At 54.7% G+C, this 62,592-nt stretch overlaps 1 protein-coding gene across 1 annotated transcript; it reads right to left on the reverse strand.

Moving 5' to 3' along the window:
• Window positions 1-23,021: 23,021 nt before the first annotated feature.
• Window positions 23,022-60,693, reverse strand: SDC3 (syndecan 3). The gene is made up of 5 exons (XM_036874614.1): window positions 60,556-60,693; window positions 32,523-32,640; window positions 30,282-30,895; window positions 28,017-28,308; window positions 23,022-27,052 (listed from the first exon to the last, which is right to left on the reverse strand). Exons 1-5 carry the CDS (start codon window positions 60,691-60,693, stop codon window positions 26,886-26,888), a joined length of 1,329 nt encoding a protein of 442 aa, XP_036730509.1. The 3' UTR covers window positions 23,022-26,885.
• Between the last annotated feature and the right edge of the window lie 1,899 nt (window positions 60,694-62,592).

Raw genomic sequence — 62,592 nt, forward strand, 5'->3', positions numbered from 1 at the left:
GACGGGGGTGGTAGATGGATGGATGGGTGGGTGGATGGATGAACTGAGAGTGGATGGACATGTAGATGGATGGATTGATAGGTGTATTGGTTGATGAATCAGTAGGTGGATGGAAAATGTTCATGGGAATGGGGATAGATGAGCGGATGGATAGATGGATGGATGGATGGATGGATGGATGGATATTTATGTATATTAAAATATAAACGACCATCAGTAGTATTCTTGTCTCCCTCTAAAGAGAACTCATTCCAAGGCAGTCAAGGTCAGAACTGGCTGAAAAGAACCAAGATTTTCCAACCATTCCTCCAGGCCCTCGTGACTGCTCCCTACTTCACGTGCCCTGGGCCCACCTGTCAGGGCCAACACTCATCTTCAGTATCAGTCACTTGGCTGGACAGGCTTTTCCCCACCTGGCCCTTTTGTGCAAGGCCTTACCCTGCTGGAGAAATGTTTGGTCTGTTAAGAACCTCAGGTGAGTCTGGAAGGCAGCCTGGCACAGGGGACTCAGACACTCCTGGGTCCAATCGCTGGCCCATGGTTTATGAGCTATATGTCCACAGACCAGCCTCCTAATCACCCCCCCCCAAGCATCAGCCTTCTCATCTATGAAATGGGAATAACAGTGCCACCTCAAGGCTGCAATGCGGAGCTGAGATAATGTATGAAAGCGCCCAGCACCATGCACAGCCTCCAACAAATCCTCAACAAATGCTGAGCCTTCCTGGTTCTTCTAGCCAGCTCAGCCTCAGCTGGACGCACATGGATCGTGGATGCAAAGGAGCCCCAGACAGGAAGAGCAGCTTCTGCCCCTCCATCCGTCCTGCTGTGCAAAGCTGTCTTGAGGCATTGCTCCTTAGAGCCAGCTCAGGGATTACGGAAGGACCAGAGGAAACTGAACAAACCAAGATTGCTTCCTCCTTTCTCGTGCCACAGGATCTGGGTGGGTGTGTCAGTGGCCGGGAGCCACCGGAGCTTGCAGGTTCAGAGCTGCAGAGTGATTGGCTGGCTCAGCAGACTGGGGCGGGGCCAGTGCTGGGCCGCAACCTCCCAGCCTGCCGCTTCTGGTGCCCTCCTGGACCGACAGGTCAACCCAGCAGAGCCAATGTTCCCTCACCCCTGTACTTTTGCACAGGCTGTTCTCTCTGGTTAATGTCAAGTACTCCAGGAAACCTTTCCTGGTTCCGCCGCGGGTCAAAACACATGCAGGACCCTGAAATTCTGCATTTACTGAAGGTGTCGCACTGTCTTTCCCCATCTGTCTCCCCCACTAGACTAGGGGTTCCTTGAATTTAGAGATGATAGCTCATGGATAGCTGCATGACACCAGTGTGTGAAACAGTGCCTGACATGTCATCAGCTCGTCCGTTCTTCCATTTCTGAATGTTTATTCTCAGGCATCCAAGTGGTCCTCTCTCTTGCGGGCATGTGACCATGCAGTGATAATGCCAGTACCTCAGCTTATCCTTGGTCCTGTACACTTTTCAAAGCACTTGAACTCTCTCCTCTCACTAGTACAAAGTATTCAGTCAAACAGTTTGATTCCTGGTTCTGAGAATTATTAACTCTGTGTCCTCGGGCAAGTTACTGAACCCCCATGAGCCTTAGTTTCCTTATCTGTCATTCATTGATTCAACAAACATTTATGGGGAATGTACTAGAGGCCTGTCCCAGGTGCTGGGAATGCCAACATGAGTCCAAAATTATCTTGGCCTTTGCAGAGCTCACAGTCCAGGCAAAGAGATGGACAGTTCAACCCCCAGGACAGTAAAGACCCCACCAATGTCCGGGAGTGGAGATATAGAGTCATCTGGCCCAAACTGAGGGCTCCGGGAAGGCTTCCTGGAGGACGTGGCATCTTGGTCAAGTCCTATTTGGAGGATTAAATGATATCTCATCTGTGATACATGAGAGGGATTTCACGGCATGTGCGAAAGGCTGAGCACAGCGCCAATCACTTGCTGAGTCTCGGCTTCCCTTCCTTCCCTGTGAAATGAGCAGGGCCGAGAGCTTGCCTCATTTTCCACAGAAAGAGGCTGGGATCAGGAAGGGAAAGAGAAAGACTCAAAGCTCCCTGCCAGCCAGCAGCTGGGCAGGAGCCAGACCTTACCCTGCTCATCCACGGGGCCTGGGAGGCCCTCCCCAGATGCCCACGCAGGTTGGCCTTCCCTCCTGTGGTGACTGGGATGCCAGTCAGACCCTGGACCATCCCCAGCTCCATGCAGCTCTCCTGAGACACTTCATAATCACACTTCATTCTGAGTTTGATAAATAAAGGTAATTGTGGGACAATTACACTCTCTTCTCTTCCAACATCTTAATTGGAACAAGATGCATGATTCTTTCTTGCCCATGATTCTGCCAGGCATGTTTCAGGCTTTCACCTGGGCATCCTCCTGCAGTATAGGAAGAGTGATGGCCCGGAAGCTAGGAGGCGGTTCCCGCATGGCCCCTGACGAATCATCATGGATGTCACATGCTGGTAGGGCCCCCAAGTAGATCATGGTGTTGTAACCACCGCCATCAATCACATGGTCGTGGTGCTCCCTACAGGGCCTGTGCAAGTGAGAAGCATGTGTCTTTAAGAAACTAAAGATCCAAGTTCAAATCCCAGTTCCATTACCAATTTGCTGTATGACCTTGGACAAATTGCTTATCCTCTCTGAGGGGCAGTTGCTCCAAAGAGGGGTGATTATCCTTAACACTATCAAATGAAGCAACACATGTGACAACGCTTCCTGAGGGACTGGGCAGATATCACCTGTATGCTGTTCCCCCTCCCCCGCCCATGCCAGCCTCCATCCACATAACCAGCAAAGCAAAACCCGACCAAAGAAAGGGAAGGACAAACATAAAGATGGACAAGCCCTACCCTTGGGATCAGCAGCTCAAAACTGCACACTGTAAATCAGATGCACAAAGGAAAAGTCAATGTACCTTTCTTAGACTTCTCACAAACGACCTCACCTCATGCTCAGACACCCATCCCAGTGATGATGGGGGCTGGGGGAGAAGAGAGGGACTCTTTTTTTTTTTTTTTTTAAATAATATATATATATATATATTTTTTAACAGATTATTTTTTTAATTTATTTATTTATTTATTTTTGGCTGTGTTGGATCTTCGTTTCTGTGCGAGGGCTCTCTCTAGTTGTGGCAAGCGGGGGCCACTCTTCATCGCGGTGCGCAGGCCTCTCACTATCGCAGCCTCTCTTGTTGCGGAGCACAGGCTCCAGATGCACAGGCTCAGTAATTGTGGCTCACGGGCCCAGTTGCTCTGCGGCATGTGGGACCTTCCCAGACCAGGGCTCGAACCCATGTCCCCTGCATTGGCAGGCAGATTCTCAACCACTGTGCCACCAGGGAAGCCCGAGAGGGACTCTTAATTGGCAAGTTCATCACCAATTAAATATGACCCCCTCCAGTGTAACAGGGTCTCTCTGGGGTTATCAGCTGCCTTGGGGTAAATGCTCAGTGTTTCAGTGTTTCCCCCTTACCATCTCTCCTTCCAAATATGGCAGCCAGGGTAAAGACAAGTGGGGGAAGTTGACAGAGCCTCTTGGAGGCAGTGGGGTGAGGTCTCCCATCTATGTGTTGCCCACCTGGTCCACACCGGCACCCATTTGAGCCCCTCTTCCTGCTTCTCTCAGTACTGGCTGCAGTCCACACTGTCGCTGCTGGTGATAGCACTGGTCCAGCAGACCTGGACCTGAGCCAGCCTCCACTTCAGTGGCCCAGAGAGGCTCCCCATCCGTTGCCCCTGGTCACAAGGGGCCTCTCTTTGCTGGTCTCATGATCCTGGGAGCATGCTGGAATCCTTGACCTCCTGGTCACCCTACTCAGGTCATGGGGACCCAGTAATGCTCAGTCAGCTGCATCAAACCAGACACCCTCTCCCACCAATGTCATGTTCCCAGCTCCACAATCCCACCCCCTTCCCCACACTGGATAAGTGGCATAAAGAACTGCCAGCACTGATGTTCTAGGACCCTGTGTAAGGTTCCTGGTGTCTGTGGTCACATCCTCTCCATAGGCTGATGCCCAGAAGAGTGGGTCCCTGGGTGTTTCCTTGGGACCCAGGCTCTGTCCCCACACTAGTCCTTCCTCACCAGAATTTGTCTTTCCCCGCTCCTGTAATAGCAGACCCTCACTTCCCCTCCTTGTCTGGTGGGAATTTCCCTCTTCATCTCCTCCATCCTCTCCACACTCTTCTTGTGATCTCAGAGGCAGCCAGACTGGGCTCTTGATATGCAAAGAGGACTTCGGGGACTTAGAAAGACTTTCCTCTCTCTCAACAAAGCCTGGCTTTCAAGACCATTATCTGGCTAAGGGCTGCAGGATCCTATTCAGTCAAAAGCTGAACATCAATTCTTCCCCTTTGTGTGCCTGATCCCCAATCCTATTCCTCTCTAAGACCCTGGACGCCTCTGGCTGAAAAGGAAGAGAGTCACATAAAAGCAGTGAAGAAACACAGAGGTACATTCAAAAGCGATATCATTCTAGTTACACCAGACTTTCCGGATGTCAGAGTGAAACGAGTCCATGGAGAGAGCTTCTCCCACCCCCTCTAGAGGCCCAGAGAGGGCAAAGAGTCACTTCAGGCCACACAGCAAAGCCATGGCAGGGCAGGAACTAGAAACCGTGTCCCAACGCCGAAAGGCTCTCCCCAACATGTCTCCTTTAGGGATGGGGTGCTGGGGTCCTTCCTCTATTGGACCTCTGTGTCTGAGCACTGTTCAGCAGCTCTCTGGAGCAGGGATGCTGTCTGTCTTGCTCACAATACATCCCCATCCCCCAGCCCAGGCTCTAGAAGATAGTGACTGGGATTTCATCTCCCATGTCGTGCTGCTGCCCAGAGCTAATCACTGCCCCATTTTCCATCTCTGTCACCGTGGATTCCTCCATCCAAGTGCATCCGAGGCTCAGCTGTGCTCTCACTGTCTGCAGCTGCATTCATGGGGCTGCTTGCTGCCTGACACGGAATCATCCCTCCCTGCCAGCCCCTTCCTCCCTGCAAGGTGCAGTGAAACCTCTTCATCCCTCCTCCTGCTATTCTCGGCTTGAGTCAAGCATTGTCTCACTGAGTCTCAGATTCTTCACATTTAAATGTAAGAGTTTGGGGACCTCCCTGGTGGCCCAGTGGTCGCCTGCCAATGCAGGGGCATGGGTTCGATCCCTGGCCCGGGAAGATCCCACATGCCGCGGAGCAACTAAGCCCTTGCGCCACAACAACTGAGTCTGCGCACCGCAGCTACTGAAGACCGCACACCTAGAGCCCGTGCTCCGCAACAAGAGAAGCCACTGCAATGGGAAGCCCGCGCACTGTAATGAAGAGTAGCCCCTGCTCGCTGCAACTAGAGAAGGTACACGCAGCAGCGAAGACCCAACACAGCCAAAAGAAAAAGAAAAAAAAATCACTGAACTGGATAGTTTGTGACCTTCTGACACCAACTTGATTAGAATTTAAGATTCAGAATCTAAACCCAATAACTCAGAATTACACTTAGCAGTAAGTAATAAAATTAAAAAGAAAAAACTGAACTGGGGTTTAAATCAAAGACGGTGTTCTTGTGCTCATGTAACAGGAAATCCAGAAGAAGGCAGCCCCGGGCTGAGAGACACGCCACTGGGCTCCTATCCTCCCTCTGCTCAGCTTTCCTCAGCATGTGGCATCATCCTCAGACACATAGCCTCAGGATCACACAATGGCTGCTCCTGCTCCAGCATCTTGTCTGTGTTCTGGACAGGAAGAAAGGGATTGGCAAAGAGGTAAAAGCCCATACCAGTTGGGTGACCTCCCTTTAAAGACTCTTCTGGAAGCCCCGCTCAGTGAATCTGCTCAGATTTCATGGGCTAGAATGTGTCACGTGGCAACCCAATATGCTAGGGAGAATAGGCAAAACTGTTTGGATTTTTTTAATCTGGGCACACTGCCACCATGAGGAAAGCCTGGGTCCTGTGAGTAAAGATGGAGAGGCCAATGGTAGGCAACTAACTGTGTCAGCCTCAGGAGGCCTGGGGCCAGTCCCCGCCTGCCATTTACATGTGTGGTTTGGGGCATGTCTCTTCACCACTTGAGGCCTCAATTTCCCCGTTTCAAAAACGGGAGAATTGGACTTCCCTGGTGGCGTAGTGGTTAAGAATCCGCCTGCCAATGCAGGGGACACGGGTTCGAGCCCTGGTCCAGGAAGATCCCACATGCCGCGGAGCAACTAAGCCCGTGCGCCACAACTACTGAGCCTGCGCTCTAGAGCCCGTGAGCCACAACTACTGAGCCCATGTGCCACAACTACTGAAGCCCGCACGCCTAGAGCCTGAGCTCTGAAACAAGAGAAGCCACCGCAATGAGAAACCCACGCACCACAACAAAGAGAAGCCCCCGCTCGCCACAACTAGAGAAAGCTCGCACGCAGCAATGAAGACCCAACAATGAAGACCCAACGCAGCCAAAAATAAATAAATAAATTTATTAAAAAAACAAAACAAAACAGGAGAATTGGGCCAGGTGCTATAGGACTTTATCCAGCTCCAATTGCCTGGGTATAAATCCTGACTCTGCTACCTATTAGCAGTGTGTCCTGGGGTGAGATATTTGACAATGTCATACCACAGTTTCCTCATCTGTAAAATAGGGGTCATCATGGTATCTACCCTGTGAGGTTGTGAGGACTGGATGGGCTGTTATGTGTAACGTATGCAGCTGAGTCTGACAGAGAGTCAGAGACCAAGATCCATTATTGCCACTGTAGCTGCTGAGAGTCACAGGTCCTGAGTTCTACTCCTGCCTGCCCCTGGGCGCTGTGTGACCTGGGCCAAGTCCCTTCCCCTCTCTGGGCCTCAGCAGCCCGTCCTATAAAATGAGGGAACTGGATGCTATCTTGGACCCCAGCAGCTCTGAGTGTGGTTCTCAGAAGCTACACTGGGTTGTTGACAGGACAGCAAGTCCCTTCCTGGGCAGGGACAGGAGAGGAGGGCGTCAGCTGGTTTCCTGTGGCTGGGGCGGTGACCTGGGCAGCCTGGACCTCCTGTTTCCCAGAGGGAATCCAGGGCTGCCCCCTCCCATCGCTGGGACAACGGTCCCTACATCATCTCACGGCGGGGAGCCGTGTGGGTGAGGGAAGCGCCAGCCACAATGGTTCTTTGTCTCCTGCCCCGCCGCCCCCAGCCCTGAGAGCCTCGTGCCCATCTTCCAGATGAGGAAACTGGCACAGGGAGGTGAGATCATTTGCCCAAGGTCATGAGGCTGGAGAGAAGCAAGGCTGGGATTAGAACCTGAGTCTTCTGAAAACATGGGCCGGTCTCACCCAGGACCCTCACCACCAGCTGGACACTCCTCCAGCCCCGCCCACCCCTCCACCCCGCCCACCCCTCCACCCCAACCCCGACACAGAAAGCGCCTGGAGCTCAAGCCCTCAGTGGCCTGGTGACCTACAATGTGACTTGCAGGCCGGCTCCCTGAGGTACAAGGCTCCTGCTGGACCCCCTTTCCTGCCTTTAGCCTGCCCACACTGAGCAGCCCCTTGACCCATCCCTGGGCATGCAGGGACCCATGCCGCGGGCCCTGTGCACAAATAACCACAAAACAAAACAGTGGCCAGGCCAACATGCCACTGACCAGGAGCAAGGGCTTTGGAGCAAGGCAGCCCCAGGTTCAAACCCTGACCTTGGCACTTGCCAGCTGTGTGCCTTGGGCTGGTGACTTAACCTCTCTGAGCTTCAGTTTCCTCATCTGTGACATGCTGCTCTATTTGTTTCCTAGGGCTGCTGTAAACAAATCACCACAAACTTGGTGGCTTAAAACAAGAGATATTTATCATCTCACAGTTCCAGAGGCTGAAAGTCTAATGTCAAGGTGTCGGCAGGGTTGGTTCCTTCTTGAGGGCTCTGAGAGAGAATCGTGTCCATGCCTCTCTCCCAGTTTCTCATGGCTGCAGCCATGCATGGCCTTCCTTGGCCTGTGGCAACATAACTCCAGTGGCTGCCTCCATCGTCACATGGCCCGTTTTCCCTCTGTGTGTGTATCCAAATTTCCTTCTCTTATATGGATGTCAGTCATTGGATTAAGGCCCACTCTAATCTAGTATGACCTCATGTTAACTTGATTACATCTGCAAAGACCCTCTATTCAGATAAGGTCACATGCACAGGTAGCAGGGGTTAGGACTTGAACGTGTTTTTTGTGGGGACATTATTCAATCCACAACAGGGACCATGAGAAGATACTTGTGTTAGTGGATTGTGATGCAGATTTTATGAGTAATTCCTATAAAATGTCCACCCCTGAGACAAACCCATAGAAAGCCCTCAAACAGTATATGCTGTTATTCTTACTTTGGTTCTCTCATCCCAGCAACAAGCTGCAGGTTTGACTGTTTCCCTGGAGCCCAGCGCCTGTGGGTCTGAAATCCTGACTTGTGCCGTCAAACACCCAGAGGCTGCACTAATAAAAGCCAACATCTATTGAGCACTTACTGTATGCCAGGCACTGCCTATACACAAAACAAATATCATATCACTCTGTCTCCACAATAATCCTATGAAATAGCAACTACTGTAACCCCCGTTGAAAGATGCAGAAACAGGTTCAGAGAGGTTAGGTAACCTGCCTGAGGTCACCAGCTAGAAAGAAGCTAGTCTCAAACCCAATGAGTCCAGCCAGCCTGCCAGGGTGAGGACCCCCACCCATCCTTCCGGAGGGTAGCCCCATGCAGAGCCAGCCCTGGGCAGCCACAGGGGCCTCCAGACGGGCATGTGTGTGTGTGTGTGTGTGTGTGTGTGTGTGTGTGTGACTACTGTCTGTTTCTGTATATCTGTGTCTTTGTGCACCTATGTTTCTGTGTGTCTATACCTCTGTGTGGGTCTGTATGTGTATTTGTGTGTGTGTACCACAAGGTTACCAAGCCCCAGAGGAGAGTGGAGCCCCAGACCATCCTATATAGAAGGTCACACTGAGGCAGACACACAAAATCCCCATATAAAATCCCACAGAGACACACTACACAGTCTTATATGCATGTAGGTGTACATATGTACATAGACACGTACTCATGACCACAAACACACACAAACAAACATATCTTCACATGGGGACACATGCAGACACCCAGGAGCTAGCAGGACCTGTGGGGTGGGTGGGCGGGGAGCAATCTGCTAACTAAGAAAAGACAGAGATGGGCTTCAAAAGGCCTTCATACAGCACAGATATGGGGGTCCCTCACTGGAGCACAGGGGGAGCTGTGCCCAGATCGAGAGCAATAGTGGGAGCATAGGACCCAGAGGAGGGGGCCACCAGCTCTGCCAGATTGGGGTGAGGTCAGGGAGGGCTTCCCAGAGGAAGTGGCAGAGTGTGCTTTAGAAAGAAGAGCCTGACGTTTCTCAGTCCATCACGCTCATAGGAAGACACTAAGGGTCCAGAGACAGGAAGAGCGGGTGGGAGTGCATTTTGGAGTGTGCTCACTGCTGGGAGAGAGAGCCGCAGGAAAAAACATATCTCCAACAGCCATTAGCCTCTCCCCGACAGGCCTTCCTACCCCCAACCTCTCCCCATCCCCAGTCATAGTTTGACATCCTCCCATAAGTCCCCTCTCCATGTCTGCAGTCACTATTGATTGCTGTTGTCCGCCCAGAAACCCTGTCCCTCGTCTCCAGGTAACAGAAAAATGCTTCCTTCCTTAGGGGAATTTCCTCTCCCTCACTCCATGTGGCTGGCACAATGCCAGGACCCCAGGCCCTCGGCCCCAGGCTAAACAAGAGATCCAGGCCTGGCCATCATTCCATCCCATCTCCCTGACCACAGCGATCGGCCATGGATGGACAGGTGACCCCAGCCTGGCCGTCGGTCTCCTTTCCTAGGATTTACTGTGGCTTCTGGAAGGAAGAGTCTCAGTCTCCTGCCTCAGGAGCTAAGACGTTGTGACCCCTATGCTGCCTGTGGCCATGTCCACCTCTTGCCCCAGCGTGGAGAAAGGCTGTCTGCAATGGAAAGAGGATGGGCCCAAAAGAGGAAAGCAAAGTGGAGAGAATGCGAGCCCCGACAACTCGGTCCGAGTCTCTGATCCAGGTGCATCTTTCCCAGGCTTGAGAGCCAGTTAAGTCCCCTTTTTGCCAGTTCTGGTTGGGTTTCTGCCACCTGCCACTAAAGGAGACCTGACTAGCACAGTCCCCCTTCTCATTCTTTCTCTCGTCTGTCCTTGCCCCACCACCATCTCCCACTCAAACCCCCTCTCCACCAGAGGCACTGCCCGCCTACCTCTCACTCCTCCCCAAATCCATCCTCCCAAGCTCCCTGCCTCCCACCCTCAGCCCCGCATTACCTACCCTCTCCAGAAGGAGCTGTCCTAGGGCTCCAATGGCAGCTGAGGGCCAGGACTGATTCCCAGGCCTGGGTGAGGAACCTGGACCTCCCTCTGTTAGCAGGGACATATAGAGCAGGCCTGCTCTGGGACAGGCCTGGATATCTCTGCCCTATTCTAAGGCATCAACCCTCTCTCTGGTCTCCCTGCCTCCTGTCTCTCTCCCCTCCAACCCATCCTGCACTCTGCAGTCAGACAGATCTTCCAAAAATGCAAATCTGACAGTGTCAAACCCACTCCCCCTACCCCCCAACCCTGCAGAACTCTGACCAGTCTCTGTGCCCTAGGGGATAATAGCCTTTAGCCTGGCTATTAGCTAGGGTATAGGTTTAGCTTCTGAGGCAGAGATGCCAAATAATACTGGCTTAAACAAGAGAGAAGTTTATTTGTCCCTTAGATAATAATTCACACATAAACCATCCAGTGGCTGGTTCCCTCTGTCTTGTTGCTCCATTGTTCCCGGGCTGTTGCCTTCGTTCACATGGTCCAAGGTGGGACAAGTTCACCTTCCAGCCAAGTTGCGACAAGGATAAAAGGTAGAGGAGAGGGCAGACCACTACCCTTTAAGGGAACAACCCTGAAACTGCCTACTGTACTTTTGCTCTATCGTACTGGCTACACTGGTCACATGGGAGGCTGGGAAATGTAGTCTTTCTTTCAAGCAACCATGTCTCATTACTGTGGAAGGAAAGGAGAATGGATATTAGGGGACAGCCAGTCTCTGCCACAGCCTGGTATTCAGTGTCTTTCTCAGCAGCTTTACTCTGGGGCTCTGTATCTTTGAGCATGTTGTGAACCTTTGCCTACCTTCCCTTTCCTGCCTCCAAATTCAGGAAGCCTTCCCTGACCACCATCACCCCAGCCTGGATTAAGGGTCTCAGTGTCCATTGATCACATGGTGTTGTGTGTAAGGGCCCATCTCCCACCCTAGTTGGGAGCAACTCCAGGGTAGGGACCATAACTGATTTAATTCTGTGTCCCCCTGCCCAACACCAAGCCTGAAAGGGAATGGGCATCAGGGAATACAGAATAAAGGAATGAATGAGAAAGTAAACCATCTAAATTAGAAATTTTCAATTGATAAATGATTATTGATTGAATGAATGAATGAGCCCGGGAAGGCACCTGTGCGTTGAGGCGGGGCTGATCAGGCAGGCGAGGCTTCCCTGGGATCTCACCTCCACACACGCCGTTCCCTCTGCCCGGAGCGCTCTCTGTCTCCTCTGTGACTGCCCAGCTCGTGCTCAGCCTATATGTCTCATCTTAAATGTCACCTCTCGAGAGGGGTCTTCCCTGACTCACCTCCGCTCCAGTGTAGAGCAGCCCCTCCAGAGGCAGGCCCATTCACCACCCCCCACTCCACAGGCCCCTGTCCTGCCCTTTGGAGTGCTCAGTCCAACTGTAATTAAATAATGTGCCCGCACTGATTTGTCCACAAGACTGAAAATTCCATAAGGTGAGTTTGTCTCTCTCATTGTGTCCCCAGGGTCTAGCACAGTGCTGGACACACAGCAGCTGGCCAGTGAAAGTTAAATGAGTGAAATTCACCTCTACAAGTATCTTTACAGGGGTTGACGTTTTGATCCAAAGGAGGGTCAGGATAATGCTTGTCGCATAAGTGGGTAGGTGGCAGCTTCAGCGCTGCATGGCAGGTGGCACCAAGAATCTGTGCGCCAGGCTAAGCCTGCCTGAGGGGCCAGTGAGGGGCAAGGAGAAAAATGCCCGCCAGCCCCTAGTCACAGAGCCCTGCACTCAGCCTGCTACACAGAGAAAACAAAACATTTGGGAGCCCCACCTTCACCTCGACCGCTGGGAGGAGAGGGGCCCACTGGGAGCAGAAGACACTGCGACATGGATGGCAAGTTATTCAACTGCTCTGTGCCTCGATTCCCCACTGTGGAGGGCGATCGATCACAATAGTACCTTCCTCATGTGATCTTTGTGAAGATTAAAGGGTTAATCCATGGACAGTGCCAATCCAGGGCCTGGTTCATTGTAAATGTTTGTGAATAATATAAAGGGACAATGAAAATACATGTGCTCTGGGCTCTGGCCTGAGAGGATCCCAATCCACTGTCACTGAGCCTCAGTTTTCTCATCTGTAAAGTGGGGGTGCCAATACCCACCCTCAGGGGCTCAGAGAGATGCAGTGAGACGAAGATGCCACGGACTCAGCACCATGCATGGCACCAGGGAATCCTCTCCTCTTCTCCCAAGACAGAGAGGGACGGGGCAGAGAATGTCTGTCAGCCTCACCTGCCTGAGGCAGGAGGCCTGGGGAGGGAGGAGGCTGCCTGGTGAATAATCTCATTAATGGTAATCATCACCCTGATGCTTGTTAATATAATAACACTGGGCTCCCAGCCGCTGCTTGGCTCTGAGCTGGCTCCTCTGTGCCTCTCATCTCTGCCTGGTGGGGGCTCTGTAAACACTCATTACACTCCCGTCCCCTGGGAGGCCGCCAGGAGAAGCTGCTATTCCCGGCACACAGCTCAACTCTGGGCCGCAGGCTCTGCTTTTAATAAGCATCATCACACACACTCAGGCACACACACGCGCGCTCGTGCACACGCAAACACACACAGTTTTGCAACCCTTTCCAAGCTCCTCGCTGACCACCAGTAATTGCTCACCACGGCTGAGCCTCACATTGTATCAATGACAAGGATAGTGGCTACTCATTAAGCACTCCCTGCTTGCCAGGCCCCGGTCTAAGTGCTCCACTTGTTTTAACCCACTTAATTTAAATGAGCATTCCTGTCATGTCCATTTTGCAGCCGAGGAAACTGAGGCACCTGAAGTAACTTTCAGCCTTGGCTGAATCACTGACCCATGAGCGGCAGAGCTGGGTCCTGATGCTGCCTTTCAGAGCATTAGCTCATTCAATCCTCACGGCGATTCGAATCCTCCTTCTCCCCACCGCACTCGTGAGGAAATGGGCTTAGAGAAGTGATGTCATTCGCCCAGGAACACACAGCTAGGACCTGCGGGCCATGGGCTGTCTAACTTGAGAGCCTGTCATACTGCTCCCCCGGGATGGAAGCAGGCAAGGAAATCTTATTCCTCTTTTAAAGATGGAGAAACTGGGACCCAAAGAGATTAAGAGACTTGCCCCACATCACACAGGCATCGATGCGGAGAGCGAGGGCTAGCTCAAAGCCTGGATTCCTGGCCATCTCTTCCCCGCCTCCCACCCTCACCCCCACCAAGGAGCCTCTTGCTCGGAGACCCTGATTCAGACCCAGAATCAGCTGGCTCAGACATGGGGGTGTTCAGCATCAGAGGGTCCCAGACCACCTGGGGTTCCCTCCAGGCCATGGCCATTCTGTGTCACCACTGACTTCCTAGCTGCGTGCCCCTGGGGAAGTCACATCACCTCTCCGGGCCTGAGTTTCCTCAAAATGGAGACAAGAGCGGACACTTAGGGAGCATTTACAACATTCCAGGACTGGTCTATGTGTTGGCCATGTAATATCTCATTTTATGCCGACCGCAACCCTAAAAGGAAGATATTAAAAGAGTCTATGATTTTTAAGATTCTGTTACCCTACAGGATTCTATGATTCCCACAGGGTCTGTTATGAAAGACCCTGATCTTAAAAAGAGTCTGAAAAGATTCCATTATTCTAGAATTCTCAGGTGCTGGAAGGTTCCATCCATCTGTCTGTGAATCGTAATGTTAAAGGATTTCATGAATTGGTGATTCATTGAACCTCAAGGGCAAGAGGCAATTTGTCAGCCTTCAGTCAGCCTTGAAAGCCACCAGTGTCCACCCGCTGCCCCCGCCCCCTCCCTCCGCTATGACATCAGGGCCAGCCGAGGCGGAACAACCTGCCTCTATGACAGGCCTTGGGTCCAAAGCCAGCAAGGACCGTGGAGGCCGCCGGAGTGCTTGGGGGGTGGCTCCCAGACAAAGGGTTCCATGGACCCGCCTCCGCTGCCCTGGCCCCGTCTTTCACACAATGGAAGGACCTTTCGAGGCTGCATCCAGATCGCCCCCTCCCTCAGCCAGAGACACCCAGAAATACAGCTGAGTTCAGTCTCAGAGCAGCCCCTTCCCTGCTCAGAAGGGCCCCAGCAAGGAGGTGGGGAGCAGAGAGAAAGGCAGGTGTCTCTTCATTCTCTTAGCCAGTCTGACCTCTCTGCCTTTGCTCATGCCCTGCTTGGCATACCCCTCTTCCTCTTTCTCTAAGAATCCTTCAAGGGCCAGCTCAAGCCCCACCTCCTCCAGGAAGACCTGCCTGGTTATTCTAAAATTCACTGATTCCCTCTCTTTCTGAAGTTCTGTCGCATGACATTGAATACTAATGTGGGACTCAGAGATTCCAGAGCCTCCTTTCCTCTCCAATCCATCCTTCCTGCTACCACCAGAGTGGTCTTTCAGGAACACACATGTGACCTTGTCACTCTCTTTCTACAGATCTTGACCCTCAAGCATGACATTCAAGACCATCCCTACCTCTGGTCCCACCTTTTCTGTCTGGCTTCATTTCCTGCCTCAGATCCATGCACTAAGGCTTGACCAGGAGAAGTGGGGATCTTCCTCCCAGATTATGTGGGCACTGAGGCGGCCCTTCTGAGGCTGGAGCAACTGGACCCTGCCTTGATCCCAAGAGACAGATGTTGAAGGTCTCCTCCCCCACCTCATTACACACACACACACACACACACACACCCCAAGCTGCCACCAGGGAGCCCACTGGGGTTTGCAGCCTTAGAGAGCATGTTAGTACCATGGACAGCGCCACAGGCAGGCTCTGGGTGCTACTAAAATCCATCTGCATGCATGCACGTCTTGGGACATGCATGGATTTCATACACCAGGCATTTGTTGAGCACCAGCTGCACGCCCCACACCTGCTAGGTGTTATGGAAAATACCAGAAGGAGAGATATTGACCTTTGCTGCACCCAAGAAACTTACAATCTGGTTGGGGAATTGATTGCCCTGGTACCAACTTCTCACCTCTCTCCCTGCAGGCTGCCAGAGCCATGCTTACAAACCGTAAATCTGATCATATCACTCTCTAAAAAGCTCCATGCACGCGCGCACACACACACCAATGTTTATAGAGTAAAATCCAAGCCATTGAACACGGCATTCAAGGCCCTCTCTGACCCAGGCCCAGCTATTCTCTTGCCCTTGCCAACCCCTTTAAATGCAACATTGAGCCTCACTTGATTTCCATCCATTCCCAAACATCCTGGGGTGCTTTTCTCACTCTTTCCCCCTCACTCGAGGAGTATTTCCCGTCTTCTTTTCACAAAGAACTCCTATATCGCCTTCAAAACTCAAACCAAGGGACTCTCCTGGTGGCACAGTGGTTAAGAATCTGCCTGCCAATGCAGGGCACACAGGTTTGATCCCTGGTCCGGGAAGATCCCACATGCTGCAGAGCAACTAAGCCGGTGCGCCACAACTACTGAGCCTGCGCTCTAGAGCCCGTGAGCCACAACTACTGAGCCCACGTAATGCAGCTACTGAAGCCCGCGTGCCTGGAGCCCGTGCTCCACAGCAGGAGAAGCCACTGCAATGAGAAGCCCACACACCGCAACGAAGAGTAGCCCCCGCTCGCCGCAACTAGAGAAAGCCCGCGCACAGAAACAAAGACCCAATGCAACTATAAATTAATGAAAAAAATGAACTAATTAATGAAAAAACCCTCAAGCCAAATATTTCCTCCTCCTGGAAGCCCCAAAGTTCATTGTTCCCTCCTCTGTACTCCCAGAAGTTCATTGTTCCCTCCTCTGTACCTGCATCACCTGGCATCATTGAATTCTAACTTACCGTGCATCCCTCACGTCAGACAGAAGTTAGCTTAATTTGCCCGGGCCCGTTAGAAAGCACTGGTGGTTACCAGAGTGCAGGGGCTTTCTAAGAACTGTAGTTGATTAACCACAATGCCAGCAATACTCATATCCAACAACTTCAGATTCAGATTTACTTGGAAGTCTAAAAATAATGTCAAAGCTGTGCTTTTTATGTCATTTTTTTCACTCTAGAAATCTGTCTGCCTTGTCTTTGGGAAGAGAGAGCATTATTTATTATATAGCTCAAATGCCCAATAATTGTTAGCAAATAAAACATAGCCTCTAGTGAATCTAATGCAGATGTGAGGCTCAGCCCTGTTCCTTCCATGTCATGAGTATTCTCAGGTATCTGATTCCAGGTCTGTCTTCTCCACCCCAGCCTGTGAGTTCCCTGAGGGCCAGGACTGTGTGTCTTTTAATTCCATATCCCTAGTACCTAGCACTGTGGCGGGCACAAAGTAGGCTTCTATCAATATTGGATGAATGATTAACAAACTAGAATGAATCACATGGGCTTGAGTTAAGATTGCCTAGGTTCAAATCCTCATTCTGCCATGTGTTAGCTATGTAACTTTAGGCACATTTTAAAGAGATCTCAGTTTTCTGATCTGTAAAATGGGCATATTAATAGTATCGACCTCATGAGGTGATTACAACATCTAAATGGAACACTGTGTATAAAGGCCCAGGCATAGAACCTGGCCAAGAGTGAGTGCCCTGTAATGGTTCATTGTTATTATCAATGCTGTTGGGTTGACTTGCATGGTTTATACTTAAGCTCATTGGAATTCAGGGGAAAGAGAGCACCATGAAGTGGAGTCATCCAAGATGATGTTATGAGCTAATATTTATCAAGCATTTTCTATGTGCCATGTATTAACTTAATTAAACCTCAGGACCATTCTATGAGATGGGTACTATGATTCTCCTCCATTTCATCCCCATAGGATACTAAGGTATGGGAGGGTAAATGAATTGCTGGAGATTACATAGCTGATAACTAGAGGAGCCAGGATTCAAACCAGAACAGCGTGGCCCCAGTCCATTTCTTAACTTGTATGCAACACAGCTAACCCCGAGAAAGCTAGAGGCTGAGCGGGGCCTTGAAGAACAAGACACAAGACAGAGGCACCCATGATAGGAAGGAGGACTAAGAACTTCCCCCTTCATACCTTCCCAACAGCCAACCCAGGGACTCTCTCACAAGCCTGCCTCCCTCCCTGCAGTTCTCTTGTTCCCACCTCACTCATCCGACCGCCTCCAACAGGCCCTGCCTTCTCTCGATCCTCCACTTTTCCAGGTCTAAGTATTTCCTCCTGGCCTCTCTTCCCGCCCTTTCCAGCCCCAACGACTAACGCTGCCTGGGAGTTCCCAGAGGGGGTGATTTTGGAGTAGGGCTTTGAAGGACCTATAGGAGTTTGCCAAGAGAAGGGTGGAGAGGGGTCAAGGTTTTCTTGACCAAAGTTTTTCTTGGTCAAAGGTTTTACCATTTTCTTATCTACACCCTTAGCCTTCTCAGAATCTCCATGCATCAGTCTCCCTATCTGTAAACATGAGAGTAATAAGAGTACCTACAGCCTCTCAGAGTTTTTGTAAAGATTAAATGTGTTAGTCTGCTTGGGTTGCCATCACCAAATACCAAAGACTGGGTTTACTGACTTAAACAAGAGACATTTATTTTCTCACACTTCTGGAGGCTGGAAGTCCAAGATCAAGCTGCCAACGTGGTTGGTTTCTAGTGAAGTCTCTCTTCCTGCCTTGCAGACGGCCACTTTCTCACTGTGCCCTCATGTGGGCCTTTCCTATGTGCTCACAGAGAGGGGGGCACACAGTCTCTTTAGGGTCTCTTCTTATAAGGTAAGGACACCAACCCTATTGGACCAGGGCCCTACTCTTATGACTTCATTTAATCTTAATTACTTCCTTAGAGGCCCCATCTCCAAATACTGTTGCCTTGGGGGTTGGGGCTTCAACATATGAATTATGCCGGGGAAAACAATTCAGTTCTTAGCATTAAATATGGTAATAATGCAAAATTATTTTATTTAATAAATACCTATATAGCACTTGCCAGGCACTTTTCTAAATGCCACGCATTTTTTTGAATGCTTAGATCATGCCCAGCATGTGGTAAGTACAATCCACGTGTTCTGTGGTTGTCATTATTGTGAAGACCATCACTCTTACTGTTGTGCCCCTGCTGTGTGTCAGCCATTGTGTTGGACACTTAGATGTGCCTGCTCTTTGGATCCCCACAAATTCTTCAGTGGCCTTCACTGTGTCCATTAGACAGAGGAGGAAGCCAGACTCAGGAGCCAAGTGGCTTCCCCAGGACAATCCAGGAAGAACTTGCTGAGGCTGGTGGAGAACCCACATCTCTCCACTCTCTTTCAGTATTTCCAGCAAGACATAATAAATGTCTAGACTTGGCCAGAGCCATGAAAATGGGGAGAAATGACCAAGTTCAATGTCCTTCAGAGTGGGAGGAGTCATCCTCCCCAACCAATCCACCTCCCAGGACTGATGTGGACAGTAAGCAGGGCCAAGGGTTCCCTGGAAAGTGCTCTGTGAGCTGTGACATGTGCTCTGTGAGCTGTGACACGTGCTCTGTGAGCTGTGACACGTGCTCTGTGAGCTGTGACACCCACTCCGGAAGGGCCATTTCTCTTACTCTCTTTGCCAGAAGGCAAATACCTCTGGAGGAGGCAATAGCTGAAGCCACTGTCACTCATCACCGTTTCATGTGAATTTCTTCATCAGAACAGTTTCATGTGAATTTCTTTATCAGAACAGTTTCATGTGAATATCTTCATCAGAGCCATTCAGAAGAGCCAGTTTCCATAAAAGGGGAGGGAGCGGGGCCCCTGAAGGCGCTGGCCATCTGGGAGTGGACGACATCAAGCCAGGGAGAATATGACATTCCAGGAGTCCACAGCAGGGCTAGGGTGAGGGCCAGGGGGCCTGGGCTTGGAGTCAGAAGACCCAGCTCTGCATTTCCCAGCGGGGCGGTGGTGGGGAAGTCCTCATGCTCCCTGGGAATCAATTTCTTTTTGTTAACATTTTATTATGAAGAATTTAACATTTAAAGTTAGAGCTGACAGAATAATATAATGAGCCCCCTATATGCCTACTACTCAACTTGTATAATTATCAACCTAGGTCCCATCTTATGTCCTCCGTTCTCCCACCCACTCCTCCCCATATTTTTTAAGCCAATCCCAGACATCCCATCACTTCATCTGCCAAAATTTCAGTCTGTATGAAGATAAAGACTCTTTAAAAAAAAAAACACATAACTACAGGGCCATTATCACATCTAAGAACATTGACAATGATTCCTTTATGACAAATATTCATTCAATGTTCACATTTCCACTTGCCCCATAATTAGCTCTTGTTTTTAGAATTTGTTTGAATCAGCATCCAAATCAAGTTCCCACATGGATTGGTTAACACGCCTTTTAAGCTTATCTATAAAATCCCTCTCCATCTCTTTTCCTTTCCCCTTCCTTACAATTTATTAGTTGAAGAAGCTGGGTGGTTTGTCCCAAAGAAGGGTCCCACAATGTGGATTTGGTCACAGGGTCAGTGTCTTTATCTGTAAAGCAGGGGAATCATTCTCTCCAAGAATTAAGTGAGATAATGTCTGTGAATGGGCTCTGACAATTGGAAGGCACCCACAATTGTCATGTGTTAACGTAACTTTCAAGCCTTTCAATACCCTGTGCATCTGTTTTTCTGATGATATAATTGAGGTTCAGAGAAGCTTAGTAACCTGCCTACGCTCACACAACTAACTAACAGTAGAGGGAGGAAAGGGTGGTGGAACTGAAAGAACATTGACTCCATGTGGAAACTCACACTCGAATCCCACTACACCTTTTAATAGCATTATGGCCTCAGGTTTCTGCTTTTTTTTTTTTTTTGGCTGCATCGGGTCTTCGTTGCTGCACGCGGGCTTTTTCTAGTTGTGGTGAGTGGGGGCTACTCTTCGTTGCGGTGCGCGGTGCTTCTCATTGTGGTGGCTTCTCTTGTTGAGGAGCACAGGTTCTAGGCACACAGGTTTCAGTAGTTGTGGCTCGCGGGTTCTAGAGCGCAGGCTCAGTAGTTGTGGCGCACGGGCTTCGTTGCTCTGCGGTATGTGGGATCTTCCCGGCCCAGGGCTCAAACCCGTGTCCCCTGCATTAGCAGGCAGATTCTTAACCACTGTGCCACCAGGGAAGCCCTCTGCTTTCTTCATTTGCAAAAACCAGTCAGGGGGGCAGACCTGCACGAGGCTAAAATGAGCTAATGTGAGACGAGCCCATCTCACGGTGCCTGGCAGTCAGTGCCTCACCCATCCCTTCTGCTGTCTGCTCTCTGGCCCAGCCTCCTTCTTCCCTGAGTGTGGATAAGGCTTGCAGCTCTGGCGGTAATAAACCTGGACCTTCGGTCTGTCCCAAGCCCACCCTCAGGCCAGCAGAGACAGGGTGGGCGGCGCTCGGAAGCTGAGCACACTCTGTTCTTGGGGCAGCTTGGCAGGAGACTGCAACCCCATGGGCCTCAGGAAACAATCAGCTATTCTTCCTCCTTCCCCCTCTGTTTGTTGCTCATCCCTGGGCCAAGGGGCCCAGAGAGAAATGCTCCAACTCCCAGCAGCTTCCAGCCCATCTGTACAACCTACATGGATGATTTCCAGGCATCAGCCTCAGCTCTGACAAGCCTCAGCCTAAGTCATAGTTCACTCCAGAGCTGACACTGATATTTTGATTTCTACCCAGATTCCTTGTCATTTACTCATTCAACAGGCAGCAGGCTGGACCCTGCAGATAATGACAGCAACAGCAACAACAACAATGCGAATAATATCCCAGTTATATAGCACCTACTGTATGCCAGGCATGGTTCTGAACACCACGCATATGAGGCAGGCACTATTAGCCCATTTTACAGGTGAGGAGACTGAGCACTAGGAGTCTGAATAACCCGCCCAAGGTCTCATAGCTAATCAGTGGTGGAGTTGGGATTTGAGTAAAGGTTTGCCTGTTAAAGACTGATTGTACAAAGAGGGATTGAAGTCCAGCAGCTGGGTGCCACATATGCCAAGCTCCATGCTAGTTGCTTTCAATATGTTATCTCATTTAATCTTCACAAGAGTCTCCAAATATTGACCTTATTGTCCACATTTGCACATGAGGAAACAGGCTCAGAGAGGTACAGCATTGTGCCCAAGTGCACACAGCTGAGTCCACTCGACTCCAGGATCAGACTCTTTTTACTCTTCCAGGCTGAGAACACAATATGATGCAGGTCACTTGAATTCAGATGAGAAGGTGGTGGGGGCCCTGCAGGTGGGAAGATAACTCCAGGCTATAGGAACTCAGAGAGGATGGAATCAACTTCCAAAACTCCCTGAAGGAGGGACCATGTCAGGAGCTGGGACTTGAATGGTAGCAAAACCACCCCTCATGTCATGGCAGGCTTCTAACTGGGGCCCAGGCCTCTGTGAGAACCTCAACATGGCGAGGCTGGCCCCTTCACCCCATTTTATAGCCGTGCAGCCTGAGACTGTCAGGGCACACATGGTCTGAGGTCCCACAGTGAGGACCCAGGCCTTGGGGCTCTGTCCCTGAATTGTCCGGCAGTGAGGGGAATGCTTGGCGGGGGGTGGTTGGAGGTGGTGGCTGAGGAAACACACCCACCGCAGACCAGTGTCATTACATAGTCATGAGACCCTGGTTTTTAGCTCTCTCCCGAGTAGATTAAGTGCTCACCAGGATGGCACCTGGGGGCACTCAAGAAACTTTAGTGAAGGGAGGGCAGGATGGGTAGGATCTTGTATCACATCCAGGGGCCTCAGCCTCCAACCCACCCCAGAACCATCAGGACCCTGTGTGAGTATCACATTTTAAGATGAATAAATCTCTAGAGGACATGGAGAGGTTTTCTTTGGAGGAGGAAGGGTTTTGACCATGACACTCATGCCTGTAGCTATCCCATGGCAAGGGGGCAGAGCCCTGCGTGCCTCCAGAGGAGAATAAAGACCAGAGAAAGGAAACACAAGAGAGGCAGATTTTGGCTAAAAATAAAGGACTTCTCAACAGGCAGAGTGACCTGGTCCCCAGGATGCACCAAGCCCCTGTCATAAGAGGTGTGCTGGCAGGGGCAGGGAAGTCCCCCAAGAGGCACTGAAGAAGGGATTTCTACCCCAAGGGGCCCAGGGCTGGCTCTAAGGCCCTCCCAGCTCCATGACCCTGTGATCCCAGGAGATCATCTGGGCTTCCAGGCCACGGAACTCCTGTCCCGGGTTCGGTTCTGTCCCAACGCCATCATCCAAGACCCTGTGAGCTGAGGTTGACCGTGCTGAGTGTTCCTCCGCACATAGTCCTTGGGGATGTTGTTAATGCTTACCCCATTTCTCAGGTAAGAACACTGAGCCTCATGCCAAGTAGCTCCTCCAGAGTCAGAGCTAGGAAACGTCACCTGGGCTTGAAACCAGGCCCTTCAGACCCCAAAGACATCTCACCTTGGCCAGTCCAGTTCCAATATCCTGCGGTCCCAAGATTCTCTCCTGTGGCTGGAAACCACAGTTCTTCTTCCCCTGGGGCTGGACCACAGGGCCCCCGGTGCCACCACAGCCTGGCACCGCCCAACCGCAGCGCCCACTCAGCCTCGCCGCAGTCAGCTCCATGGCCTCCCAAACACTCTCAACCTAGAGCAGCTTTTACCGTAATGGTTCCCACGAGGGGCTGTCGGTCAATTTCCTTTGCTTGCTTCTCAATTTCATTTAAAGGGGGATGTGGCTGAGGCCCAAATGGGACCGCGGGCTGCCCCTCCCCAAATGACCTCCATGCTTATCTCACGCTCTGACCACAGTGCATCATTTCGGTTTAATTTTATTTCCTCTTATAAATGGGCACAGCACAGGAAGTGTTAAAAAAACAAACAAACAAAAAAAAAAACCACAGTTCCTTCACAAGGCTGGGACAGGTGAGCACCCACAGTGGGGCAGGTGCCTTGGTTTCTTTCTCCAGTCTTTTTCCACCGCTTTTTCGTATTTAAAGTTTTGGCCATGAACTCAGGACAGGTATGGTTAATAAACAGGTTATGAGGGAGAGGAGGGGCAGGGAAGGCCTGGGGGAGGGAAGGACAAACTCCCCGCACCCCAGGCCCGGTTCTTGGAGGGATCTGTATAGGAGAGAGGACGCACAGGAGGGACACTGTCTTCAGGGGGCTCTCTGGAGCCACACTGCTGCCTACGAAAAATATTTACATGCATTCGCCACGCTGGGGCTGGTGCGCTGAGTTGCCTGGTGGGCACCCGGGGGATGCTGGGGCCATCAGCCCTTAGATGGCAACTCTGGGGCCCAGCCTCGGCATCTCTGTAAATCTGTACACAGTCTGTGGGCTTCTATTTACAGGCAGGAGGCCTGGGGAAGCAAGTCCAGGGTGGTGGCTGTCAGGAGAAGAAATTCAGGAGCGCCAAGTAGGCAGTGCCCACTCCTGTTACCATGAGGCAGAGGTGTGTCTGCTCCCTGTGCCCAGGACCCCATCTGTCCAGGAAGCCTGGACAGATGGCTTTGCCAACCCCAGGAGGGGCTGACCTGCCCGGCCCGGCCCCGGTGACCACCCATCTGCTTCCGAACAAGGGGACCAACCCTTCAGGGGAGGCATCCCCTCTGGCCCCCTGGGGAGACAGAGCTTGGGCTCTAGGAGTCACAGCTGAGGGGTGGCCCCAGCCCGCCTTGCACTCTCTGGCAGCTGAGGCCCCAGAGGCTGTCAAGCACACAAGCTCCCTCTTCCTCTGGAATTGGCCATGTTTCCCGGCAATGCCAGGGCCCTGCAGGACGCCCTCCCCAGGAGCACCGGGGTGGCTGGGGACATATTTGGGCAGAGCCTGCACACATCACACCATGTATCCAGGCAGGGTGAGAGCTCCAGCTCGTCCTTTGTACCGCCCCCTCTGGGATTGCTGCGCTGGACTTGGGCTGGCTGGGATGGATTTGGGCTGATCGGATGGTGTGAAACTTCATGAAGGTAAAGCCTGGACATTTTTCTTGGTTCCAGGGCTCCATGAACGAGGCCCTCGGCCTCTTCTCGCAAATGCTAAGGACACAGAGAAAAGGCCGGTGCCAGGAGGCCCCAAGTTAGAAGCCAGCCCACAGAGCATGAGGAGTTAGGCCTGCTGGGGCCAGGCTGGACCCATGCAGCCCCTCTGAGCCCACTCCAGCCAGCCTACGCCCTGCTCAGCCATCCTGTGCTCGACCCTGCACCCACCACGGGCTCCAGCCCCATGCCGAGGCTGTGCCCACTGCTGGGTCTCTTACCCCAGTCCCAGCATCCCAGAGCTCCCCTGGGTGGTCCAGATCCTCTCTCCTTCTTGCTCCCTGGCTTCTCAGCCTTGGCCTGCCCAGGCCTTCTCACCAGAGCTGCTGCCCCAAGACAGCAGCCTGCCAGGAAGCAGGGTAGAGGGAGGCTGGGACTTTGGTCTCTCCTATCCCCCAGCCCTTACACTCCAGGGATGACTGAGGCCAGGTCACCTCCAACAGACTGTGGGCCCAGGAGGCCTCCCCCTACTCCTGCCCCTCAAAGAGTGGGACCAGCTAGGTTCCTCACCAGCCTCCAGGCCCTTCCAAGGGGGCCTGCAGGTCTGAAAGATGGAGCCCCAGCCTGGGAGTAGGACAGTGGAAACGACAGGCTGCAAAGCTCCCTGGACCTCACCCTCACCGCCTCAGGCACCCCCAGCCCTCACCCTGCACGAGTCTATTGCCAGCAAGTCTTGAAAAGGGAACAGAAATAAAACCCGGGCTCCTGACTTTAATCTGGGTTGTCGGCAAGGGGTGGGGGTGTGAGGCCCAGACCATGACAACTCAGACCACATCCCTTGGCACCAAGAGGCCCCACCTAGCACACCCCCCATAGGAGATTTGTGACCCCACATTTAAAGTATCTACATAAGAGGCTCCATCTGCAAGGGTAACAGAGACGGGGGAGGCAGGCTGGGGCCTGTGACACCCCGACTCCAGCCTGCCTGCAGCCCTCGGCCTGGGGCAGCGCGTCTGGATGGGCTGCTTCCAGCTGCAGCCAGGACAACCGCCAGGTCGTCTGGCCAAATGAATGGGCAGGTGTCCACGGGAGGCCCCCAGGGGCCCAGGGGTGGGGCTGAGGTGGACCCGGCAAGGCCAAAGGGAGAGGGTGCAGAGGGCCCAGGTGCAGGGCCCACCCTCGCAGGCACTTTGGAGGCTTGTGTCCTGGGAGGCAGAGTCGTACCCCAGCTCAGAGCAGGGGGGGGATGTAGGGAGCCCAGGAGCCCCACCACATGCTCCCTCCCCACCTGGGGCCTTCGGTCCCGGGGGACCCAAGCCCCCTCCCCAGCCCAAGGCTGAATTCCGGGAACCAGCCTGCCTTCCTCAGCAAGTGGGGGACTTGCCCCCAAGCAAGCCCTTTGCAGGCTACAGAGAGGAGGGAAACAGGCAGGGTGAAGCCAGGCTCAGCAGGTGTGCAACGTCCTGAGGGGGCTTGTGGCAATGGCCCCCACACCGCACTTCATTCCAGGAAAGGCAAGTGTCCAAGTGTGAGAGCGGGGCTGTGTGGGTGAGACTGTGCAGCCACGTGGGATTGCATCGGACTTGCCGGGGTCGGTGGCAATGTGGTTGGTGAGGGTGTCGTGAGGGCTGAGTGTGACAGGGCACCTCAGGGGACCCAATATGGGCTGATTGTTCTGGCCTAATGGCACCCTCCCCAGTGAGCCTGAAAGCTGGAGGCAACGTGTGTGGTGTCAGGTGTATGGGTGGGTGGGGGGTGGGAGGAGTGTGGCAGAGAGGGAGGCAGGCCACACCGTCACCACTGGGTAACGATGATTAGTGACTTGCATTGTCATAAGCATTTGGGGGCACGTAAGAAATGAATAAACCTCTTTGGAAGAACGTGTGTGTCTGTGACATGTCTGGATTGGCTGGGTGGTCAAGATTGCATATAATTTTGTCACTGCGTGCTTTTGTCTGTGTGTGACAATACGTGTGACCATGTGGGAGATAGTGTCTGTGCAGAGTCCACTCGGAAGGAGGTCCAAGCAGCCCAGCCCCTCCTCACCGGTGGCTGCCAGTGCACTCTCGGGAAGTCAATTCTTCAGGGGCAGACCGGGAAGGAGGTGAAACCTGTGGGTGCATGTGCATTGGGCAAGGGTGAGGGAAAACGACCCCACAACCCCAGAGAGGCCGGGACAATACAGGTTGGTGGTGAGGGGTACTGTCTCACCCAGGAAGGGAGGGGGCCTGGGACAGAAGCAAGAGGTTGCAGTGTCTCAATGATTTCAAGGGCTGAGTTTGCCAAATGCTTGTCCTGGAAACCAGCCTGAGTGCCTCTCTGCCCCCAAAAGGAAACCTCAGTCAGCCCCGTGGGGCCAGGTTGGGGCTTAAACCCCACCCCTTCTTCCACCAGCCTATCAGGAGTTTCCTTCCTCCTGTCCACCTGACATGAGGTCCTAAAGCCCCAGGCTGGTGGGGGCGGACAAGTGATGAGCTCATAAGGGCACAGTCTGGAGCAGATGGCAATGCCCCCTGTCCCTTGGGGAAGAGCTGTGTGAAGCTGGCAGTCTGGGCAGACCTTGGGAGGGTGGCAGAGATGAACTGGGGCCAGGCTGCCTCCCAGGCCTAGTCCCAGTCCCAGGGTGGGACTGGTGGCTCCGGACCAGGGAGTGGGCGCAGGGGTGGCGCTGAGGCTACAGGGAGGCACTCTGGCTCCGCTAGGCGTAGAACTCCTCTTGCTTGTCGGGCTTCTGGTATGTGACGCTCGCCTGTTTGGGTTCCTCCAGCGTGTAGCTGCCCTCGTCCTTCTTCTTCATGCGGTAGATGAGCAGTGTGACCAGGAAGGCGGCAAAGAGGGCGCCCACCACCCCGCCCACAATCACAGCTGTGGAGGAAGAGGGCAGAGGTCAAGAGCCAGAGGCAGGGTGGGACGAGCTTAGAGCATGAGGAGAGGGCAGAGGGCCCTGGGGGATGGGGGCAAGAGTTGGGAGAGGGCTGGGAATCTTGAACCTGAGACCAGAGTTGGAGTGAAGTTTGGAGTCAATGCTAAAACACCAGCACTGGCTGCCATTTACAGCCCTCACTGCAGCCTGGCACTGTTCTAATCACCTGTTCTCATCACATGAATGCATGGAATCTTCACACAGTGCTATGAGGGAGGTGCTGTGCTACGGTCCTCATCAAATGTAAGATGCCATCAATCAGAAGATGCTCCAGTATTTTATATACCCTTAGGATGGAAAAATCTCTGCCATCTAAACTAGGACACATCCCAACTGCAGAAGGGTTAACACATGAACAGATGTGCACTTAGAATTGATTAAGTGCAAAATGATTATCCCCATTCCACAGATGAGGAAAAGGGAGCCTGGAATGGTGAAGCACCTGCCCGAGGCCACACCGCTCCTAAGTGGGGAGCAGGGTTTGGACCATGAATCCAGAGACTCTTCAGGAGACAAGGCCAAGGGCAGGTCCTCAGGGCTGGCATCAAGGGTGGGAGCAGGTCAAACCAAGGATGGGGCCAGGGATTAGGATCCAGAGGTTGCGGTCCAGGAGGGGTGAATCAGCATGGTCCAGGGAAGCAGGGGTCAAGGGCAGAGTCTGAGGAGGGGTCGGAGGGTGTTGAGGAAAGTGCTGGAGGTAGGATGGAGGTCAGACCCTGGGATAAGGAAGGTCAGAAGAGGAACCAGAGGGTACGTCCTGGGGTCCCCGAGTCCCCAGCTTTCCCCTTCCTAGGAAACTAGGCTCCTAGGAAACCCACACCCTACCCTCCCTCCTGGGTTCATAGAGGGCAAACTGAAGCCCCACCAGCTGCCCCCTCTGGGCTCCTCCCAGGTCCCAAGTCTCACCTACGAGCACTTCCTTCCGCTCCAGGATGCTCTTCTGGGGCAGCTGAGCCGCCGAGCTGCCCGAGTCGATGGCATTGTCCAGGAGGCTGGGGCCTGGGCGGGCACCCTTGGGCAGCGTCCCAGGTGGAGGTGACGGCTTGGCCGCGGCCCCGCCCACAGCCACCACCTCATTGGCTGTGTCTGCCTGTGTGGTCTCTTCCTCCGGCAGCTCAAAGTCCCCACTGGGTCCCCCGCTCACTGGCACCTCTGGCTCATCCCGGATCGTGGTCAGGAAGAACTCTGGAGTTGGGGTCTGTAGGGAGGGTAGCATGACTCAGGAGCCAGGCCCCAGCACCCCCTGCCACAGTGCAGCCATACACACATGCACACAAGCCCACTGCCACCACGCCACTTCCCTGGTGGGGCTGACACTCAGTAAGCGTGCACCATGTGCCAGGCCCTGTGCTAAGCACATCATGGGCATTTTATCCTCACAATATCCTCATAAAGGAGGTATTATTACCCCCTAATTTATAGAGCAGGAAATAGGCCCAGAGAGGTTAAATGACTTGCCCAAGGACACACAGCTAGTAAGTGGTAGAAGCAGAACTAAAATCCACATCTATCCAACTCCAGAATCTGTGTTCCTAACCACTATACTACACTGCCTCTATTCTCATCCTGGACACATCCCGGTCCCCATCCCATCTCCATTACTTCCTTCTCCAGCTGCCTTTCTAACAATCCTTAGGGGGTTCCTATCAGGGACTGCTGCTTGGGGACAGCTGGGTGCAGCTCTTAAATACGTGGGCCTGATCCTGGATCCACGTGCCTAGGGCAGGTGTGAGTCCCTTAGCCTGAAGGTCAGTCCAAGAGCACCACAAATCTCAATGGCTCCCACCACATGGAGGCAGGACCAGAGGTGGGATCATGGCAGGGATGTAGCTGCTTCACAAGTGGGCATGGAGAGCGTGGGTCTGGTGTCCAGGCCGAGGAAAGGCCGTGAGCAGAGGCTGCACCAGCAACCTGGTCTCAGTGCCCCAGCACTGTCTCCCCTGCCTGCCTGGCCAAGCATCTGTGAAACACCAGGTTGTCCCGAGTGCTCAGAGGAGCCAAGAGCAGGGCCTGCGTCCTGCTGGGGCCGGCTGGGGAGTCGGAGGGCCTGATGATGACCTGAAGGCAGCCCCATAGCCTGAGGGCCCTCCTCTGTGAGGCAGATGCAAAGGGCTTTAATACCCCAATCAATGTCCCTACATGCCCTCCTTGCCCAGCACACCCAGCAGGGACCAGGCTACTTCTGCCACTTCCTTGATCCTACCCATCCCGGCATTCCTTACATCTTCATCCTCTTCCCTTCAACCTCCCCATCCATAATACCCCGAACACACACACACACACACACACACACACACACACACACACACACACACACACACACACACACACACCCCGAGGAGCTCTGGAGCTGACTGCCAGGTTCAAATCCTGACTCTGCCATTGCTGCCTGTGAAGCCTTGGAAAGGGGCCTCACCTTTAAGGGAGGATGACGGCAGTGCCACCCCGCGGGGTGAGGGTGAGGGTGAGAGGAGATGGCACAGGTAACGTGTGCAGCACTGAGCCTGCCACCCAGGCAGCACTCCACGAACGTAAGCTGCAGTATTTCTCTCACACAGCCCCACTCTTAATCCTCCTCAGATGGAATAGTAACAATAACAACGATGATGATGACGATGAAAACAAGAGTGAAACTTTTAGCTTACTTAGTATTGCCAGGCACTGTTCTAAGCGCTTTGGATATGTCGGGAAACTTAATTCTCACAACCCTGTGATTTGCATTCTATTATTTTCTCCTTTTCACAGATAAGGAAACAAACGTATAAAAAGGATCAGTGACTTCCTGAAGGCACATGGCAGTGGAAGAATTCCAATCCAGGCTGCAAGGCTCCTGAGTCTGTGCTTTTAATCAAAACACACAGGCCCCTGGTCCCTCCCCACATCAACACTCCCATTCACCCAGCTCCTTCCCCATTGATGTCTTGTCCTAACATCTAAAGACCCAGGCCTGGTCCCTCTTCCATCCCTATCCACCTCAATCTCTGTCCTCGTCCTGTAACTCACCCCCAGCCTTGGTCCTCCGGCCTCATGCCTATCTCACCCTCCCCATCCCTGTCTGGCTCATCTCCAGAACCTCCTAGATCTCACCCCTGCCCAGCTCCATCCTCCCTCCCCCAGGCCCTGACCCACCCTCCTCTGCTCTGATTCCCTGTCCTTTCCCCACCCACTCACCTGAGCCACCTCCGTGGGTCCAGGGGCAGTGGTCCCCAGGGGCAGGGTGCTCTTCTCAGGGATGTCAGGCTCCTGGGTGGTAGCTGGCCTGGGAAGGGCCCTTGGTCTGGAGGTAGCTGTGTTGACCAGCCTGGGTGTTGGGGCCTCTGTGTCCAAGACAGCCACTGTGGTGGGAGGTGAGGGTACCGCTGGGGTGGTGGCCCGGGCTGTGGCTGCCGTGGTCAGTGGAAGAGGCAGAAGCCTCCGTATGCCGGTGGTCCTTATGATGGAGGTGGTGGCCGTGGAAGGGGGTGCTGCAGGGATGCTGGGGGCAGCAGTGGCCACTGTGGCGGGCACTGTGGCCACAGCTGGGGTCCCTGTGGCTGTGGCAGCAGTGGTTGCCGTAGGAGTGGAGATGGTGGTGGCTCTCTGGCTGGGCTCTTCTGGGACCTCTGTCACCAGTGGGGGGCTGGTGGCTGGCTCTGGGGTGGGGCGCTCAGAGGGGAGCTCTTCAAACGGGGTGTCCACAGGCTGGATGTCCACGGTGGGCAGCACCACGGGTGTGGTGGATACTGCCAGGGCCACATCTGGGCTGAACCGCATGGCTGTCTCGATGCCCGACTCCTGCTCGAAGTCTGGGGGGTGAGGAGGAGAGGAGAGAGCTAGGGAGCTGGGTGATTTGAGGGGCATGAGGATCCCAGGTAAGCAATAGCCATCAAGATGGGGGGCTCCCAACCCTCACACTTTGCATAATTTTCCCAGGACAAGATGAGGGAAAGGAGGAAGGCACAATGTAGCCAACGGTTGCCAGTTGGCTGATAGCTAGTGAATGTTCCCCAACTCTTCTCTGCCTAGCCAAAAATTCTAAGGGACCACCTCTTCCAGGAAGTCTTCCCTGACTATTCCAGCCCACCCAGCCTGGAGCTTCCAGCAGGTTGAATCCAGGCAGTGGCAACACAGGCCCTACTGGCTGCAAATCTTGCTGGAGGTTGCAGGGAGGAGGGGAGGAGGGGAGTGGCATTCTGGGAAGAGTCAGACACGGGTACAACCTACATGAACACACATGGTGGGTAAACTAAGGCTCCCCCAGAGGCACAGGCAGAGAGCAGGAGGGAGAACAAGCCTCTCCCACAGAGGATGCTTGAGCACTCCGGACTCCAAGCCAGGACAAGTGAAGGGAGGGCCTCGGGAGAAAATGAGGAGAGAGAGAGAGAGAGAGAGAGAGAGAAGCCACAGCAGCTCCCAAGGGCCTAAACTAGGCAGAGGAAGGGTGGGGAGGAGCCAGGGAGGTTTGGACATAGAGATGTGACCCATCGGGATGGATTTCATGAAGATTTCATAACTCACAAGAGGCTTACAGGAGTGGGCTAAAGTGGGAAGACTAGAGGCAAGGAGCTGTAGGTGGCCAGTTCCAAAGCGCACAGACCCCCTACCATCCGTTAGGCTCGTCCTGCCCCCTCAGGGGGCCCGATCTCAACACACACCCCTTTTTACTATCATTTTTAGAGCTCCTTCTCTGTGCCAGACCCTGATGTCTTAAACTGAAGCCTTCCAGAGGCTCTGAGAAGAAGGCATATTTATCACCATTCACAGATAAGAATAGACTGAGAGAGGGAAAACGGCTAAAGGTGGCACAGCTATTTAGTAGCGAAACTGGGATTCGAACTCAGTGTGCCTCCCTGATCTCATGCTACTCTATTGGCCTTTCTGGACAGGGCCCCGGAACTGGGTTGTCCCAGGCACCACTGGAGGCACCTGCCGTCTTCCATCACTGCCCTAACCCTGCCCTTGGCCACTGCTGATTGGACAGAAGGGGGCCACCTGACCTAAGCTGAGCCAATCAGATGGTCTCTGCTGGGGATCGGCCACTGCAACTGAAAAGGGGCTACTGAGTTCCTCCAAGTGGTCACAACAGTACTGAAAACTGGGTTGCTGAGGGGCGTCTGTGTTCCCTGACAGAGGCCGGAGGTCTGCAGGGCACCCAAGCAGTGCACAGAGAGACGCAGAGACAGAAGCAGTGGGGAGCTGGGAGTGCTAGGCTCTGAGGCCTCAAGGCCCTGGTTCCACCCCAGGAAGAGTGGCCTGCCCTTCCTGTGCTTGAGGTCCATGAGCTCCCCCTGCCTGATCTCCCCCTCCCCTCCCCCGCCGTTTAACTGAGTCTGCGAGGGTTCCTCTTCCTTGCCATCACAGCCTCGGATGGGGTACTGGAGGCAGACTGGCATTGCTGACACAACACGCAGGCAAAGGGAAGGGGGTACTTACAGCCCGAGCCCGACCCAGAGTAGAGGTCATCCAGCTCATCATCGGGGAAGGAGTCATCGTCCCCAGAGCCCTCGAGGTCCACGGGCCTCTCGAAGTTCTCACTGCGCCAGCGCTGAGCCTGGGGAGGGCAGAGTCGGGCACAGGGCTCAGCACCTGAGGCCATCAGCCTGGACATGCCCAGAGGAACCACAGACACTCTCATGGGCCAAGTGACAATGGAGGGACAGCATCAGATGTGGCCTCCACAGGGGTAAACAGAGAGCCGAGGTAAGCCGGATTACCACTTCCTGCCTTGTTGGGTTGCTGTGAGCATGCAGCATGCTAATATGTGCTGAGTGCACCTCAAAGCAGCAGGTTCTCAGCCCAGTCAGCGTTACCCTCGGTGTGGCCAGCACCATCTGCCCCCTTCCACCGCGGAGAGGAGGGAGGCCCCATTGCCCCAGGTCACCAGAGAGCACGTGATATGACAAGATTCGGACTCTGCTAGGGACCCAGAGTCTCACACCTCAAAATTCCAAAGGTAGGGCAATTAGGCCCATTAGATAGACATGGGTGTTGAGGAGGTTTGGGGCTCAGGGAGGGAAGTACCTTGGATAAGTGGGGGAGGGAGAGAAGGGAGTGGGCTGCAGCCCTGGCCCTGGGTCCTCCCCAAAACAAAGTCAGCCCCCCTGTCTACACTCCCCCCAAAGTATCTCAATGCCGAGAGTCAGCTCAGAGCACGGATGCCACTTTCACTTCTGCCAAGGGTCTCCTGAGAGTTTGCAGGGGTGAGAGGGGCTTCTCCCAGGGTCCTGCTCTCCAGACCCAAAACTCCCCCAAAAATCAGAACCTGGGAAGGCCAGGTGCTGTGGCTCCTGGGCATGGACCATCCCTCCCCACTGCAACCCCGGGCTGAGAGCCAGCACTAAGGACATCCAAGACTGGAGCGAAAACCCCCAACCACACTTTTGACCCTGGATCCAGACTGAGCCCAGCCACAGTCCCTGCCCCCTGAGAGCTTACGGAGAAAGATGACCTGGTGCTCAGATCTAAAGGATTAGCACTTGGATCTTAAGCAACTGAAATAGAGAGAGAAAGGCATCTCAAGCAGAGATAACAGAATAAGCAAAAGTTCCGAGGTGGGGAAGTACAGCCTATGCCACCAGAGCTGGGACTGACAGCCTCATCCAGGGTCCCTCGGAACCCCTGCGATCACTGGATTCCTACCACCGGGCCCCTGTCTGTTCCTGGAACGTGCATGGTCTCTCCCGCCTCTTTCACTCATGCTGTTCCCTCCAAGAGAACACCCTTCCTTCCCATCCCCTTATCCTCCAACTTCCCACCAGCTAACTCCTGCTCCCCATCACTTCTTCTGAGAAGCCCTCCTACTTTGATCTTTCAGAGTATCCTGTGCTTCTGAATTCACAACTACCACCACTTGTGAGCTGTACTGGCTTGGGTATATACTTTTTCTGTGACTGTTCCCACCCCCACTAAACTACACCTCGATGGAGGCAGGACCGTGTCAGACACACAGTCGGTATCAGGAAGTATCTGTTAGGGAACAGGTTTGGAGTTAGAGGATGTAATTCCCAGGGCAGGGGTGGGGCAGGGACAGGCCGGAGTTGAGTTTGGGGAAGCCCCATCACAGGCTCTCAGTGCTTGGCTGGCGACTTTTATCTTGGAAACTGGTCATGTTTTATCCTGACTGCACATCAGAATATTGTGAAAACAGAACTCGGCGGTTCAGCAGGTCTGAGGCGGAGTCTGAATATCACTACTGTTTGACTGACGTGGGGAGCCGTAGAAGGTGTGTGAGCAGGAGAGGGGCTGGATCGGCACTGCGATCTGTGCTCAGACTCTCACACTCCCACCCCTGACGGGCCCCCTTCTGGAGCTGCCAATGGAGCTCGAGAGAGGATCCCAATCCTGGCTTCCGGCCCCGAGCCTCGACCACCTGCTCCAAAGCCCTACACAGGCCACGCAGGGCAGGAGGCCAGGGCAGGGAGCCAAGCGATTCCCCCCACCATACCCGTTACCGCACACACACACGCACACACACAGTCTCAAAATAATGAATTAATCAGTATTTACTTGCTACCAGTGAGTCATGGAGTGGAACAATTAGAGTAATTGCTCTGTGACTAATTGCTGGGTCTTCCTCCGTTTTAGACATTTCAGCAGCTACCATCCAACCTTCCCCAGCTCCCATCTCTGCTCCCACTTCCCAGAAGAACAGATCCCCAGGACCTGAGGTGAGGGGGCTAGAAGCTCCCACACTACCAGCCTCTACCACCTGGGCCAGCTAAGCTGGGGTCCCTTGGAGACTTTCTGCTCCATTCTTAGGCAAGTAGCCTGAAGCCAGAGACGTGCAGCAGGATGGGGACTGAGCAGGGATGGGGCTCTGACTGCCTCTCCTGGGCAGGTCCATCTTCACTGTCTCTCCAACCTTCCAGGCAGCCCAGGGAAGGCTGGAAGCCCTTTAGCTGGGAGGAGGGGTTCTAAGAAGTCTGTGGTCCCAGGAGAACCCCAAACTGGGGTAAATGTGGGGGCCAAAATAGGGTGTCCTCATGATTCCACAGTGACCAGCACCACACACCAGCCCCTAACACACTGCAAAGCCACACAAGCCTTTGAAATGACACACCCAGAGACATAGAAAGAACACATACAGACACACCCTGACACACACTCACCTAAAGGCAGAGAGAGGCACCGCGTGTTGGCATGCCTTTGAGTGCAAACAGGCACATGCATGGGGGCGGGCACTAGATGGGGGCACACACCGTGCAGCTCTGAGGCTCAGAGACAAGTATGGAACCTCCTGTGAACCCATCAGCCTCCACTCAGGTAGCTCTCACCTAGATACTATTCATCCCTAGCTCAGTAGCCATCGGCATGACAACTGTTACCATGACAACCATCTCCTCCATGCTAAGGACCAGGAGCTCCAGATCCCCACAGAGATGGGGGGGGGGGCAGGAAAGGGAGAGATCATGGAAGAACAGAGAGAATGATGGGGGTAGGGGGAGACACTGGATGGAGACAGAAATGCAAGGACAGAGGGAAGCCAGGGGGTCAGAGGGGCAGTGTGGGGGGGACAGGGAGGAGGGAGTGGAGGGAGGACTGGGTGTGCGAGAGAAAGGGAAGGCAAGAGTGGGAGGCTGAGGGAGAGAATTCTCTCACATCTTAATTTAGCCTCACGCTCATCAGACAAAGCTGGGGAAAGGGCCACCTCAGTGATTTTCCAAACCTACATCCAAGAGAACATTCTTTCCAAACAATAAGCAGCCCCCAGATGGGGTAGAAGGGGTGATGGCCAACAACCCAGTCACCCCTGAGCTCACCCTGGGAAACTTAACACCGGGACACCTGAGACCTGGGGGGCGGGGGGTGGGGTGCATGATGCCATCTTGCCCAAACCCCCCCCAAGTCTACTAAGTGCCAGCTGTACCCCTCCCTGGGGGACCAGGGCTCACGGGGCCCTCCCAGGAACACTACAGGGGTGCTCGAAGCTGCAGCTACCAGGGCTACAGAGAGGAGAGAGGAGAGAGATGGGGGGTGGGGAACTGAGCCTGGGAGGCAGCAGGGAAAGCCTCAGAAGTCACAAATGCCAGAGGAGGATGGTGAAAACAGCCTTTGACCCCCAAACGACCTCTCTATTTGCATAATTACATGCATAATTAGCATAATTATCCATGCCATTCCCTTAAAGGAGAACTGAACTCAAATGCCGGCCTCCCCCTGACCCTCGACGGTGCCCCCTCCAGGTAAACCACACACCCTCCCATGCCTGATAAACACATCTGCACACCCAACCCAAGTGTGCGCACGCACATGCACACACACCAGCACAGACGCATACACAGTTATGATCCACATTTACTGACCCTAACCTGTGTACCCACCACAACTCACAGACAACAGCCTGGCACATACCACCGTGGGCTCACCCGTTCACCGCCTCTCTAGATGAACACACAGACACACAGCTGCACCCCTCTCCTCACCTAACACACCCCACACAACGTCCGTGGGTTGTGGCACACACCAACCCTCCCCACGTCCAAGCATGCCCCCTGAGTCACATATCACTGCCCACATTCTCCATGGCAGCGACACCCTCGGACTCTGACAAAAACCTCACGACCTGTAAACAATCTTTTCTCACCCTCACATCCCCACACAGCCCACACAGCCCGCTGCGGAGGCCCCTGAACCTTCTGCTTCCTGCCACCACCAGTCCCGGCCGCGACGCCCAGCCGGAGGCTCCCCCAGCAGTGGCTGAAGGTCTGAGCTCCCCCGGGGAGCTCCTGAGGGTCCTCAGGGGGTTCTAGAGGCCTCTGCCCACCACTACGGAGGCCCTGTCCCATGTCAGGCGCTAGAAGAACTCTACCTGCTCCACCGTCTTCAACCATCACAGCCTCCCAGGATTTTATTATCCCCACTTCACAGATGCAGGCACTGAGGCTGGGGTTTAGAGCTGAGACATGAGCACGGGTCCTTAGCCCCTGGAACCCTTGCTCCAAACACTCCAGGGTAGCTCCCAATCTGCTGCTCATCTGGGGTTCCTACACCTGTGACCCACAGCCCCTGGACAACCTCAGCTCAAAACTACCACCCCTCCACCCCCGCACACCATACACACGCCAGCAACCGGCAAACACCCCAAATGCTCCCAAATACCCACTCCTGCTCCCCACATGCTCCACCCATGCGTCCCTGAAAAAGCACCCACTGCACCATACATATGCCCCATCTCAGACACCCACCAACAGGCCCCTAACACCTGCATCCCACTCCCCTCCACACATGCACACCATGCACACACACCATGCACACTTTCCCTCTGGGGTATGTACAAGCACACCTACAATGCCGGGGTGAGACATGGCACCTTTCCCAATGGACTGGCACACCCCCTGCCATTTTTTCTCACTGCCCCCTTGCCACCATCCTACCTTGAGCTGACCCACAGCCTTAACCCAAAGAAGTACCTCAGGCTCTCTGACCTGATGGGACCAGCAGTGACCAGAGCTGCCTGCCACTCACCCGCCCCCACCCCTACCTGATCCTCTCCATAGTTTTAGAACTGCTGGGATGGGTGGGTAACTTCCACTGCCATCCCTCTCCAGTGGGGTTGGGGGTGCAGGGGACATGTTCAGGTAGAAAGGCAGGGCATCTCCCTCCTCCGGCTCCCTCCTCCGGCCCCCAGCCTCCTTCCAAGCCCTCCTTGGAGACCAGAAGTCTGGGGTCTTTCATGCCCAGCTCCCTCCACCTGCCCCCGCCCCCATCATGAGCCTTCCCACAGAAACAGGATAACACAGAAGTTAAAGCCAGAATGAATCGGCTCCTCCCCTCACTACCCGGCTCCTCCCCTCACTACCCATCGGACATCAGGCAAGCCACTGAGTCTCTTGGCACCTCAGTTTTCTCATCTGTAAAATGGGGGTGCTAATAACAGTATGTGACTCATAGGGGTGCCGTGAGGATCAAATAAGATCATGCAGGTAACGGGCTGAGCACACAACCCAACACTGCGAGCTGAATAAATAAATGTAGCTGTGATTATTGTTAGGCACATGTTAATATTTCCATTATGAATTCTGAAGATTTTATCTCATTTAAGCCTCACCAACCTCCTGAGGGGAGAAGAATCAGGATGATTACACCCATGCTGCAGATGAGGTTATTAATGCCCAGAGAGCCTAAGTGGCATTGCCAAGGCCACAAAGCGGGGGAGAATGCAGAGTGAGAAAAAAGGAGAGGTTGGATGTGGGGAGAGGAAGGGCGAGCTACAGAAACAGGCATGGACACACAAATTAGGTCAGCTGTAGGTGGGCCAGGAGCCCAGCACCCTGTGCAGTGCTAATCATGCTGCAAAAACTAAGAATAAAATCAAGTATAATTAATTCTGTCCGAGCTTCCTTCCCCACATTAGCCAGTCTCAGGCTCCACTCTCCTGGTGACTGGAGGCAATGTGAGCAGGGGTTGGGAGCCCAGCTTCAGGTTCAAGTCTTGGGTTCAAGTCCAGCTCTGCTTACTTGCTGGGTGACTCCGGGCGAGTTACTCAACCTCTCTGAGCCTCTGTTTGGTTAAATAATGATATACTCTTCACGGAGCTGTCGTGAGAAACAAGTAAGATGATGCACCAAAAGCACTCCTGCTGCCCAGCACACAGCCGGCACTCAATAACCATTCGGTGGTCTTACCGTGGTACATTTTTCTCACCTTCAGGCCTGAGTGATGACTGAGTTCAGCTCTCCCTTCTTACAGATGTGGAAATTGAGGCTCAGAGAGGGGATAAGAGGGGCAGGTGGTGGGGAATTAGCCTGCCAAGCAGCACTCAGAGAGGTAAAGTGATTTGTCCAGCGACACACAGTGACTTAATACTAGCTCCCAGAAGCAGGGTGGTCTCGGCAGAGCCCTCTGGATCCCCACAGGCTCCATCCCCACCAGACCCCGTCCCCAAAAGGCCCTCAGTCCTGTGAGAACTCAGTGCCCCTCACGCTCACCAGCTCCAACCCGGAGACCCAGAGCGTCACCACAGGAATGTGGGCCGGGGCCAGGCTCTGGGCAGCAGGACAGCCAAGGGGGCTACACAATGGAGAGCCTGGACCGGGAAGGGGGACGCCTCAGTCTCCACCCCCTACCCATCCACAGCTGCCCTGGCTGGGAACCTAGCCCCCGCCACATTCACTGGCTGCCGGAGGGGTGAGGGGCACGAAGGCTGCATCTGCCAGGAAGGGGCCGCGGAGCCCAAGTCCCAGAGAGCAGAGGGGTCTGGAGGAGGAGCAGGGGGAGGAAGGGCTGAGAAGGCCCACCTGACAGACCGCCCCACCCAAAACAATCAGCAAAGCCCAGACACACACACTGTCACCGACTCACCCTCCCACCACCCTTATTCCAAATACCCACCCCCAGACCGTCCACAAGGGCAACTGAGAGGGCAGGAAACACCCCTTTGGGTCCATCCCACCTCAGCCAACTGCTCTGCAAGAGACATCCTGACAGCAGAGCCCTCCCTACCCCACACCCGTATTCCATCAGCTCCAGCCCACCACCCCCATCACCTTCGCCACTACCTGCCGCTGTGCTCCCACTATCCTCTCCAGAACCCCCCTCCCCATGGCGGCACTGCTCTCATCAACACTGGACAAGAAAGCTAGCACCATCCTGGCTCAGGAGGCCGCAGCCTCCCAGACCCAGACGAGCCCCCTCCCCCTTTCTCTGCACTTCCGTTGCCCCACTTGGAAATGAACCCGTTGTCAGCTTGGTGCTCTAAGTGCCTTTCTGATTTGGACACTCTGGGTGTCCAAGAATTCAGCCCTCAGGTCAAAGAGAGCCAGGGCAGTGTTATTTATAAGAGAGAAAAAGGGGAAATAACCTACATTCCCAATATCAGACAACTAGTTAAATAACTTAGGGCACAACCACAACATGGAATATTATGCAGCTATCAAGAACTGTGTTTTCACAAATCTACACTGTCTAAGTCATTAAAAGGCATAAATGCATAACCAAAGGCTTTTTTTTTTTTTTAACTTGTTTCAAAGAATATGCAAGGACAGGGGAAAATGTACACTCTGGTTGTCAACAGGCAATGCAGCAGAGCTGCTGATAGGATCATCCAAACAGTTCTGTCTCTCAGTACCTGGGTGACCTTGGACAGGTACTTAACTCTCTCGGCCTGGTTTTCCTGGTAAACAAAGATAACAATAGCCACCTCGTGGGGTTCACTGTAGGAGACTTCGGGTGCCCACACATTAACGAACTGCTCCATAAATGTTGGCTATTAATACTATTATCATCATTAAGTTTAATAATAGGTTATAAAAAAAATACGTAGAACTTGATCCTATTTTAATGAACTCAATACCAAAGTGTATTTCTAAACACTGAATTCTAAGGCTAAAGGTTCCCAGAGGCTCTCTCTGGGTGGTGGGATTACAGGTAGTTTTTCCTTTTTTACTCGGGACCTGTTTGTATTTTCCAAACTTTCCACAATAAACTCAAGAGTACTTTTGTTATGAGAATTAGCACGCTCTTTCTGAGTCCCCATGCCCGCCGTGCCCTGGTCTCTGAAACTCCTTGGCCCCTTCCTTCTGCTGAGACCCCACTAGGGCTGGTCGTGAGTTATGAGCAAACAGAGGAACCAGCAGGAAGGAAATGAACACAAAAGCCTCCAAGGGAGCTGGCAGGAGCCTACGTAGCTGCACCTCACTGCAGACTGGCTGGCTCCCCCCGCATTCACCGGCTGGCCGCCACGGTTGGCTTACAGCGCCCAGACACCTCGCCCACGGGCCACCCACCAGCTTCTTCCATCAGCCTAGTTCCCGGCCCACCAGCCCCGCTGGCCCCAGCCAGGGTGCAGGCTGGCCACACTACAGCTGCTCACCCTTGTCACCTATACCTGGACAGAGGATGGCAGCGCAACCCTGGGAAAACCAGCCCTCTCCTCAACTCAGGGCTGGGGCATCCCCCCCCCCGCCCCCCACTGTCACTGCTCGGTCTATCCCAGCCACCTGCCCTCTAGCGTCACCCTCCCGGCCACCCTGACTCACACTGCTCATTTATTCCTGTCCCCAAGGCTGTGTCTGAGAGCAGGACCACCCACTGAGGCCCCCGACTGCCCAGCCCCCATGCTCCTCCCACACTGAATCCTTTATGGATTCCTTCCAGGCCTTGCACATGCTGTTCCTGCTTCCTGAACACCCTTCCACATCTCTGCCTGACCAGCACCTACTCCACCAGAAAGTCAGTACAAGCAATATCTATCTATTAAGCACCTACTGTGTACCAGGCACTATTCTAGACGCCCGGTGACCCACAGTCAACAAGACAGGGATGTGCTCAGGAAGCTCAAGCAGCTCAAACATTGCTTCCCCTGTGAGGCTGCCGCACGCCAACCACCCGCCTGTTCTGAAGCCCCTTCTTGGGGACTCTGCCTTCACTGTGTTGTCATTTACTGGGGAAGGAGGGGCCACCAACCATCTCCCGTCACTCCAGTGGGCCCCTTCTACCAGATTCTCATGGAATGCACTTGGCCACCCTGGGAAGCAGGTACTACTGTCCCCACCTATAGATGAGGAGACTGAGGAGGCTGTTAAGCCACCAGTGGGGACACAGCAGGATTTTTTTTTTGTAGAAGGCCTGGGGCCGTTATTCCCTGACCATGAACAACCGTTACAGCTCCCACAGAGGGAGCACTCACTATATGCACATGGCCCCATTTCTCTTCACAAACATCTTACTGGTGAGGGATTACTGTCCCCATTTCACAGATGGGCAAACCAAAGTTCAGAGAGGTGAAGCAACTGGCCCAAAGTCACACAGCAATGGAGCCAGATTTGAACCCCTGGATTAGCTGAACCCTAAGGACCATGCTCTGCATACTGTAGCACACACCCACTCCCAGTCCTCACCAGTCTCCCCCACCAGGAGTTTCCTCAAGGAGGGGGTGGTGGCAGCTTCAGAGTCTACACACCACCACCCTACCCTCCCCAACACCCTGCACAGAGACAGACAGAGAGATGGACTGTCTGGGAATGAGAAGAAATGGAAGACAAGCCCTGTTCCCATGACAGGTGGCCCGGTCCCGCTGAGCAGCCCCACCCACCACCCCATGACTCACCAGCAGGTGCCCCTGGGATTGAGTCTCCAGGCTCTGCAACCATCCCTGCCAACAGACTCGGCAAGGGCCCACGTTTCCCAGAACAACCCAGTGTGGGGTTAGATGTTCTGGTCCTGGCTTCCAGAGAGCCCTAGTCAAGTTCCTTCACCTCACTGGGCCTCAGTCTGCCCACCTATGAAATGGGAATGATGATTCCCAACACACCAAGACACCATCTGTGACATGCTGAGCAGTTATTAGGCAATTAGTAAGTACTGGGGCGTGACTTGGTGTCCCTACTCAAAGCTCACCTCCTCAGAGAGGCCCTCCCTGACCACCAAATCCATCCACGTGACCTCCCCACACACCCCATCACTGTCAACACCAGGCTTACTCCTCATAGCTCACCACTGCCTGAAATTAGCTTGTTTACTTACTTCCTTGTCTAATGCCTATCTCCCCCTCCAACAGCTCCTGGTGGCAGTGACTGGGACACAGTCGGCCTCCATCAATATTTGTTCAGTGAATACTGTGAATGGGATCACCCTTACAGACCCACATTACCTACTTTTCTAATCACTATGTGATCCTGGGCAGGACCCTGTCCTCTGGCCTCAGTCTCCCCATCCAAAGTTCTCTCTGGTCCCTCCAAAATCCAACCAGGGCTCCAACTGCCCTGGGAGGAGGGAAGAGAGGCTGAGACTGATCCCAGCAGTTTTTCATAAAACAACTATGCAAATTATGTACAAAAACATGCAAGACAATAGGTTCCCAGCAGAGCCTACAGTTCTGGCCACTTTACAACCAGGCCTGGGCTGGAAGGACAATAGCATTTACTGAGCACCTACTAAGTGCCAGGCCCCTTACTGATAGGACCAGGTGAAATGGGCCTCCTTACTCCACAGTCTCAGGCCAGGCAACTTGCTGGAGGTTACAGAGAGCTCAGCTGGTGAGTCAAGATGGAGTTAAGGGGAGCAAGGCATTACCAGGGGGGGACTGGTAATGGGGAAGGGTCTGGAAGAGCAGAGAGAGGCCCAATGCTGTGTGTCTGGTTCTCATCCCACAGGACAGGACCTAAGGAAAGGCAAGCTCAAAGGGCACAGGACACCTCTGCCAGATCTTAGGGGCCACCTGAAGCCAGGGGCAGAGGCCCCAGAGACCTCACCAGCCCTGGGGTTCTGCTGGGCCTCCAGGAAACCAGACAGACCCTGCTGAGTCAGCCCGAGGCAGGCCCAGTCCTTCTAGCTGTGCTGGGACACCACACAGCTCTCCGTCCTCCCCAGAGCCTCCTCAGGCACATGCTAGGCACACACCCTGAGAACACACAACACACACACACACACACACGAAATGTGCCCATCTGTGTGTGAGTGTGTATCCAGGCTCAGCCTCCTGAGGAGTCCGGCTGTGGTCTCCCTCACCCTCCCGTTTGCTAGGTTAGTTATAACCAGCACAAATTCACAAACAGTGGAGATACAACTCCCCACCCCAGGACTATTCTGCTGGCTTCTGAGCTGCTCCATTTCGAGGGATAGAACAAGCCGGGCTCAGTATGAGTCACGGGGGCCTCCAGGGCCACCACCACCATCACCTAGATGGGAAACCGAGGCATAGAGCAAGGAGTCGGAAAAAAACTGGAGGAGGGACTGGCGGAGGCCCCAGAGGCTTGCCTAGGGTCACATTCACCTCCAAGGCCACCTCCAGCCCCAGATAACACTCTCTGAGATACAGGGGCAGACGGATGCCCCAGCCCTCACCCTCATGTCCTGCATCCTGGGAGACAGGTGGGACCTCGCAGTAAGCAGGAGCTCTGATGCTAGATTGCCTGGGTCCAAATCCCAGTACTGGCCCTCAGCGGCTGTGTGACCCTGGGCAAGAAAGTCCACCTCTCTGAGCCTCATTTTCTTCTCCTGTAAAATGAACATAATAATAGTACCAACCTCAAAGGGTTGGGAGGATTAAATGAGATTATCCAAACAGGATCTCAGCCCAAAGCCTAGCTACCTCTTGGCTGGGCGACCTTGGGGCAAGGTGCCCGGCCTAAGCCTCAGTTCTCCCATCTGCAAACGGGACAACAGTACAGCCCAGAAGGTCATGAGAACTGAAGCAAAGGTTCTGACACAGAGTAGGTGGTCAAAACACACAGATTCCTTTCTCTTTTCCTCTGCTCTCACGGGGCCCCGTGATTCCCTGACCACCCTCAGCTTCTCCCCTTGATAATCTTTATCTCCTGTCACTAAGTGCATGGAGGTTTTTACAGCCATGGTGCCATTGAATCTTCTAAACAACTCCTTAAGGGATAAATTCTCTCCCCAATTTTGCAGTGAGCACTCTGCCTTGTCAAATACAGGTGTTCTATAAATACCTGAGGGATGAATGGATGCAAGAATGAATGTGATCAGAAAGTCAGAAAATAACAAGTAGTGGTGAGAATGTGGAGAAGTTGGAACCCTCATGCACCACTGCTAGGAATGGAAAATGGTTCAGCCACTCTGGATAACAGTCTGGCAGTTCCTCAAAAGGTTAAACATAGAGTTACCATATGGTCCAATAACTCTACTCCTAGGGTATATACATCCAAGGGAAGTGAAAACATATGTCCACATATTTAAAAAAAAAAGCAACATTATTCATAACAGCCAAAAAGTAGAAATAACCCAAATATCTATCAACTGATAGATGGATAAATAAAAGGTGGTATGTCCATACAATGGAATATTATTAAACAAAAATAGAAATGAGGTCTTGATACATGCTACCACATGGATGAACCTTGAAAATATTATGCTGAGTGAAAGAAGCCAGTCACAAAAGACCACATCCTATTTGATTCCACTAATATGAAATGTCCAAGATAGGCACACCCATAGAGACAGAAAGTAGATTAGTGACTCCTAGGGCTGAGTGATTGGGAAGAAAAGAGGAGTGACCCTTTTCTAACCTTAATAGGTATAGGATTTCTTTTGGGGGTGATAAAAATGAGTAATATTGGTGATGGTTGCACAGCTGTAAGAATACTAAAAACCATTTAATTACATGCTTTAGATGGGTGGATTGTGGGGTATTTGAGTTAAATCTCAATAAGGCTGTTGTTTAGAAAAAAAGAAAAGAATGAATGTGTGATTGAGGCTCAGAGAGGGTGAGGTACTTGCCCAAGGTAACACAGCAGAACCTGGACTCAAATGCTCGGATGGGAGAGGAGGTGACCTCCCTCTGAGTAACCCCTAACCAAGCCCCAGGTGAAGCCTCCCCAGCCCCCACCTCCGAAGGGCAAACACTGACTCTGCAGACCACAAGTGGGAGAGGCCAGTGCAGCAACTGCTTCCCCTGTGCTTGCCAAAAGCTACTTTGTCAGGTGGGACCAATGGAAGGAGCAGGCTTTGCCCAGCGGGACCCAAGAGAAGGGAGGCAACTCCAAACTCAGGCTGGCTGCCATCTGCATCGCTAGACCCCAGTGTCCCCAGCTCCAGCCACCAGTGGTTCCAGGATGTTCCCACTCAGACCCTCTGTCCATGTGGCTGGCCCCTGGCCGCCCTCAGCAAGAGACATGAGGATACGTCCTTGCCAGGGAAGGAGTCAGGAGGATGGCGAGGCCCTAGCGGTGAGCCGCATCTGAGTGTGAAGTCAAGTCCGCCTGCCCCTCCCCCCGTGGCTGTCTAGGGCAGCCGTGAGAACAGACACCTCATGGGCCCAGCCCCTCACCCTGCCCTGCCTCCACTTGGCTCCGGCACCAGCCTCCACCCAGCCCAGCTGGCAGCCGCTGAGCCCCAGGCTGGTTTCCACTCCCTACTCTCTGTCCCGAGGGCTGGGCTGAGGCACGAGCTGCCAGGCCTCTGACAAGTGTTTGGTATCCCCCAAACACTTGATAGAGGGTATCCCCCCTCTACCAGGCTGGATCCAGGTTTGAAGCCTGCACTGCCTTAGTTCCCTGCTCCACTCCACAACTTCAGCAAGCTTCGCCATCCCTGTCCCCCAATCTGGTCACGAAGAGGGGAAGCGGTCTCCTCGCAGCTCAGACTGCAGGGCAGGAGCCACAGCGAACCCCGAAGAGGGGGGGAGCCAAGAACACCACGAGGACCCCCCAGCCCTCAGTCCCAGCTACAGGTGGAGGGAACCAGAGAAAAGCCCGGCGGCCCATGTCCTCTCCCCGACATCCTCACCAGCCTCCTGCAGGTCCAGCGCCTCCTGTGTCCAGCCAGTCCGTCCTCAGCCCCCTGCCATAGGTTCCACCCTCCACACCGAGCTCAGACGGAGTCCAAACACCCCCAGGGCTTTAGGGACACAGTGCCCGTCCCCTATGTGCCCTGAAGTCCAGGGATGAGACACACCCTCCTCTCCTCATATGTCACTTGAACATGACTCCCTGACCAAAAACTCCTTCAGCTGACCCATCACCTGACCCTCTGCAGGCAGGGTCAGAGGCCCTGGTCCTGGGATCCTGCCATCAGAGCCCCAGTCACACCAGCTTGGCCTCCCTCCCCACAGGGGGGCTCCACCACAGCCAGCCCCACACCAGAGCAGGATGCCAGGGACATCCAGACGAATGAGCCCAAGTGGTCCAGCCCCAGAACCAGAGCACAGACAGTGCTTGTGGGAAAAGGGCCTGGACTGGAAAAGCCGGGCTCGAAGATGGACATGCGGCAAAGGGCTATTCCTGGGACCCAGCTGGTTTCCCAAACCCCAGGACAAGGACAGTGTGGTGGTTGCCACCTTTGCAGCGATAGAGGCCTCTCATGACCACTGCCCCCGCTACAAACACTACTGGTCACCAGCCCTGGACAACGTGCTGGACTCTGAGGTAAGTAAACCCAAATTCTCGAAACTACCCCGCGGTGCAGTGGTTACCATCCGGCTTACAGAGGACACGGGTGAGCTGCCCAAGGTCACCCAACTGACGAGCAGAGGTCAAAGTCAGAGCCCCAGCGGGGCTGCTGCCCAAACATCATTATCCCAGCCACCCCTTACAGGCTCACACACATGCATCCAAGCAGGGGAGGCCGGGTTGGGAGGACTCAGCCCGCGCAACCTCGGCGCACCTCTACAGCGCCCTGGGTAGCGGGCATGGCCTTGCCTCCCACAGCGTGCTGGGGACAGTCTCACCTCTGAGCCAAGGCCCACGCTGACCCGCCACGCCGCATGACCTGACAGCATTTCTCAACAGGAGCACTGCAGACCCCTGGGCGGGACAGTTCTCCAGGCCCTGCAGCATTTAGCAGCCGTGACCCCCACCCCGGGAAATGCCAGCAGCACCCCCATTACGGTGACAACGAAAAGTATCCCTGTGCATTTCCAAAAGCCCCAGGCGCTGATACCTTCAATGCCCAGCTCAGGCCCCACTTCCTCCTGGAAGCTTCCCCATCCCACCCTTGTCTCAGTGGCCACCCCCCTCCCTGCTCAGGACCCCAAATTCAGCATCTCCTGGCTGGGCCTCATTTTCCCACTTAGTCCAGAAACACTCCGACCATTAACGGTGTTCCCAGAGATCAGAATCCCCGGAAACGCCTCATACTGAGGATTCTGACTCAGGGTCCACAGCAGGCAGGTAGTTAAATGAAGGGACTGCTTCGCCTGGCCTCTCTGACCCAGCTGTCACTTCCCTTGGGGATACACAGCCACACGCCTCTCCCTCCTCCCCAGCTTGTCTGCACCAGGGTTTGGTAAATCACACGTAACCAAATCTCCGAAAGAACCCAAGTTTTGAGTTTGCAGCATCCCCGGAGGTCAGGCAGAAGACAAAGCTCTGAGGCCCCCTGCACCCCACCCCCCCAGCCCCGCCTTAATCACCTCTAAGGAGGGCAGATGAGCAGCTGCCCCTTTGACCTGGGCTCCCTGGACGCTGGGATTAAGCGCTGGGATTAAGGACGGACACACTCCTGGTCACTTAGAGCTCCAGCAACACGCATGTGTGCATGTGTGTGTGTGTACACGCAGCCATGAGGTGCACACATGCGAGCACCTTCAGGGGCATTGCTGGGCACGTGTACAGGTACACTCGTGTGTGTATACCTTCGGGTTGTCTTAGGTGGGCTCAGATGCCTGTGTGGGCCTGGGTGTGTTGGTGTGAGTACAAGGGCTGCATCTCTGCAAGTGGTCCGTGTGCACCTGGTAGAGTGCGTGTCCCTGTCTCTGGGTGCCTGTGTGTGTTCAGGTATGTCTGTGGGTCTGTGTCTCCACGCGTGTGCACAGGACAGGGTGTGGGCTCAGGTCTGCCTGTTCTTTCACGTACACAAATGGGTCTGCACGTGCACACATTTCTATCTGTGCATCAACCCCCCCAGCCCGAGGTAGGAGAGCGTCTCCCAACTTCGTCCACTATTCTCCCAGGAGCTGTTAATACTGTGGCCACCCCAGGTTGTTGGCAGCAAGCCCCCTAGAGCTGAGAAAGTGGAAAGACAGCAACTTGGGGGCTCCTGACTCCCCTGGCCTCACACCTGAGTCACTAAAACAGCTGGTGGCAAAGGAGCAGGCCACAAATGTCCCTCCCTGCCCAGACCCCAGGGCCCCCATGCATCTGCACAGACACACAGCAACACACCACCACACACGCATGCGCCCACAAACCCAGCCCCTCGCCCGAACCCACACAGAAACATGGCCTTAGCTCCACACAGACAAAGGATCACCCTGGGCGCAACCACAGACCTGCAGACGGTCCCCCGAACTCAGAGCCGGAACCGCCTCTTCTGGAGCTGAGATTGCCCCAAACCAGCCTCCTGGCTCCCCCGCCTCACGGGAGAACAGGATTCACCCATCCAGGGCTCAGCTCCCAGGGGCCACCCAGGGACCTGCCCTGGGGGAGCTGTTCTGCCTCTCAGTGCTGGGGACCCTGAACATCCAAGCCCCGCCTTTGGGCTCGGCGTCCTCATCTGAACAGCAAGGTGAGGGGCTGACTTCCTGTGGCCCTTTGCCCTTGAAACTACACTTCTGGAGGGGCGGATGAAGGCAATAGGGGGGTTCCAGGCCCAGAGGGCTAGGAGTAGAGTCGTCCCTCTAGCCCTGACCCTAAACACCCCCTTGGCCCTCAAGACCCCTGTCCCCCAGGGGACTCTTCGGGTTCTGGGCCCCTGAGTCGCAGCCGGGAGACGAGAGGTTCCCATCAGCCCCGAGGAGGGACTGAGGCAGAGGCCTCGGGGGAACCAGAGCAGGAGAGGGAGAGAGAAAAGGATGGGAGGGAAGGAGAGGAACAGTGGGCCGACAGAGGAGGAGGTGTGCAGGAGGATGGCCGGTGGAGGGAGATGGAGGGCAGAGGGGGAAGATCTCTCATAACCAAGCCTGAACCTCCGGTAACGAGGCAGGAAGTGCCCTCTTGCCCCAGTGCTCCCCGCTGCCAGCCTCCACTCTCCTCTTCTCCAAGCTCGGGGATCACAGGAGGGGGCTGGGGAGAAAGGAGGAGGTGGGACAACAGGGGAGAACCAGAAGTAAAATAGACTGAGGAGGTGCGAAAACATGAAGGAACAATGTAGCAATGTCTGAATTGGGGGAAATGAAACAAAGTAATATGTGTGAAGCTGACCAGGGAGATGATATAATGGGCGGAGTAGCTGCTGCAACAATGTATCCAGGTGAGGGCTCCAAGGAGGTAAGGATGTAACCCTGTGGAGAGCCAGACACTATGAAGCAAGTAACAGAATTGGGGCTTAGCAAAGAATCCTATAGCTTGTAGAAGAAGAGCAGTGCCTGGGAATCTAGAACAGGGAGACAGGAGAGAAGGGTCTGAAAAAGGGCTCACTGTGCTTGGGAGCTGGGAGAAGAGGCTGGTAAATGATTCCCAGAGGAGGGGATATCTGTGCTGGGTTTTGGAGGATGAGAAGGAGTTTGCTGGAGAAGAACAGTCCACAGAGAGTGAACAGCATGTGGCAGACATGAAAGCAAGAGAGACAATGTTGTGCTCTATACCCAGGGAATAGCCAGGAGTCTTGGGTGGTAGAAGGGGGCAAAGGGATGAGGCTGGAGAAGCACACTGAGTGCACCGAAGGGAATCAATTTGGTATTAGAGTCTTGGGCATGAGGGCAGCTGGTTGGGTCAGGAAAGGCTTCCTGGGAGAGGTCAGTGGGAGCTGGGCCTGCAGTCTGGGCAGAAAGAGACAAGTAAAGAGAAGAAACATGGTACAGGGGATGGTGCCCTGCCTAGGAGTCAGGAGACATAGTTCTTAGTCCCAGCTCAGCCACCAACTTGCTGTGTTACTTTGGGCAAGCCATTGTACCTCTCCGAGCCTCGATTTCCCCATGGGCAAAACAAAAAGGCTGAACTAACAGCTCTCAGAAGACCCTCACTATGACTCGAGAGCATTCCTTCGGCCTCGGTTTCCCCTTCAGGACAATGACAAGTTGGACGACAGTGTTTCCAAAGGCCTTCCAGCTGAAACCATCTTCAGTCCTCTGATCTTTCCCCCGCCTGGGCTGGCCTCAGCCCACGGCCCAACCTGAACAGAAAACATGCAGCAGAGAAGCCCCGTGTGGAAGCCAAGAGTCCCAGGTCCAGCTTGGGGCTCCCCCAGAGCAGCCACACAGGCTCACCCAGCAAGACCTGACTGGCCTTAAATTCATCCTCTCAGGGCACCACACTTTACAGTTTGCAGCACACGTGGTAGCATGCAGCAGAGGTTGTGCCTCAGACAGTACTCTGAGGCTAGACTGTTTGGGTTCAAACCCTGGTAAGTGTGCCACTTACTAGCTCTGTGACCTTGGACACGTTTCTTAACCTCTCTGTGCCTCAATTCCCTTTTTTGTAAAACCAAGGTAATAATGGTAGCTCCTTCATAAGGTTGTAAAGGTTAAGTGAGCTTTTATACATAAGACATTTGGCAGAGTAACTTGCACACGGCAGGCACTCAACAGGTATAATTCAATATTAACATCATCACATCCATGCTCTTGTTGTCATCTCATGCCAGCCCCTCAACGTGGGGCTGCACCCATTTTACAGACCAACATCCTCTACCTTGAGGATGGAACCCAATGCCTTGGTTTGGACTCAAAGCCCACCTTGTGAGCCACTGGTTCTCCCATGCTGAGGCCCTCTGGTGTTCAACTGTTCAGCCCCAAAACACCCCGTGGCACAGGGCCAGGCACCCAGGAGGTGACCAGTGAATGTCTGTTAAATGTTAAGAAGCAATACACTCTCATTAGAAACAGCACCGCCTACAGCAATGGCTCTTCCACCCCAAAGGGAGGTATGTTCCCATCTCCACATATGCCTCTCCCCGAGCTGGGACTTACTACTTTTAACCACACTTCGGTTCCCTAAATATACCATGACTTTTCCCACCTCTGAGCCTTGTCCACCTTGATCCCTCTGCCTATCAATGTGCTGCCATCCTTCAAGGCCTGGAACAAAGGACACCTCCTCCACGGAGCCCTCCCTGATTCCCCAGAGCCAAAACCAACTTCTCTTTCCCCTGACTCACTTCCTCAGCCCCTCACCTAACTGGGAGCTTTCCTGAGGTCAGGGAGCAGGTTGAACCCCCTCAGTGTTCCTAGGGCTCAGCACAGGCCAGCCACAGAGGGGACAGCAGTAAACAGTGCCTGCAGTGACTGGCAGGTCAGCAGCAGAGTAGGGACAAGAACCCAGGCACTGGACTCCCTGCCCAGCTGCTCCTCTCTGCCCAGGAAACCAGACTCACAGCCCAGCCTCCAACTGGCCTGGATCATGTCCCAGAGGCTGGGAAGGAACGTGGTGCTCAGTGCGATGGGCAAGGAAAGGGCCCCTCCTACCCTGGCCCAGGAGGAACCATAGACAGGCCACTTGAAGGAAGCAGGCCTCCCATCCTCCCCCCAACCGAGCAGGTCTGCCCTCCCTTCCCAACTGGGCTACCCCAGGTCAGGCCCTGCCCTCTCTGGCCCCTGGTCTTTCTGTTAGTTCCTCAAATGTGAAGACCGGAAAGGCCCCTGGGTCACCCAACCCAATTTCCCCACTTTACAGATGTGGAAGTAGAGGCTGGGGGGCAGGGGGGAAGCTGCCCATGGTCACATGGCAAGCCACCTCTCAGATTCACCTCTGAGACATAACAACAATCTTAGGGAAAATATAATCACTAAAATACGTAAAATAAAAGTAACTATTCAGGAGCAGCTTCCTTTAACTAGCTGCCAACTCGCTAACTAGCTGCACCTCCCCCCAGCACTGCTCCTCATCCCAGCCTAGTGAATGAGGCATTATTGGCCCATTTGACAGAGGAGGAGAGTAAGGCTGAGTCAAGGAGTCGCTTGCCCAGGTTCACGATGCTTCTGTGGCAGAGCTGGGATTCGAACCTGTCTGCAGGTGGGAGGCAGGGCCTCCTCCCTGCTTCTCTTCAATGCCTGCCCTCACAGCACAACACGCCTGCCACAAACCCACCAAGCAAGGCTCACCGACAAGATGCAGGACACACGCAAGATACACCTGCACACTCACAGCCCCCAGCCCAGGGCCAGGTAGAGAGCAGGTGCTCGATCAATGTCTGCAGAATGAACAAACTAGTCCATCAAAAGACAGGCCCGGTGCCCGAGCCCACGCAGCCCTGAGCCTCCTTGGCCTGCCCGATGCCCCCAAACAACACGGCATCTCAGGAAGCAAACTCCAGCTGCTTGCTAACTGCCTCACCTGGGGCACACTGCTTAACCTCTTGGGCCTCTGTGTCGCCATCTGTAAAATGGGGTAACAATACCTACCTCATAGGGTCGTGGTAAGAACTGAGATAAAGCATGTTAAGCACTTGGAACTGTGCCTGGTACGCAGCACGCGCTCTGTAAGTACCGGCCACTATCACTGTCACCATCACCATCGTGCCTGGCTCCCCGACAAGGGAGCAACTTCAGGGCAGGAGCCAGGTAGAATTCAGCTGCAGACACCCTCAGCCCACCCTCAATGGCAGCCTAGCTGTGAGGAGGTGGCAGGAAACACGTGGTAGGTGAGCAAAGGGCTGAGACAGACATGGGCACCCACCCCAGCCGTGGGCCCTGGAGAGGGTGGCAGTATATGGGTGCTGCCAGGCACCCCGAGAAGCAAGAATATCCTTCCCCTGCTCCCACTGTAACAGCCCCCCACCTCTCCAGGAGCTTTGCCTGCTCAGTCCCCACGCAGCCCCCCACATCCCAGCCCAGGAAGGGAAGGCAGGCCTAATGAGCCACCCACAGTGCCCTGGTGCCCGCAATCGAATTGGCAATCAGCTTGCTGCAATTAGATTTCCCAGATCCTGCTCGTGATTGATTCTAAATTACCCTTATTAAAGTCTGGGCCGGTGAGCAGGGCTTGTGGGGTGGGGGCAGGACAGGGGGGGCCTGGCTGGCAGCTCAGGAGGTGCAGAGTTCTAGGAGGGCTTGGGCTAAGGCTGATCCCAGAGTGAAGCAAGCCCATGGCCCAGAAGCGGGGTATAGACCCTAACCAGCATCATCCCCCACCCCACTCCCACTCCTCAGATTCCTCCCCAGCCCCCCAAGTCCCCACCACTCATCGCTCATCTCAGAAGACCCCAGTCCTGAAGGGGTGTGATAACAAGGTCAGCAATGGGGCAAACAGAACCCAGTAGTTGAAAAGCAACTCAACACCCAGCTCCATCAGTGCCCAGCCGTGTGAACTCTGACAGGTGGCTTGATATCTCCAAGCCTCTAAATGAGTGGAATGTCACCAGCGTCAGAGGGCTCAATGAGACCACCTCCCCAGTCCTTGGGCAAGGCCCCAGGCCATCTCTGGGCTTCAGGACTCCCATCTGTGAGACAGCAGGCTGCAGGCTGCAGGGCTGCGGGGCTGATGGTCTCTTTAGGGCTCCCCCACCCCTGAGGTCCTATGCAAACAACAACAGTCACCTACTCTGGGCCAGGACCTGTGTGATGAATGGAACACAGCCGAGGTACTCCCCAGCTGGGAGGAAAATGGAAAGAGCCCAGTGTCACCATGTCCTGGGCTATACCTCAAACAGCAAGGTCTCTCTGGGGTTCCAGGACTGGAAGGGCCTGAAGAGTCATCAAGTCCAATCTTCTGCCTCCAGACTTACCCACAGGCTGCCAACAGCTCCAAAGAACCAAATTCCCCATGAACTCAGTTCCACGAGGCACTGGAAAGTGCTTCCTCTAATCTGGCCCAAATCCTGCCTGCTGCAATTGGGAGTCCAGGCCCACGTTCTCCCTCTTAGGGTAGCCCGGTGGGGATTCTGCTTTGGGTCATTCACGATCGTTCAAACTTGGTTCCCAAATTCTCCACCCCCAAAAAGCAATTCCTCGGTGAGATCAAGAAAGGGACAGGAAAAGAACGAAACCAAAGCAGGTAAATGGAAGAGATCACTATTTGTAGGAGCAGCGCACTTCTTATCAGGCACTTTATTATTTTGTGTTGTTCATTCTCAAAGAACTCTGAGGCAGAGGTATTCTTAGCTCATTTTAAAGAAGAGGCAACTGAGGCTCAGAGAGGTTAAGTGAACTTGCCAAGATCACACAGCCAGAAATTGGCAGAACCAGGACTTCAACCCTGGTCCAGTTGGCTCTGGGGCCCCTGTTCCCTCAACAACCTCAAGCTGCACCCTCAGGTTTGGCGACCCCAAAACAGACATAGCACCAAGGCCCAGGTGGGGACCCAGGGGTGGGAAGAAGGCAGACCTCAGCCAGCTGGGGCATGTAGAACCCTCTCCACCTGGTATAAAAGGCCAGCACAGGCATTCCCTGCCCTCCACCCTCAGCAGCCAGGCAGGGAAGGGGCCAGATCACTTGTCAGGGGCCACCCTCACCCCATCCCCCAGCTGGGCCTCAGCCATTGCTGCTCAGACTCCCCCTGTAATCACGGCTTCCTGTTTGGCGCTGAGACTGGGCCTGGTCAGTGGGGGAGGGGAGCGGACACCCCTCTGGCCAGGGCCTGCTCTGGAGGGAGGGGGACCGGAAGTGAGGCCTACCCGGCCTCCTGGAATCTTGGGAGGCTGGGAGCCAAGGCAAGGGGAGGGGGTGTCAGCCAACAAATATTTACCAGGCGCTGGCCTGATGTTCCCAGGATGTGGTGGAACATTACGGGGGACAGCAAGACAAGCCAGGTGGTCTGGGACCAGCCCAGACCCTGCTCGCTGCTTCAGGGGGCAGTTGGGGGGTGAGCAAGGGGCTGGACCCTGGGACAGCCTCGGGCTCCAGTCACCCTGCCCCCCACCCCGGACACAAAATCACAGGGCTCCAAGCAGCTGGGCTGGAGCCCAGAGCCACAGGGCCTCTGTCCCACCCAGACGTGGTGGCCGCGCCTTGGCGCTCAGACCGCAGGCCCACCCCATACGGCCCCCTGGCGCCTCTGAACCCACGGGCACACACCTTGGACCCAGCAGGACTCTGCCAGCCTCACTGTCACCCCAACTCACCTCCAAAGTAGACAACACAAAGCCCCAGCCTGGGCTCCAAAGTTCACAGTCCTGGCTTCCTTCCTTCCTTCCTTCATTCATTCACTCATTCATTCATTCAAACCATTCAATTCTGGGCCAGGCAGAGAGTTGGACTTGGGGGTTCAGCAAAGAAGAAGGCAAACACAGAGCCTCCCTAAGACACTCATGGTCTATCAAGAAAGTATTCAGATACTTCTCCTGACTGCTGTGTGACCTCCAAGTCACTCCCCCGCTCTGAGGCTCAGTCACTCAGGCCAGAGAGAACCTTAGGTGCAAGGGGGCCAGGACTCAGGGGTGGGGTGGTAGGGATGTAGATTTGGGCTCCACACAACTTTCTAAGGGTCAGAGGGGATTAAAGGCAGGCCTGGTCGCCTACGCAGAGAGTGAGCCACAACACTGGGGGCATCCAGCGTGTGTCCAGGGGGAATGGTGGCTTTTTTAGACCCCTCTCATCCTGAGGTTCTAAACATTTCCCCTGTCCTGTGCCATGATCACATGACCCAGACACAAGCCCCCGCACACCCCCAATCTTGTTGACTCCCTGCACAGTTTATAAAGCTCTCCCTCGACCCGTCCCCCATGACCTTCAGAATAGCTCATTTACAGATCACAGAGCCTTGTGAGGCAGTGGAGGAGCAAGGGCTCCAGGGCCAGACCCTTTCCCCCCCATGCAACATGCCTCCGAGGCTACAGTGAGAATTAAATGAAAAAAGATAGGAGACATGCCCGGCCCAGAGCCTGGAAATGAGCAGGCATTCATGATACAGGTAATGTGGGCATAATTTGTGGGTAGGGAGGGCCCAGAGAGGTAAGTACCTTGCCCAAGATCACACAGCAAGAGAGGGTAAAATTAGGACTGCGGCCCAGTTCTATTAGCCTGCCAGGCCCTGGCTCAATCCAGCTCTGCCACTTGCCAACTGTGTGACATTGAGCAAATCACTTAACCTCTCTGTGCCTCAGTTTTCTTCATCTGTAAAATGGGAGTTCTAACAATTCCTACCTCCAAAGATTATCATGAGGATTAAATGAGCCAATGCATATAAAGTGCTCAGTGGGCAGGGCTCTCAGTATACCTTAGCTGCTCTTTGTATTATCAAGCCCTCAGAGGTGTGGAAGCTGCCTCCCAAATCATGGCCTCAGCCGCTGCCAGGCTCACCACCTCCCATCCCCAGCTGTCTCAGTTTGCTCCAGCCTTCAGGAATCCTATTACAGCCCCTTCTAGAACAACCCATCCCTCTCCCCCCAGGCAGCTCTGGGGGATGGTCCCAGCTCCAATGGGAGGGGCAGGAGGGAGGCCTGCAGCGAGACCTGGCTTCTAGGGGGAGCTCTGTCTCGACCCTCTCCCCTCCACGATGCCCCTCTCATTCACCCCACTTCTGCCCCAGCATTTTCCATATGTCAAGCCCAAAGCAGCCCCTGCCCCAGTGTTGCCCTGGGGCCTCCCGGGACCCCATGCCCCAATCCATGGGGTGGGAGCAGCCATTTGTTTTCAAAAGGCCACACTGCTTTTTCTCCAGCGAGCTCAACCCACACCAACCCCCAATATGAGCGAACAAGAAACACACTGAATTAGTAGCTGGGGGCACTGTGTTGCTCCCCAGGGAGCAGAAAGCACCGGGTTCCAATCCCAACTCGGCCATGAGAATGGTGTGACCCCCGCCCCGACCAATAACACCCCTAATAACAATTGTATACATCAAGTATTTGTCCTCAGTTGACAGGTAAGAAAGCTGAGGGTCAGGGCAGGCTACAGCTTGCTCAGTGTCACATGGCAACCATTTTTATAGCTTAGCTTAAAACCTCCTCCTCCAGGAAGCCCTCCCTTGCCCTCCGGGCTCCCTCCTGGAAAGGCCCCATCTCCTGAGAGCTCAGTGGCAAGCTGTGCTCAGTCTCCCCAAGGAGCTTATTTTCTCATCACAACACCCCTGTGAGGCTGGCACTGTTATTGTCCCCATTTTACAATGAGGACGTTGAAACAGAAATCCCTTACCCAAAGTTTCTGTCCCCGGAGCCCCTGCCACCTTGGGTGCTAACAGCAACAGATCCCTATGGTATCCCTGTGTCAGGACCTGGCCTGGAACAGTCTAGGGAACCCCACATTTAATTTTTACAGTGAGGACAATCTTGCCCTGGCAACCCAATGTTCACAGTCAACCAGAGGAGCTGGAGGGAAGAGGAGTAGGGAGCTCCTGGATACTTGAAATCGTGGGGGTGGGGAGGGAGCAGGAACCACCAGGCATGGGGCTGGGGATTCAGAAGAATTCCCTGATTGATTTCCCCTTCCCATGGTCCCTCACCCTACCACTCCCCATCCCTACCACATTCCCAATCACAGAATGGCAACCTTGTAAAAGAACAAGAAGTGAACATTTGCTGAGTGTTACTATGTGCCAGGCACTGTGCTAAGAGCTTTATATGTTAACCCCTCTCATTCTCCTATTCTCCCCATTTTACAGAGGTGGAAATGAAAGCACAGAGAGGTTAAGTAACTTTCTCAAGGTCACATAGCCACAAAACAGTGAACTCCCATCACTGGGAATTCAAACAAGGCTAAGACACCTAAATCCCTTTCAGCCCTGAGCATCTAAAGAACACTTTTCAAGCTAAAATTTCCAGGATCCCCCACACTCTGGGTCTTTCTGGGTAGTGACTTAAGTACAGCAACTGAAGTGGCCCTGAAGGCAGATGTCTCTCAGAGTCATAATTAGCTGGTCTCTCAGGAGAGAGGACTCCCAGAGCAGATGCCAGGACACACACGCACGTACCCCAACTCACCACCTGCAGCGCGAACGAGCCCCACTACTCCTACTGAGGCCATCCTGGAAGCTGCTCCATACACACACACACATACACACACACACTCCCTTTCAAGCTGGTGGGCACCTACGTGTCATCCTGCCCTTCCCCCACCCTGGGCCAGCCACTGCCCATCCCAGTGATGTCCTGGGAGGCCCCCGCCACGGAGGCCACTCCTGGAGCCATCCTGGTTGGGGCTCTTCTGGTCTAATCTCAGTCCCTCCTGCTGCAGGCATCACCCTCTTCCCCTGGTGTGGCACCCTGGCCACTGGTCACCACCCATTAACCCTTTGCCTCCCAGGCCAGATGAGATGATGTCCTTGCTCGGCAGCCGGGCCCCTGGAAAGGGGTGAAGCCTGGAGAGGGATGCCCCCTACCTCATCTGGAGCCCCACCTCTCCTCTCCTCCAAGTCAAGCCCACCATCTAAGCCTCCAGGCCCAGACCCCGGGGGTGTGCTTTATCTGCCACCCAGCACTGGGTCTGAGCCACACCCACTCTACCTCGGACTCAGATCCAGGGGCAACCTGCCTTATCGGGGCCTTTCACCTCCGTGCGCTCATTTAATTCTTTCTACCACCTCATGGGGCACGGATTACGAGCCTTGTTTTATGGATGAGGAAAAGTTGTTCGGCGAGGGACGTGACTTGCCCAGGGGTCACCCAGCTCGGGATCCTGCTGGGCTGCCAGGTCTAAAGCATGCTGTCCGGCATCCCTTTCATTCATCACACACCAAACATTGACTGAGCGCTTCCTGTGGTTGGGCACATACATCCTCTCATTTCATCTCTCAGAAGGGTGTTATTAGCCCCGTTCCACAGAGGGGGAAATGGAGGCTCAGGGAGGTGAGACAACTTGTCCAAGGTCACACCACGAATCAGGGGAGGGATCAGGATTTGAACCCAAGGCTGTGTGATTTCCACATCTTTGATTTCAAAGATGGTCTTCCAGAAGTGTAGCTGAGAAAGTGACCCAGTTGCTAGGATGGGCTGGGTCCCTGTCCCTCCCAGGGGACCTCTTTTCCTCACCCTACCTGGGGAAGAACTGGGGATGAGGCACCCAGCCCACCAGGCCCCATACTCAGCCTGGCATTCAACACTCCCCCACCCACCCAGCTCACAGCCCCCAGATGGGAAAGGCTGAGGAGTAGCCTGTCTGTCCGAGATGCAACCTCTGAGCCCCTGCCTGACCTCCTCCCATTTCACAGACTGGCCAACTGAGGCCCAAAGAGACTTGCAGTGGCAGAGTAGGCACCCAGGGGTGGGGGGTGCCTGAGAGGCCTGGGTCCCTCTCAGCCTGGGGAATGGGGAACAGGCATAGCTCCTAGAACCAACCAAGGGGATCGGGCCTAGAAACCCCCCCAGTTCATGCCCAGGCCAGGCTCCAGACACGTGCCCATAGGGAACTCACTTGGGACCTGGGTCCCTCAAAGGGGAGGAGGTGGCCTTTCCTCCTGCTCCCCCTGATGGAGCTGGGACTGAGCTCAACCCCACGGCTGCTGCGGTCACTCAAAGGGACACCCAGGGGTCACCTCATACATATACATATACTCACCGCTACCTGCACACTCGGCCCCACTCAGGGGCGCAGGCTCCACGCACGGGGTAACCCATGCACCTGCCAGCACACGCCTGCACACACACGCACACACACTCCCATGGGCTGGAGCACACACCCACCACAGAGGTGTCCCCCTCAACACACTCACCCCTGGAAGGCACACACAGCATGGCCAACGGTCCCCAGCCCGTCCCCGGCACACACCGTGCACAATGGGTCACCCTGACACGACCACACGCAGGTAGGGCACGATGGCCCCCATCCATAGGGACGGACTGGTCCTCACGCCTCATCCTTCACCCGTGCACACCCCACAGGTCCCAGCACCCTCCACGGAGGTGGCCACACACGCGGTCACACTCACCCACCCCCTCAGGTCACCTTCACACAGGTCACCCTTCACCCCTCCCCCTCCCCGGGCCCCCTGCCCTCCCGCCGCGACCCTCGGAGGGAGGAACCTAACGCACACCCTCCCCCCGCAGGGGGAGGCGACCCGATTCCCTAAAAGTGGCCGCGGTCCGGGCACACCCACGAAGCAAAGCCACGTCTGCTCAGACCCGAGACACGCCCAGCGCGGCCCCGCGCCCGGACCCCAGCCCGGACCCCAGGCCGCCCACGGGGAAGGGTCCCGCCCCCGGGGAAACGAGCCCCCGGGGAAACGAGCCCCCGGGAGGCGCGGGCGGCCAGGCACTGGACCCCCGCCCCCCCCCCAGGCCGGCGCGGCGCCCGAGCCGGGGCGCGGGAGCGGGAAGCACTCACCCCCGCGGCGCGCCCCGCCAGCAGCAGCAGCAGCAGTGGCGGCAGGAGCAGCCCGCGGGCCCCTGGCCCGGCCGCAGCCCCGGCCCCAGCGCCAGCCCCGTGGGCGGCCCCGGCGCGGTGCGGCGGCCCGGGCTTCATGGCGGCGGCGGCGGCGGCGGCGGCGGGCGCCTTTGTTCCCGAGGCGGCGGCGACGGCGGCGCGGCCCGGCGGCTGGCCCGGCGCGCTCTCGGTCGGGGCTCCGGCTCGGCGGCCCGGCTCCGCCCGGCAGCTCCGCGCCCACGGCCGCCGCGCCTGCAGGAAGCGTGCGCCGCCGCCAGGCCGCCCCCAGCGCGGGGGGCGGGGCGGGGAGGGGCGGGGCTGGACGCCGAGCTCCCCACGCCGCCCGCGGCCGCCCGGGTCCCCCCGCGCCCCGCACGCGCCCGCCCGCCCGCCGCGGGATGAGGCGGGGGGAACGTGCGACCCGAGACGGATGGCCGGTCTGGCGGAGACTTGCTCTGGGGTCGGGGTCCCTCAGCGCGCGCCTCCCTGGGCCGTCGCAGGGCTTGGAGGGGAAGGACCCCGCGTGCGGATGCGGGGTACGACCCGGCTCGTCGGAGGGTCTGGGTAGATGGGTCGCATCTGCGTGACCATTAATACCCTCCCGCTAACGACTCGGTTCACTGGCTCTCCCAGGACCCATCACCCCCGCCCTCAAGCCGGTCCACAGAGGGGGACAGAGGTCATCCGAGTCCACTGGGCTTTGATGTCTCCACGGGTGGGCAGCGGGAACTCAGAGCAGGCGTGGCCCCCTTTGGGCCCTGTCACTCGGGTGGGCAGACCTGGCCTAGTGCCGCTTCCCCACCAGCTGTGTGACCTCAGGCAGGTGTCCCCAGCTCTCTGAGCTCAGATTCCTCACTGTAGGATGCAGACCCTCTACCCCTGTCCCACATTCCTTTTCCCAAACGTGGTCATTGTGCGTTTCTCTGTTGCCTTTATCCCCACCTGACATACGGTGCACTTCACTTACCCACTGGGGTCTCCCACCACTAGCACATGAGCCCCAGGAGGGCAGCGGTTTGTGTCATCTTGTTCACTGCTGTGTCCCCAGCACTAGCCCAGGGCCTGGTGCGTAGCAGTGGCTCAATACAAATTTGTTGAATCAATGAATGTGTTTCCCACTCACCTCCCAGTCACCCCCACCCACCTGTTTTGGGGGAAGAAGGGGGTAACTATTTATTTAGCCCTGACCCATGCCAAGTGCTTTACAGGGGTTATCTCATCTCACCCTCTCAGTGACCCCATGAAGTAGGTGCTGTCAATAGCTCCACTTCCTAGATGGGAAACCGAGGCCTAGAGAGGGGAGGTTATCTGCTAGCACTGGCAGACGGAAAGTCTTTGCCCTCAGCCCCCATGTCCCCACACCCAGTGCAGGGCCTGTCATCAGGAGATGGGAAATCGTTGAGCTGAAACTGGAACAATTCCCCCAAGGAAAAGGGAACTGAAACCAGGACTCGTGGAGCCAGTAGGTGTGAGTGCCGGGTGGGCCGGAGGAACAGACTCGGGCACCAGCCATGATTTGGGGGTGTCGGAGGAAGCTGGACTGGTCCTTCAGGGGCCTTGAGAGGAGGTCCAGAGGTCAAAGGTCAGCTCATTAGGCGGAGCTGCATTAGGTGTTCCCTGAAAGGGAGTGAGAGCCCCATCCCTAAAGGGTATGTCAGGCCAGGCCAGCTGCCCTTTGGCAGAGATTTGGAGAGGAAGGGAGGGAAACTTTCCAACTCTCTGAGATTCAAAAATCCCTAGGAATTCTGAGGTCTCAGCCTCTGGGAATCCCAGTGCCAAACCTTGAGGAATTCTGACCCTTGGTCACCTTGGGAAGATGGGTGAAGAGGGGCTGATGGGACCCAGTAGGTGGGGAGCTGGTTCCAGTTGAGGCAGCACAGCTTGGAGTTGAAGAGTTCTGGCTCTGGGTTGGGCAGATACCTGGGTTCAGATCTCAATTCTGCCAGTTGTGAGCTGGGTGACTCTAGATTAGTGAGTTTACCTCTCTGAGCCTCAGTT

The sequence above is a fragment of the Balaenoptera musculus genome, chromosome 1 (assembly GCF_009873245.2).
Source record: "Balaenoptera musculus isolate JJ_BM4_2016_0621 chromosome 1, mBalMus1.pri.v3, whole genome shotgun sequence".
NCBI lineage: Eukaryota > Metazoa > Chordata > Mammalia > Artiodactyla > Balaenopteridae > Balaenoptera > Balaenoptera musculus.

Bases quoted from the DNA above. Each gene is read 5' to 3' on its own strand.
- SDC3 (XM_036874614.1), bottom strand. From the start codon at position 60,693: ATGAAGCCCGGGCCGCCGCACCGCGCCGGGGCCGCCCACGGGGCTGGC. The intron at 32,641-60,555 runs GTGAGTGCTTCC...TGCCCTCCCCAG, and splicing joins TGGCGGGGCGCGCCGCGGGG to GCTCAGCGCTGGCGCAGTGA. The intron at 28,309-30,281 runs GTGAGTGGGTGG...CCCTCCCTACAG, and splicing joins GACCCACGGAGGTGGCTCAG to ACCCCAACTCCAGAGTTCTT.